A 72,089-nucleotide genomic window follows, 5' to 3' on the forward strand; every position below is an offset into this window, starting at 1 on the left:
CGCTAAATATCGCGCATCGCCCGGATATACTCGACATAGCGTTATTAAAAAACGTAACTCTGCGCTTACACTCGATCGAAGTAGTTTCAGAGTTAGATTCAGACCACCGTCCCGTCGTTATGAAGCTCGGTCGCGCTCCCGATTCCGTTCCCGTCACGAGGACTGTGGTGGATTGGCACACGCTGGGCATCAGCCTGGCTGAATCTGATCCACCATCGCTCCCGTTTAACCCGGACTCTATCCCGTCTCCTCAGGATACCGCTGAAGCCATAGACATCTTAACGTCACACATCACCTCGACATTAGATAGGTCATCGAAACAAGTTGTAGCGGAGGACTTCCTTCACCGCTTCAAATTGTCCGACGATATTAGGGAACTCCTTAGAGCTAAGAACGCCTCGATACGCGCCTACGACAGGTATCCTACCGCGGAAAATCGTATGCGAATGCGTGCCCTACAACGCGACGTAAAGTCTCGCATCGCCGAAGTCCGAGATGCCAGATGGTCTGATTTCTTAGAAGGACTCGCGCCCTCCCAAAGGTCTTACTACCGCTTAGCTCGTACTCTCAAATCGGATACGGTAGTAACTATGCCCCCCCTCGTAGGCCCCTCAGGCCGACTCGCGGCGTTCGATGATGACGAAAAAGCAGAGCTGCTGGCCGATACATTGCAAACCCAGTGTACGCCCAGCACTCAATCCGTGGACCCTGTTCATGTAGAATTAGTAGACAGTGAGGTAGAACGCAGAGCCTCCTTGCCACCCTCTGATGCGTTACCACCCGTCACCCCGATGGAAGTTAAAGACTTGATCAAAGACCTACGTCCTCGCAAGACTCCCGGTTCCGACGGTATATCCAACCGCGTTATTAAACTTCTACCCGTCCAACTCATCGTGATGTTGGCATCTATTTTCAATGCCGCTATGGCGAACTGTATCTTTCCCGCGGTGTGGAAAGAAGCGGACGTTATCGGCATACATAAACCCGGTAAACCAAAAAATCATCCGACGAGCTACCGCCCGATTAGCCTCCTCATGTCTCTAGGCAAACTGTATGAGCGTCTGCTCTACAAACGCCTCAGAGACTTCGTCTCATCCAAGGGCATTCTTATCGATGAACAATTCGGATTCCGTACAAATCACTCATGCGTTCAACAGGTGCACCGCCTCACGGAGCACATTCTTGTGGGGCTTAATCGACCAAAACCGTTATACACGGGAGCTCTCTTCTTCGACGTCGCAAAAGCGTTCGACAAAGTCTGGCACAATGGTTTGATTTTCAAACTATTCAACATGGGCGTGCCGGATAGTCTCGTGCTCATCATACGGGACTTCTTGTCGAACCGCTCTTTTCGATATCGAGTCGAGGGAACCCGCTCCTCCCCACGACCTCTCACAGCTGGAGTCCCGCAAGGCTCTGTCCTCTCACCCCTCCTATTTAGCTTATTCGTCAACGATATTCCCCGGTCGCCGCCGACCCATTTAGCTTTATTCGCCGACGACACGACTGTTTACTATTCTAGTAGAAATAAGTCCCTAATCGCGAAGAAGCTTCAGAGCGCAGCCCTAGCCCTAGGACAGTGGTTCCGAAAATGGCGCATAGACATCAACCCAGCGAAAAGTACTGCGGTGCTATTTCAGAGGGGAAGCTCCACACGGATTTCCTCCCGGATTAGGAGGAGGAATCTCACACCCCCGATTACTCTCTTTAGACAACCCATACCCTGGGCCAGGAAGGTCAAGTACCTGGGCGTTACCCTGGATGCATCGATGACATTCCGCCCGCATATAAAATCAGTCCGTGACCGTGCCGCGTTTATTCTCGGTAGACTCTACCCCATGATCTGTAAGCGGAGTAAAATGTCCCTTCGGAACAAGGTGACACTTTACAAAACTTGCATAAGGCCCGTCATGACTTACGCGAGTGTGGTGTTCGCTCACGCGGCCCGCACACACATAGACACCCTCCAATCCCTACAATCCCGCTTTTGCAGGTTAGCTGTCGGGGCTCCGTGGTTCGTGAGGAACGTTGACCTACACGACGACCTGGGCCTCGAATCAATTCGGAAATACATGAAGTCAGCGTCGGAACGATACTTCGATAAGGCTATGCGTCATGATAATCGCCTTATCGTTGCCGCCGCTGACTACTCCCCGAATCCTGATCATGCAGGAGCCAGTCACCGTCGACGCCCTAGATACGTCCTTACGGATCCATCAGATCCAATAACCTTTGCATTAGATGCCTTCAGCTCTAATACTATGGGCAGGCTTAGGGACCCCGGTAACCGTACTCGTCGAACTCGACAAAGAGGTCGACGTGCAACCTAACCCATGCATCAGCCCGCTGAGTTTCTCGCCGGATCTTCTCAGCGGGTCGCGATTCCGATCCGGTAGTAGATTCATTCGCGAAACAATTGCTCTTGAGTTGTTAGGTCTCCTTCGGAGGCGCTCGGGCAGTTGTTAGCAAATCCCACCCCTCTTGGCTGAGCCTTTGCTCGCCCACCTGTCCTGGTGAAACTGGAAAGGCCTTCGGGCCACCAGTAAACTTTCAATCATAAAAAAAAAAAAAAAAAAAAAAAAAAAAGATGATGACCGGTTTTTGTTTTTTGATAACGCCATCTTGTTGTGTCTTTAAAGCAGCTATTATTCGCCAATAGATGTCGGGAAGAGTCATAAAGTTGATTATCGATAAAGTTGATTATTGAAAACACGAATAAAACAACATTTTCTGAAAATAAATCGTAGCTAGATCGATTTATCGCCTCTTCTAAGAAATCAGACCATCTGGCATCTCGGACTTCGGCGATGCGAGACTTTACGTCGCGTTGTAGGGCACGCATTCGAATACGATTTTCCGCGGTAGGATACCTGTCGTAGGCGCGTATCGAGGCGTTCTTAGCTCTAAGGAGTTCCCTAATATCATCGGACAATTTGAAGCGGTGAAGGAAGTCCTCCCCTACAACTTGTTTCGATGACCTATCTAATGTCGAGGTGATGTGTGACGTTAAGATGTCTATGGCTTCAGCGGTATCCTGAGGAGACGGGATAGAGTCCGGGTTAAACGGGAGCGATGGTGGATCAGATTCAGCCAGGCTGATGCCCAGCGTGTGCCAATCCACCACAGTCCTCGTGACGGGAACGGAATCGGGAGCGCGACCGAGCTTCATAACGACGGGACGGTGGTCTGAATCTAACTCTGAAACTACTTCGATCGAGTGTAAGCGCAGAGTTACGTTTTTTAATAACGCTATGTCGAGTATATCCGGGCGATGCGCGATATTTAGCGGGTAGTGAGTCGGGGTTAGCGGAGCGACGATATCGAAGGCGAGATCATCGACTAACGCGTCAAGCCGCCTGCCATTCGGGGTTGTGGTGTGTGAGTTCCACCTGATGTGTTTACAATTTAGGTCGCCCGCCAGAATGACAGAGCTCCCCATACCGAGCAGCGCCTCGATATCACTGCTTAGAACGATCTTATCCGGTGGAAGATAAACGGACGCGATAACGATCGGCGCGTGTCCCGTCAGTGAGATTCGGCACACTGATGCTTCGATATTAGCGAGCGCGGGAGGATCGAGCGGGACGCAATGCAGGGCTCTTCTATAGTAAATGACGGTACCACCACCACGGGCAGAGAGCCTGTCGTTCCTGACCATGTTATAGTTCGCGATTTTAGGGTCACGGCGCGCGGGCTTAAGTAGGGTCTCCTGCACTAAAAAGATATCAATTTGGTGGTCACGCAAAAAGTCAGAAACCTGATCACGTTGATTTGCGAGACCGTAAGCGTTAAAAAATCCTATCGTTACGGATAGGGGCTTTATTCTACTTATATACGCCATTGATTACCGGCGGAGTGAGGGGAGGACGTACGTATTTAATGACGCGTATACGTCGGCGTATTCCTGCACAACGGCGATAAAGTGTTGTGCAGTGGAGGCAGCGCGAATGGCGTCGCCCAAAGCGTTAACGCGCTCAAAGTTGATCGACTGAAAGAAGTCGATCGCTAAAGCGAGATTGTCGGACGCGGTCGGAGGGCAAGTCGCGGGAGAGGGACGAGTCGCGGGGGCGGGATGAATCGCGGAGGAGGGAGTTGTAGCCGTGTTCGTGTACGGCAGCGGTTTTGCCCAGGCCGAGACACTGGGCACCGCCGCCGGAACGAACGCTGGCTTAGCCTGCGACGCAGAGGGTGCCGAGGCTTTGATGTCTGGGTCATCATCTAGTGTATTATTAATAGTACTGCAATACACCTGCTGTATCTTTATCTTTTCAAAATTTCTATAGATAAAACGGTTGTATGCAAAAGTAGCGTAAGAGTGCGTATTGAACAAATATATCTGCTTGCTGACTGTTTTTTTAAATGTCAATTGTGTTTTGGTGTGCAATCAATTATATTCTCGATCTCTCTAAATTTAGAATGCAATCTCGCGTTTTAGAGTTAATAAATGTGGCGTAGCCAAATAACTCTCAAATGTTTAATCTATGCCCTAATGTATTCGGTATCAGATATTAAATGTCGCATCTACACTTTATCTATTCATTGTATAGAGTCCTATAGATAGGTTACTCATTCTGTTTAAGGCAGTGTATCATTGTACTTTTCTATAAACGGTTACATGTTTCTCTATTGAAATACGTACTCAACAAATATTTACGATTGACTTCCACGGTGAAGGAATAACATCTTGTAATACAAATTAAACCCACCAAATAATAATTTTCGTAATTACTGGCGGTAGGACCTCTTGTGAATCTACCACCAACCTGGCTATTTCTGCCGAGAAGCAGTAATGCGTTTCGGATTGAAGGGTGGAACAGCCGTTTTACTGTTAAAACTGAGACCTTACAACTCATGTCTCGAGGTGGGTGGCAGCATTTACGTTGTAGATGTCAATGGGTTCCATTAACTACTTGACACCAGGTGGGCTGTGAGCTCGTCCACTCATATCTATCTATATATATAAAAATGAATTGCTGTTCGTTAGTCTCGCTAAAACTCGAGAAGGGCTTGACCGATTTGCCTAATTTTGGTCTTGAATTATTTGTGGAAGTCCAGAGAAGGTTTAAAAGGTAGATAAATATGAAAATGCTCGAAATTAAATAAAAATAACAATTTTGTTTTCCCTTTGATGTGTCCCCCGTCGGACGGATTCCTTTTGTTTGTTTTAAGTTTATTTTATACAAAAGTGTAGGTCTTTTATTTATCGATTGAGGCACTACGAAGTCTGCCGGGTCAGCTAGTATGCAATTAAAAAACATGTATATCGGTTTTCTTAATTAACCAACACTGTACAGAATGTACATAAGATTAGTTTTAATTACGATTTGTGAAGAAGAAAACACTTCATTTTGGTGATATATGTTTAGTACATTTATCGTTGCTCTTTTCAGCACCCGCTTTAGCAGAACCGATCTAGGCAAGCACTCACCTACTCCCCGTCTAACTAACCTTTATAATAATCTAGTTAGAAAAGTTGAAAACCTTGACATATTTGGCGATTCCCTTCCAATATTTAAGAACAAAATTATAAAAAGTTGTTGTTGAACCTCAGCCTCGGCCTTGGTCTGAGTACTCGGGTATTACTGTCCTTGTTGTCTTTCTTTTGTTTTTAATTTTTTATTATTATTAATAGTATTGTTAAATCTCTATTGATATATTAATGTAATGCATGCTGTGATTGCCTCTAATTAGAGTTGCAGTTATCAATTGCTCTATACATGTCAATGTTATTTTATGTCTTACTGTAAACCCTGTCGGTAATCCTTAAATAAATAAATAAAAAAAACCTAATTTATTTCGCGATTGAAGAAAAGAAAAAAACTCATTAAAAAGGACTGAGTGACTGATTTCGAATACTCTGTGTTACGTTGTCCGTGTCTGTGGAAAAGAGGGAGTCCCTAGTTTCTTATCGATTCATCTCGGTGGTGAAATTGCTTTCCGAATCGGTGGTAAGGCCATAATGATTTATACGCGCCTGCGAAGGTGTATTTGAAGAAAAAAAACCTTGATTTTGAATTCGAACATTGCAATTTTTTTTTAATTGCTTAGCTGGGTGGACGAGCTCACCACCCCCCTGTGGTTACTAGAGCCCATCGGCATCTACAACGTAAATGCGCCACCTACTCTGAGATATAAGTTCTAAGGTCTCTCAGTATAGTTACAACGGCTGTCCCACCCTTCAAACCGAAACACATTACTGCTTCACGGCGGAAATAGGGGGTGTGTTACCTACCCGTGCGGACTCATAATAGTTCCTACCGTATAATAAAATATAATAAAATAGTTATACAATCATTCCATACATAAGCTGAATGAAATGAATGATTGCCGCGAAGATATATAAGCCATCTTCGAGCGCACGAGCGCCAAATCGACGGATAGGAGTCAAAGTGGTCGCCATGGCCGAAATCGGTCGGATGAATCACATAAGATTAGTATTTTATATTTTAATCTAGACGCTTCGACATATCAAATTCTTCTTTTATACCTGAAATTGAAAATTAATGAACACTTCAAGACTTATTTATTATTCGTGTAGATGGTAAGCAGCGGCTTGGCTCTGCCCCTGGCATTGCTGACGTCCATGAGCGACGGTGACCACTTACCATCAGGTGGGCCGTATGCTCGTCTGCCTAAAGAGGCAATAAAAATAAAATAAAAAAAAGTCGGAGGGGTATATTAGTTTTTCCGTGTATAACTTACCGAGCATTGTTTTATGCTAAGGGCTGATGTAGGTATTTCAATTTCGTTTTATTGCCTTGCTAATGATATCTCTGATGCACATGGGTAGTTTCTAACACCCTGCCTATTTCTGTCGCGAACCATGTTTTATTATTATTATTGCATATATAGAAGGACAAGGTCACAGCCCACCTGGTGTTAGGTGGTTACCGGAGCCCATAGACATCTATAACGTAGATGCTGCCACCCACCTTTAGATATGAGTTCTAAGGTCTCAGTATAGTTACAACGGCTGTCCCACCCTTCAAACCGAAACACATTACTGATTCACGGCAGAAATAGGCAAGGTGGTGGTACCTACTCGTGCGGACTCACAAGAGGTCCTACTACAATGTCTTGCGCTTTCAAAGGTGGGATAGTTGCATAATTAGAATTCGATCTCTTGAGACCAGATTCATGATAGATCATTGGTTCCGTTAGTCAAAACTAAGTCGACAATAATCTTGTTTGTTTTCATAATAATGTAATAAATAAATCCAATAAAATTAAGAAAAAAAAAAGGCTTAGTCCAATTTTGCAACAAAAATTATTCGTCTAATACAACCAACAACATTAACTAAACTGAACCCAATATTTCAACCTTTAATAATAGCCCCGGGATATTTTCTCGTGAATGTGGCTGTTTAGGCCTCCTCTGCGTTCGAGAACGGGTTTTAATTTATTGTGAATAGCCTTCGTAACCTCACCGAAAGCTTAATATCTAAAATGAATTTGTTGATTCCCGAGCCCCGGTTGTGATGTTGAAAATTTATTAATTTCCTTGCGAAATCTTGTTATTTATAATATAATAATACTAGCTGAACTGGCAGACTTCGTAGTGCCTCAATCGATTAATAAAAGACATAAACTTTGGTATAAAATAAACTTAAAACAAAAGGTATCCGACGGGGGACACACTTTTTAACCTTCTCTGGACTTCCACAAATAATTCAAGACTAAAATAAGCCAAATCGGTCCAGTCGTTCTCGAGTTTTAGCGAGACTAACGAACAGCAATTCATTTTTATATAAATATAAGATAGAAGATAGATAGAAACACTAGAGACCTTATTACGCACTCTATGGCCAAGTAAGGTCGTTGTCACGTCGCAAACAAAAAATTATTAAAAACTAACTTTGACTCGCGTTTTTCAGTGTCGCTATATCAGTTCAGATGTTTCGCTTGCTTTACGATTCACGTTATCAACGACTAAAAAACGACTCAATAGTGGATGCGTCTTACGTGATGTGACAAAATCTTCGAGACAGAAAAAAAAACAACCTTTTCAGAACCAAATTAAAATTTACACAATAACACTTCAGTTTTACGAGTTCTCAAAGTTTGTATGGATGAACTATGCTCCAGTGAGGGGCATTGCGATGGTAATTAATGGCAGTGTTCATCCATATAGTACCTAGAACCGCTGAGTTCATTCACAGTACGTTTCCAGAGATTTCTACTGCCTTGTACCCACCGGCTTTGGAATGAACTCTCTTCCATGTCGCCATGTCGTTACCCGAGCGCTAAGGGAAAGGAACTGAACGGAACTAAGGTTTTTTTTTATTGCTTAGATGGGTGGACGAGCTCACGGCCCACCTGATGTTAAGTGGTTACTAGAGTCCATAGACATCTACAAAGTAAATGCCGCCACCCTCCTTGAGATATGAGTTCTAAGGTCTCAGTATAGTTACAACGGCTGCCCCATCCCTCAAACCGAAACGCATTACTGCTTCACGGCAGAAAATAGGCAGGGTGGTGGTACCTACCCGTGCGGACTCACAAGAGGTCCTACCACCAGTAAAGGTATCTAATCCTTCCATCGCTAGGGTCTTCATCCCCTTGACCACTTATACCATCAATCTTTTCAGATACCAACAACATTAACATACCATCAGACCATATTCCTAGCTTTGAAACTCACTAACAAATCCCCCATTATGTCAAGACCGGCTGAATAAATTTATTACGCAATGCTCTTTAGCTTGAATAAGCTCATTTAAGCTTCTAATAATCGTATCTTGTTAATTATGTCAATCAAGCTTAGAATTCTGCCAAACTTGAAAGAAGCAACGATATTATATTATGTGTTTCATAATTCTTGTGATTGTATTTTAAATATTATTATATTTGTTCTACATTAAACATATAACATAGGTATGTAACAAACTGTGCCATATTATTAGACTACTTGAAACAGAAGGCTCATAATTTATTAAGGAATAAGGTAAGATTCACTGGTGGTAGGACCTCTTGGGAGTCCGCAGGGGTGGGTACCACCACCCCGCCTATTTCCGCCGTGAAGCAGTAATGCGTTTCGGTTCGAAGGGTGGGGTAGCCGTTGTAACTATACTGAGACCTTAGAACTTATATCTCGAGGTGGGTGGCGCATATACGTTGTAGATGTCTATGGGCTCCAGTAACCACTTAACACCAGGTGGGCTGTGAGCTCGTCCACCCATCTAAGCAATAAAAAAATAAAAATATTTTTCGAATACTGTTATTCGATAAGATTCCCTTGAAGTTGGCGTTAGCACAATTCAGCTATTTGCCAACTTTTTTGTTTTTGTTTTTATATAATACATTTTCTGAAAGCGCTGTTATACGGATTCGACTATAGATCTTAATTGGGTTTCCTGACCTCGAGACTATTAGGCAGATATAGGGCACAGAATATCATTATTTCTGAATTTTATGCATTGGCAAATGTATTCTATGTAACTAGCAAACTGCGTACCTTGACACCGATAACCTCAAGCATAAATGCCTTTCCTAATATAATTATCGTAAAAAAATCCACATAGTGATGGTACTGAATGTGATGTATATATAGAGATAAAAGACAAGAAGAAGTGTTTCCAGATATTTATAGTATATCCAGATTTATAGGATTCCAGATTTATAGTATATTCAAAATTTTGGGAATGGCTCATAGACATGTAAATTTATTACTTTGTAAATTGATGTTTAATCAAAATGGTGCTCTTTCTTGTGACATAAATTTGAGCAATGGACCTGGTAATTCCAGTATCATACACCTCACAAGTATTCCAGATACAAATTACTAGAACCGGCTAATATCGGTTAGAATACTATTGGCGTGGATGGGTGATAAGGAATTAATAGTAGTTCGAGGTAGAATACCCTAGTACCTTAATATCCTAATAACCTAGAAAATAGCTGTACATATTATTATCACGTCTGATCCCGGACTCAACATAGTAAGAAACAAGATATAAAGACCTTAAGCCTCTTACAGTTACATACATCTCCGAAGGCCAGTTATATTGTGATGCTTATGTTAAAGCTTTTAAGATTAAGTTTGGCCTGGCAACTCAGGCTAGAAAACCATAATATTTTCTTAGTTGCGGTCCTCACCATCGAGATAGATGAAAAGGATTATTTATAGTAGAACTAACGGGTCAAGCACATATAGTCCTGACCTGAAATTAAAAACGATGATGATGACTGACTATAGCCTCTTTTACTGGGACCATTAGCAAAAAAAAAATCAGCAATTTTGGTTAATAAATATATCTGCGAAATGTAAAGGGTCTTTTCTCGAAGAAATTAGTCTATAGTATAAAAGTGAATAATGAGTATTTAATTCATAAATCAAGCCCGCAATGTTGAGCAAAAGTAGCTTGTGACCGCCCGTTGAAAATATACATTTTAATTGCATTACATGGCATACAATAAAATAAAAAAAAAATCGCATGTGAACGTTATTGTGCCAAAAATCATCGGCAGGAACTAATGTCCGCTTTACTAAAAACACACGCTGTATAGTGAAACGACTAAAATATTAACAAGGAAGGAAGTCAGAACAATAAACTAAAGTGTCCACACTTCGCAATAATAAGACGAGAAACAAATTATACCCGGTTTCATGATACAGGGTGTTTGCGCACAAAACAAACATTCGTCGTTTACGTAATTACGAGCATTTGTCATGGTATTGTCCGGCCTAAGTACACACTGTAGGGCTGCTCAAATCTGACCGGATAAATAGACATCCGTGTTTATGATTAATCCGGTTTTTTTTTGTAGAGGCAAAGCTTATTGTTTCAAATTGGAATGCTTTCTTTTTTAATTTTTAGTAAAGAACTTGTGTTACAGGTACCAGATAACGGAAATAAATATAAGATTTTTATTATACACATACACATATTTAATATACATCCATAACCCTGGAAAAGACATTTATATTAATCATACAAATATCATCCCTTGGCGGGATTCGAACCCGCGACCCCCTTGTGTAGTGACCATGTCACTTACCACTACACCAGACGGCCGTTAAAAAATTAGAAATCAGGTATTTTTACATTTGTTGAATGCACTATAAATGTTTTCTTAGTATTGTCATGGTATTGTCTGGCCTAAGTACACACTGTAGGGCTGCTCCAATCTGACCGGATAAATAGACATGCGTATTTATGATTTCCCCAGCATTTAATAATTTTTTTGTAGTCACAGCTATTGTTTCAAATTGGATTGCTCTCTTTTTAATTATAAATCATGTATTTTTACATTTGTTGAATGCGCTAAAAACCTTTTTTTGATATTGTCATATTATTATCTGCCCTAAGTACACACTGTAGCGTTGCTCAAATCTGACCGGATAAATAGACATGCGCGTTTATGATTTATCCGGTTTTTTTTGTAGAGGCAAAGCCATTGTTTCAAATTGGACTGCCCTCTTTTTTTAATTAGAAATTATGTATTTTAAAATTTGTTAAACGCGCTAAAGATCTTTTCTTGGTATTGTCACATTATTGTCTGCCCTAAGTACACACTGTAGGGTTGCTCAAATCTGACCGGATAAATAGACATGCGTGCTTATGATTTTTAAGGTCGAAGCTATTGTTTTAAATTGGCCTGCTCTTTTTTTAATTAGAAATTATGAATTTTAATTTTGTTGAATGCGTTAAAGACGTTTGAGATGAGAATTTTGCACCAAGCGATCTCTAAGTCGGATATAACATGAAAACTTACTTTATTGGTGGTAGGTCCTCTTGTGAGTCCGCACGGGTAGGCATTATCCCGCCTATTTCTGCCGCGAAGCAGTAATGCGTTTCGGTTTGAAGGGTGGGGCGGTGTTTACAGTGTAGATGTCTATGAGCTTCAGTAACCACTTTAACATCAGGTGCGCTGTAAGCTCGTCTACCCACTTGAGCAATAAAAAAAATGATTTCAAGACCATTTTCACTGTAACTAAATTGTAAGAAGTATATGAAACATTGAGGAGGGAGTTCATTCTACAGTTGTATAGTATGTGGTAGAAATAACTTTTGAAATCGGACTGTAGCTGCGTTTTTCAGATAGTGAGAATTGTGATTTGATTACGGATAGAGAGAAGGAAAGACAATTCCTCAGAGCAGTCCAGGCGACATTTGCAACATTCAAGACAGAGCCAACCAGTCTCTGCGGAGACCCAGGAGCTCTAAGATTTTTAATGAGAAGTAAATTAGAAGAAAGTAGGGTACCGGTTGGCTGCAATGGTTTCATCAGGGGAGCTACTCCCCCTATGATCCAAAGCTTCCATAAAATTCTAACAGTCCCCCTGTTTCAATCATATTGGGTAATGCCACCATACCACAGCTCAAATCAGGCGATTTGCTAAAAAAAGATGTGTGGTGTCGTAGGACATCGGATAGGAACGAAGTTCCTTATTATAAAAATATTAATTTTAAGTTCTATTCGAGGTATAAAGAAAATAAAACTGGAGGTTTCGCAACAACCCACGGTCATTCGGTAACGTGTGAACTTATTGTGGTACACTTCATTCACGGTTGTTTGCATAAGAGTTAGTGTATTGCGCAAACGAACGCTCTGAGATCTTGGTTAATGAATGTTAAAAAAATATGTTATTTTTTGTACGTTATTACAAAGTTAAGTCGTACACTGTGTGCATTAACTAATAAAAATCTTACGTTACGAACGTTTTTTCCCAGTTAGAGTACCCCTCCGCATCGCCCCATATGGAACTTCGTTAAAACTTTTTCAGAAAAATCCTCAAAACGATTGGCTCACCAACCTTAAGAATCGTAAATTTCAGAACAATTAACTCGAGCCCGTTCTGTTTTTGATTAACCAGCCGGATATAAGCTACGGGTATAAGGAACTATCTGTAGACGAGAGTCGTTCGGTCGGTGCTTTTGATAATAAGCTCAGGAGAGCTTCGTGGAACGTGACATCGTTTCCAACTTGTTTTCCTTTGTAAAAAGTAAAGGGAAACTGGAAGCTTATTTGTTCAAATTAAATAGGAAATTGGCTTCGATCTGTTTTTATGGGTGATCGAAGTTGTATCGTCTTAGCTTCAGTTTTTTAAATGTTGTATCGTTAACGTGGACTCTATCTTCCCTTCATTAAGCTCACATATGATAAATTAATATGGGTTAACATGATGTTCATTAAATCGAATTATTTTTGAGGTATTTTGATTGCACCATGGGATACGAGGTTCGAGTTTTAATTGCTACGGCTATTCCACCTTACAAACCGAAATGCATGACTGCTTCATGGTAAAATCTCCCCTACCCATTTATATTTTTGACCTCAGCGTTGGAAAGGGATTAAATATTCGTCGTCTTTCTTGTTATTTGCCTGCATAAAAAGTTCAATATCTGATTATTTGGCTTTACGTGCCGGGTAATGTAGCTTTATTATATCACTAGATTCCTATTCAATTCTCCAGATATTCCAGATATACATATTTGTAGGTCAGATAAATTCTTATTAGACGCCGTCTTCGTAGGGACATTTGGCCAAAGAAAAAATGGTGCTAACGACCATTTTGGACGTAGTACATCAAAGAAAATTAATTAAAACAGATTCTAGATTGAGTGCGCGTCTTTAATATTATATTATCAAACACAGAAATTGGAAATTCCAAGATATATAAGTCCCGTTGAAAATTCTATTCGAGTTTGACGTTCTGGTTATTGCTTCGGAGTCTGGCTTTGATTGGTCTTAGCTTTAATGGATGATATTGCTAAATTGTATATCAAATCGGATTATTCGAAGGCAGAAGAACAATATAATTTATCGTATTTCGTCGAGGGGTGTTTTGAAACATTGTGATGTCAGCGGGTGACGTCATCAGACTTGTTGGGACCGAAGAGAATCAAAACGACGTGTATAATAAATTTTATTTGGATGTGTATGAAGTATGTTTTCAATGTTGATACTTCAGCGTGTGTGAATAGAGCGTTTTCCGTTTTATTAATGCCAACGGCGAAGACTGTGTTAAGTCTGGCTACTTATCTTTTAGATTGAGATAGACAATGAGCTAATGTTGATCCACAGTCTGCTATGAGTAAGGACGGATATTACAGGTATTACTTGTGGTCTGGCCATCTGGTGAGCCCGCCCGGGTAAGTAACACCAACCTGGATATTTCTGCTGTGAAACAGTAATGTATTTCGGTTTGAGGGGCAGGAAAGATGTTGTACTATAAAACTGAGACTAAGCACTCATGTGTCTAGATGGGAGGCGGCATTTCCGTTGTTGATGTCCATGAGTTCTGGTAACCACTTAACATCAGGCGGACCGTGAGGTCGTCCACCTATTCAAGCAATAAAAATTTAAAACTAAACAACTCGGCTTTCTCCAACTTCTGCAGTCCAATCGGGTGGTTTGTACAAATCAAAACGACTTATGCGTTGAGTTAATGCAATTTAATCTTCAACCATATGTTTCAGGGTGAAGACCAGCATTCGATAATAATCAAATGAGATACAGGGCGTGTTTTGAAAAATAGTTCGGAAAAAAAAACCGCCGATTCCTCATTCGAAAAAAGTGTAGAATAAATTCAGTAACATACCACGTGTTAACGATAAATTAAATGTTGACAGCGTACGTACGGAGACTCCGAACGTACCGTACTCAGGGGACAGATAACGCAAAATGTATTTTGGCGGGCTTTTGCAGTACAATAGGGGTTGCCAGTTTATTTGCGAATAATTGGAGAGATGTGAGCGCGAAATGGCGGAGCTTTAGATTAAACCTTTTTGGGTTGTTTTTTTTTTAATTTAGTTAAAAAAAACCGTAAATGATTAGTTTAGATTAAATGTTAGGGAATTACAGTTTGATTATAGTGAAGGGATATAATGTTAGGCAGTAAGAAAATTCAGAATAAATTTGGACTTAAAACTAAAATTGAATTGGTATTGGTACAAACTGATACAAAAACATATACAGTTGTAATACTATATCTGTTGAACATTACTCAATGGTTTTAAATGACGATATACAATTCTAAAAATCAGATGAAAAATCAAGTCATTGAAGTGTGCAAAGCTAAATGGCATCTAGTTAATACACAGAGCTGTCACGAAAAAGTTTTTTATACGTATAAACAGATTTTGCGCTCTGGTAGCACTGTAGCCATCTGCGCAATGCGGTATAGTGTTGAAATACTCCCGCAAACACCCACTAACTGAAAACAAACCGTAACATCCAAATAATTCGAATTATGAACTATACACAAAATTATCAAAATATTTAAAATTCTTACGAATATTGCCAACAATGTCTGTTGTTTAGTGTAATTATGTAAATCTTTACATTTCTGTAGCTAATAAATACACAGGATTGAAATTTTTTTTTTAGGTATTTATGACCTGGTAACTAAGACCTGAGGATCCCGAGAAGTGACGTCCAGCCGCTTTGTTTCATTTTCCCACATTTGTGCACTTTCACAGATATTAAACAGTTCATAAACCACCATTATTACACATTTAAACCCGAAGAAACATTAAATAGACAAAATAAAACAAATCACACAACTTCACTCCTCGCGTTCCCGCCAAAAAGTCCGATTGAATTCAATAATAATCGACACAGAGTATACTTAATAAATTAATGTATAACACATTCACAAAGCCAATCCGAGAAGTCTATCAAAATGTGTTTGTTTTTGTAATCCTTTATAACCTTTATTTCTGATGCTTTATGTAATCCTTTTATTTTTGACCTGCCTTAATGAGGTGACACATAAAAATCGTGGAATAACATCGTGTAATAAAATCAAACCCGCAAAATTATAATTTGCGTAATTACTGGTGGTATAACCACTTGTGAGAACGCGCGGGTAGGTACCACCGCCCTGCCTATTTCTGCCGTGAAGCAGTAATGCGTTTCGGTTTGAAGGGTGGGGCAGCCGTTGTAACTATACTGAGAACTTAGAACTCATATCTCAAGGTGGGTGGCGCATTTACGTTGTAGATGTCCATGGGCTCCAGTAACCACTTAACACCAGGTGGGCTGTGAGCTCATCCACCCATCTAAGCAATGAAAAAAAAAAAAATGACTACAATCTCTCGTTGAAGCATATATGTACCTACTCATTAACCACATTTTAATTTTGTAAACTTATGTAAACAGTTAACGAAGTAAATGAAATAAAAATGGAGGTGAAATCTATTTGTTTATAAATACATACTTATTAATAAACAAGTTCATACATACATACATTCATACATACATACATAATATACATACATACATACATACATACAGTCTGATACTATTACAATTAAAATATTTCCGTTTCTATACATACTTATTGACGCTTGAAAAACAAACGTGACTATTATAAGCGACAATAACTGCTTTGTACATAAATGATAGGCAATAACCATATTCGATGCGCAAAAAAAAGAATACTAGGTCTATTAAAATCATTTCAATCCTACAGCTAGATTCGTTAAAAAATAACTTTTTTCAGGTATTTCAACTTTAAATTGGTCTACAGTAAAGTTCACGCATTGTCGCTTAGTCACGTTTGCCTTTCAAGCGTCGATATATTAACATGCATAGTACATTAGTGAAAAGAGATGATTGAATGTAAATTTTAAATGTGAATTTTAAACCAGTTTATTACGTATTTGGAGTAGAAAAGAGCTGATAAAATGAAAGATTAACGAATGTCAAACGCAAGTGACAACTGACGTGGCAATGACGATGACAAATTGTTTTTATAATGAGCGATTAAGCTTAATAATTGACATTTTAAATTCTGATCTGTGATTTTGGATAAAAGCGAAAAAAAGAGCTTTAAATAAGACTTTTAAATTTCGTAAATGTAATACTGCAATGCTGGCGGCACTGGCTGGCGTGAAAAACCGATAAAGTAACTTCAATCGGAGCTTTTTTGACAGCACTCAAAAATCCTAAAGTTATTCAAGTGGGGTAACGTATGGTGAAATAAAAATGGCTTGATTTTAATTTTTTTGAGTAAAATTATAGCTTTTTTGTATTGTGACAGAAAATTGCAGTTTGGTGATCTCTTTTATTGCGTTAATAGGCAGACGAGCATTTGGCCACTTGATGGTGAGTGGTTACCGTTGCTCAAGGTCGTCAGTAATGTTAGGGATGCAACCGAGTCGCTGCCTACCTCTAAGGACGGAGAGTCCTTAGAACATCATGAAACATCCTTCGAAAAAAGACATGACCCAGCGCTCGAGAAAACCCTTGGAGGGGGGTTTATTTCAAAGCCAAATGGTATGTGGTAGAGCTGTTGACAACGCTGATATCGCCATCCGATTTTTACGGCGAGATTGGAGTGTAATAATAATTTAGTATTATAGATGGGGATCTAACCATCTAAGTAATAAAAAAAAACCCACATGTTTTAGTAATCTTTTTTATTGCTTAGATGGGTGGACGAGTCCACGTTCCACCTGGTGTTAAGTGGTTACCGGAGCCTATAGGCGTAAATACAACCATTCACCACGAGACATGTGTTCTAAGAACTCAGTTTTTACAGTATAACGACTGTACCCCCCCCCCCCACCCTTCAAACCGAAACGCATTACTGCTTACGGAAGAAATAGGCAGGGTGGTGGTACCTACCCGCGCGGATTCACAAGACCTAGGTAACCCGTAAAGTTTAGTATTTACACATTAGTAATAGGCAGGTTTATTTATCGGCGTAAGTTCTCGATACGCCTTATCACTTCCAAAAACATAACGTTATTACTTTGAAACCAATTTCGTCTCCAAAATCAAAGAAGAAACAAGTTTCCCGAAACGCCTTTCGTTTACGCTTTCCGATGGTTCGATCATCGTTCGAACACAATCAAACAAAGCTGAAAGCAATTACAAGTTCTACATACGAAACAAGAAGAAATACTTTGAAAAAAAAAAAAAAAAACTTATTCTCCGAGAACGGATGCCGAAAAAGGTATCATTTATGTTTCGACCGTTCTTCACAAGTAACAAGAAGACAAAACTAACACATCCATTCTTACCGAGCTCAATATTCCGATGGTCAGCTCTATAAACGCGCGGAGGAGTTTCGAGTTAAATGGGCACATGATCAGAAAGAGCGGTGACAATTTAGAAAAGTTGCAAAGTCGCTGGTAACAGGCAAGGTCGGAAGAAGGCCCAAAGACCCAATGTGCTGGTTGGATCTGATACGCTTTTTTCTTAACACTTCAGTCCAATATGCCATCCGCACAACCGAGGATAGGCAGGGCTGGCGCAGGATAATCCAGGAGAGAGTTATCTTAATAAATTATGAAATTGGTATAAATATACATCTTATGTGGTATACTGGTGGTAGCAAGTATTGTGAGCCTGCACGAGTAGGTACCATCGGGTAGTTAAGTAAGTACCTTGCCAATTTCTGTCGTGCCTTTCGATTTGAAGCCGTTTTTGTATAAAACTTCCTTGTATAACACTAATCTTATCTTATTTTATCTAATACCTTTAAACGAGCAATTTTTCTATATATAAGTATATATAATCTGAATCTCGGAAACGGCTCCAACGATTTTTATAAAATTTAGTAGGTATACAGGGGATTTCGGGGGCGATAACTCGATTCGATAATAAACTTTGTGACTCTTCCCGACATCTATTGGCGAATAATAATACTATTTTTCATAATTGAGAGCAACTGACTGCTTTAAAGACACAATAACACTAAAACTATTTCAGCAGATGGCGTTGTTATGCCACCCGAAGCCACATAAAAATGCCTAAACGATCTTGGAATATTTAATCATTTTATCAATATGTAATTCGTATTTAAGTATATTTTCTAAAAAACACAATTTATCAAAAAAAAAAAAAAACGAGCAAAGGTCGGTCATCGTCTTGTCACCAATAAAAAATGATAACTAGTTTAGGCGCTCGAGTAATCCTGCTAGTGATACCGATTATAAGCACGTAAATACCGCGAACACGCTGTCCTGGGTAGTACCGAAGTCAAAGGGGCATGTGTGACGTCGTTCGAATGACCGAACCTCCCATTGCTCGTAAAACGGCCATTTGACCCCTTTAACCCGAGACACACTACTGTTTTTGCGGTGGAGGGACCTTGTAATTGCAACCCGAGACATTTTACCTAAATATAGTTGTTTTGCGGACCGCAAAAGTTTTGGACATGATGCGTGATGTCAAGTTTAGTGGTATTGTAGTTGACGCCTGTGAATTTCTCTAATAATTACGCTCGTAAATCTGTGAAAATATCGGGTGATATATTTATAGTCCGTGTAAATAGATCCTGGATAGTCCACCGCGCAAAAGCCCGTTGGTCATGGTGGTAACTGATGGTTCGAAGTCTCGTGGGTATAGACTACGGAAAGAAATTTATTACTGCTACTGAGCTAGCGCTGTGACCCCGAGGTGGTTCTTGGGCTCCAACAATAAGCTTTGTCATTCATCCTGGCGCTGCGCAACACCCCGGCAGTCCGACACTCGGAGCCCACGCAAATCCCCCTCCACAGCGTCAGACCAGCGGTACTTGGGTCTCCCTACGAGGTAGCACCCCTCCGGTACACCCGCGTACACCCGTTTCACAGCCCGTATTACATGCCCGAGCCATCCGAGCCTACGTGCCTTCATCTCCCCCAGAATATTTGGCTCACCAAAAAGCCTCTCCACATCCTTATTTTTCCGGACGTGCCAAGAATCGTCTTCTCGACGACGGAAAGAAATGTGCTCTGCACTAATTATCCACCTTGCCGCCAGCCCGCGACGATTGAGAGTCTTATCCGAAGCTCGAACGTTGAATAACAGACAGCGTTAGCCGGTTTGACTGGAACATACCTCGCCTAAAGTCGTCAACGCGTAGCCAAAAGTTGGAGATTCTCTGTTGATCCAAAAAAAGAGGTTTAAGTGTTACAAACAACGTAAACCGATGGTATATATGATGGAATATCATTAAAAAACTCTGGCAATGCTTAAGGCGGAATGTAATGCAATGCAAGGCGATACTTTTTACGGATTTCAACACACTTGCATTCGGTCATTAGCAAGTGCTAGGAACGTATTAACTAAAAAAAAACTGGTATTCTGTCGTCGACCAATCGATTGGCTGGCTTTAGTGGTGATAGAGTGCTTTAAGTGGTACGAGCCAAGATACCACTATCATGTCTGTTTCGGCCGCGAAACATGGGTTCAGGTTTGAAATGTGTCACAGGCGTTGTAGTATAAATTGACTTAGACTTCATTTCTTAAGGTGACTGCCTGCATTCATGGCCTTGTTTCTTGTTGGTAGTAGGACCTCTTCTGAGTCTGTACGAGTAGGTATCACCACCCTACCTATTTCTGCCGTGCAGCAGTAATGCGTTGTAACTATACTTGAGACCTTAGAGGATATCTCAAGGTGGGTGGCGCATTTACGTGGTAGATGTCTATGGGCTCCAGTAACCACTTAACACCAGGTGGGCTGTGAGCTCGTCCAGCGATCTAAGCAATAAAAAAAATTGTTTAACCATTGGACACCAGGTTGACCTTGAGCAGTACTGTCTGTATGAAGAAAATCAGGAGGCTTTAAGTCAAGATCGCTTCAAGTTATGTTGTTGTTCTAGGTACGACAGGGGTGGGCCAGATGAAATCTACGGATCCTGGAGACCGGGGCTGATGAAGATGACTCCGGCCGGTCTTTTGGTCTTCTCCTCGCTGCTGACCAGGACGCTATGTGTCATAGCTCCTCAGATACCAGGTAATTTATTGATGCTCTATTTACATTCTATTTTTTTTTATTGCTTAGATGGGTGGACGAGCTCACAGCCCACCTGATGTTAAGTGGTTACTGGAGCCCATAGACATTCACAACGTAAATGCGCCACCCACCTTGAGATATAAGTTCTAAGGTCTCAAGTATAGTTACAACGGCTGCCCCGCCCTTTAAACCGAAACGCATTACTGATTCACGGCAGAAATAGGCAAGGTTGTGGTACTTACCAGTGCGGACTCTCAAAAGGTCCTACCACCAGTCAAATTTCGATACTTCTATTATTTTAGGCTGTTGGCGAAATCTAAAAGGAAACGCCATAAACCTAAGAGATAGATAGATAGATTTTAGGCTGATAAACTATTATGGAGAGATTATACGAGGGTGTTAATTATATTAATATTTTACCAGTTGCTATTTCTGAGCACCCATCACAATATAATGGTTCGGTATAGACATTAAAGCCTCAATTCCATCAGTACAACAACTCCTACTCCTACTCTTCTAACTACCATTCATAACAGAAGGCACGGTTGCTTCGTAGCGGAAATAGGCAGGATGGTGGATATTCATTTCAGGTTTACTTTTATTACCGATGCGTTTGAATGCGATGACAACTCTTGCCAATAGGACAATATCTATACTTAATATTATAAAGCTGAAGAGTTTGTTTGAACGCGCTAATCTCAGGAACTATTGGTCCGATTTGAGCACCGGTCACCGTCCTCGTCGAACCCGTCGCTTGCGACGAAGGGCTCGACGAGCGAATTAACCCATATACACAGCCCACTGAGTTTCCCGTCGGATCTTCTCAGTGGGTCGCGTTTCCATCCGGTGGTAGATTCTGCGAAGCACTGCTCTTGCTAGGGTTAGTGTTAGCACCACTCCGGTTTGACCCCCGTGAGCTGACCTACTAGTTAAGGTTACGCTGAAATAGCCTCTCAAGGCTATCAGCTTAGGAAGGAAAAAAATATCTTACTTTTATGTCGGCTGTCCCACCCTTCAAACTATAAAGAACGACTTATTCGTGCCAGAATTAGGCAGGGTGGTAATAGCACGCCCCTATCGCCGGAAAATGTGGATATTGGATTCGTTAACGTAAGTGAGGAAACCAAGGAATTGATAGCAATATATTTAGGTTTGGTGTCTTCTAATTGTTTATTGATTTATGAATGACTAGCGACCCGCCCTCGCTTCGCTTCGGAAACATTAAAACACACATGAAACCAAAAAAAATAAATTTAAAAAACGTAGCCTATGTTCATCAGGGACAATGTCGGCTTCTAATGGCAAAATAATTTTTCAAATCGGTCCAGTAGTTTAGGAGCCTATTCGAAACAAACAAACAAACAAATCTTTCCTCTTTATAATATTAGTATAGAAAACCAAAAACAGAGCAGGAAACACGGAAGCGTTTTTTGGCGAAATCTAATCTCTATTCTATATCCAAAGCTACATATTTCAAATGATTTAATTTGACTAGTGATAACTAGACTATAATCACTGATAGCTCTTATAGAATTTTACTGGCGGTAGGATATCTTGTGAGCCCGCACGGGTAGGTACCACCACCCCGACTATTTCTGCCGTGAAGCAGTAATGCGTTTCGGCTTGAAGGGTGGTGCAGCCGTTGTAACTATACTGAGACCTTAGAACTTATATATATCTCAAGGTGGGTGGCGCATTTACGTTGTAAATGTCTATGGGCTCCAGTAACCACTTAACACCAGGTGGGCTGTGAGCTCGTCCACCCATCTAAGTAATAAAAAAAGCTCATTATTTAGATTTCCTTCATATCTTATATTTGTTTTTTTGTTTTTTATTGGGAAAAAAAACCACTCACTCTTGATAAATAAATACTAAAAAGTCAATACACAAAGTTGTACTTAGTTGTGTTTTCTTTTGTTAGTTACAATATTAAATCTATATATTAATAAGTGAAGCAAAAACTTTGTATCCCTTTTTACGAAAATTGCGCGGACAGAGGAGTATGAAATTTTCCACACTTATGGAGAATATAGAGAAATATTGCAAAACGTTAATACTTTTTTTAAATTATGCATAAAAATACATTAAATCAATAAAAAAAACACTACACACACTACCATGTATTTGACACACACACGCATGCATAATAAATGTTTGTTGTCAAACTTTTCTTATTGCTTATAGTCTGTGGTCAAATTGAGAATAGATTAAAATTAAAAAATTGTTTGTCTTTATTAATATTTGTCTAAAATGTAGTCTTGGTGAAATCTGTGATTATAGTATAGGCTTTGACAATATAATCATAATAGTATACAAACTTATAATTTCAATTAATTATAGTCGAATTTTGATTATCGGGGACGGGGAATGAATATGTTAGAGGAAGCCTGAAAGTGGGACCTGTAACAGAGATGCTGAGAAGTGCGCGTTTGGGATGGTATGGACATGTGATGAGACGAAATGAAAATGAGGTTGGTAAGAAAATGTTAACTATGAATGTGGAAGGATATAGAGGATGAGGTAGACCTAAGAAGAAATGGATGGATTGTGTGAAAGACGATATGGGGAGTGAGCAAAGAAATGGTATATGATAGAAGAGTATGGAAGGAGAAAACATATTGCGCCGACCGCAGGTAACTGGGAGAAGGGCAGGATAATGAATGATGATGATTTGATTATCGGGACCACTAGTTATATCTTATTCGTCCATTAAGAACCTCTGTCGTCACGCTACATACGAGATTTAGTAGAACTGATTATAAAAAAAACAAAAAAGTTAATAAGATTTTATGACGTTAATTCTACATTTTTATATTTTGAAATAGTTCATAAGGTTTATTTAGATGCATCGTTCGTCTGACTTTCATTATTTCTTTTAAACTTTGCTTCGTAATAGCGTTTAGTTCAAATAGAAACAGTTTATTTCGTCTGCATGTAAACTCTTGCATTTGAACGCGATGCAAATTATTTATTCTAATTTCAAACAAAGCCACGTAATGTTGGATGAAAGCTCAAAATCTTATTAAAATGCAGTTTGAAATCTATATATTAATACATGAAGCAAAAACTTTGTATCCCTTTTTACGAAAATTGTGCGGACGGAGGAGTATGAAATTTTCCACACTTATAGAGAATATAGAGAAGAAGTGCACAATGCTAATATATTTATAAAATAATGCATAAAAGATACATTAAATCAATAAAGAAAACATTACACACACTACATACCATGTATTTGACGCACACACGCATGCATACTATTTACTGTCAAACTTTTGTTCTTGACGTCTGTTGTCAATTTGAGATTAAATATTGTTTGTCTTTGTTAATATTTTTTATAGTGTAGTCTTGGCGAAATTTGTGATTATAGAAGTATAAAATACAATCATAATAGTGTACAAACTTACAATTCCAATTAGTGATAGTCGAATTTCGACTACTGCGGGACCTCTACTTCACATAATATCTTCAAGAACTAACGGCCGCTGTTGTTAAAAGCTTTTAGACATCACATTAATTATGTCACCACCCTTCAAACAGGAATGTATGAATGCTTCGTGGCAGAAACAGCTAGCATTGTGGTATTTACCCATGCAGGCTTACAATACGTCTTACCAGTAATGTTTATTTTATAAATACCAATTGTCTCGAAAGGAATTTATTTTTTTATTGCTTACATGGGTGGACGAGCTCACAACCCACCTGGTGTTAAGTGGTTACTGGAGCCCGTAGATATCTACGACGCGCGCTACTAAATGCGTCACCTACCTTGAGATATAAGTTCTAAAGTCTCAGTATAGTTACAACGGCTGCTCCAAACTTCAAACCGAAACGCATTACTGCTTCACAGTAGAAATAGGCAGGGTAGTGGTACCTATCCGTGCTGACTCACAAGAGGTCCTACCACCAGTAAAAGTTTTAAATGAAGTATCCAATCTTTAATAATTAGATTTCTTTACACTTTAAAGTACTACCTTTTACAGGCAGCGGTAACCTATTCCCACATAAATATACCAAAAAAGTTATAACATAAGTCAAATACTACATAAAACTGTATTAAGATACTTTGGTATAGTAGATGTTAAGAAATTTGATATGATTTTCGCATTTATATTGTTAGGCGCTGGGGTTCGGGATAAATAAAATCCAACCAAAGTACAACTAAAAACTGTATTCAACACTTAGAACACTTAAATCACTCAACAAACACTTTAAAATTCTCAATTTACTTCTTCCGCTTCGCTTCAGGTGATCCGCTTCGAGTAGTTCCGATTACTAACTGACTGAGTGCCATCTCTGCAACGCTTTTATAGCCGATACCACATCCCTAGAATTATTGAGAATATTCCACACATCTCTAGTATTGTGTTTCCGCTATCAGATAATAGATGGCGTTGTACTTCTCGAGCGTTCTAGGTGCTACTAGGTCCTTCTATATGCGTTCGACTATTCGGCGATAGATGGCGTTCCTCTTACCGGCGTAACAATATGTTCCATATAAATTTAGTGGGTTTTTCCACAGATTTCAAGATCGGTGACAAAAAAGTAATCAACGGCCCGTTCTGGCATGAAGTCTTCACGGAAACTTACGAAGAGCACGAGGAAGACCTTTCGACTACCACTTCGGAGCCTTTGCCTTTTTTTGAAGACGATACTTCGACTAGTAACCTGACAGCGCAGCTCGGCAGTAGAGTTCACCTACATTGCAGGGTACATGATTTGGGAGAGAAAACGGTGCGTAGCTTAGATATTGCTCTTTCCTTTCCACAGAAAATCCACAGGCTTGTAGTGAAACTTCTTAAATCGCATCATAAGCAAACAAAACTTTTTTTTTATTGCTTAGATGGATGGACGAGCTCACAGCCCACCTGGTGTTAAGTGTTTACTGGAGCTCATAGGCATCTACAACGTAAATGCGCCACCCACCTTGAGATATAAGTTATAAAGTTCTTCTTCAGACTGAAATGCATTACTGCTTCATGGCAGAAATAGGCGGGGTAGTGGTACCTACCCGTGCGGACTCACAAGAGGTCCTACCACCAGTGATTACGCAAATTATAATTTTGCGGGTTTGATTTTTATTACACGATGTTATTCCTTCATCGTGGAAGTCAATCGTGAACTTTTGTTAAGTACGTATTTCATTAGAAAAATTGGTACCCGTCTGCGGGATTCGAACACTGGTGCATCGTTAGATACGAATGTACCGGACGTCTTATCTTTTAGGCCACGACGACAACGAAATCCAGATAGGCAACTTCTCCCTAACTAAGCCCATCAGTCAACTGTGCCATTCATAGATCTTCTCTTTCTTACAGATATCCTGGGTCCGTCGTCGTGGCGACGAACTTCACCTCCTATCTTTCGGACGCCATACATATTCAGCTGACTCCAGATACTCTTTAGCCTTCGAGCACCCTAACGACTGGCGTTTGCTGATACAGTACGTGAGCGATAGAGATGAAGGCTACTACGAATGTCAAATTTCGACGCATCCGCCGCTTGTGAGGAGAGTTCATTTGGGTGTTGTGGGTAAGTTAAAGTATGCAAGAGTCTTTCATAAACAAACCAATCGCAAAATTTCGCAAAGACATCCTTAGGTCAATAAATTTGGTCCTTTCGACTTTAAGGCTTTCAACAAGCTTTTAGGGAGATATACTGCAAAGGGAAGATCTTCCACCGAGCGGGTGATATTGCTCGGTAGACCGACGGTCCGAATGTTGTTGTTCGGAAATTGTGTGTATTGCAAGCTTATCTTGAAAATGTCGTAAGCGAGAGGCATTTGTCAAATATCTTGTGTTGTATAATGGCTACCGCCACAAGCTCTTTGAGGCATGAATTTGTTAAGAAACTGATGCGTGCTCATTTATTACAACAAAGGTATTCAGAAAGGACTATCTTCACAGAAACTCAAAAAATTATACAAGTAACCAGTAAGAAAGATTTTGTTTCCTGGCTGTGTTTGTTCGTGAATAAGGATCTTCCCGCGCGAAGGATCATGACACAATCGCACGAGTTTAAGTACACTGGTGTGTTAGAGCACTCCCGTAGTCTCTGACGTGATCTCCTGGTCTCTGTACCCAACTATCTGAAGACTGGCCCAAACTTATTTGTAGGACCGCTTTCTCTAGTTATATTTCGGTGGAATATTTCTGGGATAACAACCTCTTCAGACTATCAGATTTCGGGTAATATGGTTGCATTTCTTTAGATTCATTCCAAAGTCTCTTTATTAATATAAATACCTTAGTTTCTTAACTATAGAGGCGTTTGTCCCTTGAATCATCAGAATAGATCGTAAAAAGTACTTTCATTATTCTTATCCCTACTCTCGTATATTTTGTAAAGATGGAAGCTTTTACGTAATTACAGAACAGAAAGCAGACGTAATAAATCATTAGTGTTAAATTTGGTGCGGTAATATGGATACCCTTTTATTTTAGCAAGCGCTTATGAAAAATATGTGTAATATAAAAAATAGAGATAGGTTGTTTATTGTAGATAGATATAGACTGACTCGGTGGTATAGTAGTAAGACCTTGAGTGTTGTGCCGAGAGTCGTGGGTTCGATTCCCACATCGGGCAACATTGTGTGACGAACAGACTTGTTTGCTGTTTGTCTGGGTGTGTACTATCTATATATGTATATATTTAAATGTATATAAGTATGTATGTCAGTCACTGGTGCCCATAATACAGGGAATCCTAATTTGGGGCTGGATGACCGTGCGTGATTTGTTTCCACTAAGTTATTAGTAAGTTCTTTGCATCTTAATGAGTAGTCAGTCATTGATCCATACAGTGGTTATTGGAGCCTATGGATACTGCAGTTTTTTTTGTTTATTTTTTTCTTTTTCCTATCTTTTTTTTTTTGCTCTTGTAGGCAGACGAGCATACGGCCCACCTGATGGTGAGGGGTTACCGTCGCTCATGGACTTCAGCAATGCCAGGGGCAGAGCTAAGCCGCTGCCTACCGCTTAATACATCTCCACAAGCCTCTTTTAAAGGACATGTCATAGCGCTCGGGAATCACCGTGGAGGGGAACTCATTCCATAGCCGGATGGTACGTGGCAAAAAAGACCTCTGAAAACGAACTGTCGATGAACGCAGCGGCTCCAGATGATATGGATGACCTCTGCTCCGATGACGGGAGGTGCTGATAGCCTTGAGAGGCTATTTCAGCGTAACCTTAACCAGTAGGTGAGCTCACGGGGCTCAAACCGGAGTGTGGCTAACACTGACCCTAACAAGAGCAGTGCTTCGCAGAATCTACCTCCGGATCGGAAACGCGACCCACTGAGAAGATCTGGCGAGAAACTCAGTGGGCAACGGCAGTGAAAACGTTGTCTATTATATATTGTTATCAATATCTACCCCAATAACCAATAAAAACTTAATGCAGTCTAAAAATCACTCGGATTTTTGAACATTCATTTATTACTGATGGTAGGACATCTTGAGTCCGCACGGGTAGGTACCACCACCCTACCTATTTCTACTGTGAAGCAGTAATGCGTTTCGGCTTGAAGGGTAGGGCAGCCGTTGCACTCTTAAAAATGAGACCTAGAACTTATGTCTCGAGGTAGGTGATGGCATTTACGTCGTAGGTGTCAACACCATGTGGGCCGAGAGCTCGCCCACCCACTTAAGCAATAAATAAATAAAAACATGAAATGAACTAATTTAAAGTCGTGCAGATGATTGATATTAAGATTCACATTAAATAAAAAATGTGTGGTGTCGTGGGACATCTGATAGGAACGAAGTTTCTTATTATAAAAATATTAATTTTAAGTTCTATTCGAGGTATAAAGAAAATAAAACTAGAGGTTTCGCAACAACCCACGGTCATTCGGTAACGTGCGAACTTATTGTGGTACACTTCATTCACGGTTGTTTGCATAAGAGTTAGTGTATTGCGCAAACGAACGCTGTGAGTTCGTGGTCAATGAATGATAAAAAAATATGTTATTTTTTGCGCGTTATTACAAAATTAAGTCGTACAATGTGTGCATTACTAATAATAATTTTACGTTACGGACGTTTTTTCCCGCTTAGGGTACCCCTCCGCATCGTCCCATAAGGAACTTTGTTCCAATAAAAACCGTGTAATAAATAAATTAATAATAAACAATTATAGTTGTCATGGTTTTTTCGGTTCATCCATTCGTTTCTTTTTCGCATGTTAGCCCTTTAGAGGACATCGGGCATCGGAATAACCACTTCTCGCTGTTTTGGCTCGGTCCCAAATCGCGGTGTAGCCAAACCTCAGAATTCCATCTCGGGCGTTTTCCCTTTAATCTAATTCAAATTTATCCTGTTCAGGACGACCCGAAGATTTTCGGTAGGCTTGCTTTTAGACTCTTTGTTCACTATCGCGTTAATGATTATTTTTGGGCTTCGTTTGATTTTAATTGATGACAAATAAATTATACATCTTACATTTATCATATGCTTTACTGGTGGTAGGACCTCTTGTGAGTCCGCGCGGGTAGGTACCACCGCCTTGCCTATTTCTGCCGTGAAGCAGTAACGCGTTTTGGTTTGAAGGGTGGGGCAGCCGTTGTAACTATACTGAGACCTTAGAACTGGTATCTCAAGGTGGGTGACGCATTCACGTTGTAGATGTCTATTTGCTCCAGTAACCACTTAACACCAGGTGGGCTGTGAGATCGTCTACCCATCTAAGAAATAAAAAAATACGTATTTAATTGCATTGAATCAGTAATGCGATGCGATTTGAAAGGTGTCGGAACCATTGTAAATTCTTATAATTGTAAAAGCTGAGACCTTAGAACTCAAGTTTCAAGGTGGGTGACGGCATTTACTTTGTTGATGCCTGTGGGCTCCGGTAACCACTTAACACCAGGTGGCCGGTGAGCTCGTCCATCCATGTAAGCAATAAATAAAAGCGTATCCAATTATGATGATTCATTGTGAGTAAGTAACATTTTAAATATTTTTTAATAAGGTATGTTCCGTCCAAGATATAGTTGCTTCTTATTTTCTTGAGGGAGGGAAAGAATTACAAAAAACTTTTTTTTTCCTAACCCCCCTTCTTTTAAGGACGAATGTTGAGTAATTGGTGCAAGCAGCAGCTCACATAATAAGCATCATCTGATTAACAGTCCAATAATTATTGTCACTAGTGGCCCCGCAGTAGTCGAAATTCGTCTATAATTAATTGAAATTATAATTTTAAACATTAATATGGTTCTACTGTCAAACACTATTATAATTCAATAATATAATCAGTGTTCGCCAAAACTGCACTATAGATCAATAATATTAAAGACAAACAATATTAATCTATTTTCAATTCGACCACAAACTTTAAACAATAACAAAAGTTTCCCAATTGACAGTAAACAAAGAGTATATTTTCATGTATGTGTCGTGTCAAGTACATGGTAGTGTGTGTAATGTTTTCTTTATTGATTTAAAGTATCTTTTATGCATTATTTAAAAAAAATTAGCATCGTGCACTTCTTCTCTATATTCTCTGTAAGTGCGAGAAATTTCATACCCCTCCGTCCGCGCAATTTTCGTAAAAAGGGATACAAAGTTTTTGCTTCACGTATTAATATATAGATAATATACAATCTTTAACCACGAAACCGTCAAGCTATTTTATTTAATGTGAGATCCATTCGCTTGCTAAGTTTCTCTGTATTTTCAATTTAGATATAAAGGGTTCATTTCAATTTTAATCCCGTCAGAGCTGTCCTCTTCGAAGACTTATGAGACACCTCGTGCAGAAAAATATCACAAAGAGTCACGATATGAAACGCGATAATGTGATGCATACATCATTTATGCATTTTCATATTATGTGAGTTTTATGTATGAGTAGTCGTCAAACGACGCTGTTGTTTCATTTAGATATTATATTCGTATTTTCTTTGAATATATGATGCGAAGTCAGAATTTGTAACCTCTGAGTGAAGGTAGATGAGAATGTGTTCTAAAGCAATTTACATAAAACTCGTTTTAGACTGAATTGGTTTTCGAAAATTCCGTTTGATAATTTAATACTACATATGTATATCGACGGAAGAAAGCGGAGTTGTTGTAGCTTGAAAAACACAAATTTCCACCAGAACTGTGTATGTGTATGATATAATGTTACTCCGGTAAAAGTAACGCCATCTATCGGCTAATAGCTGAAACGAATATCAAAGGAACTCATAATGTCGAGAAAGATCGAGAAGTACAACGCCATCTATTGTCAGATAGCGGAAACACACAATACTCGACTTGTGTGGAATATTCTCGATAATTCTAGGGATGTCGTCTCGATTATAAAATCGTTGCAGAGATGGCACGAGTCAGTTAGTAATCGGAATTACTCGAAACAAAACAGCAAACCAATCACCTGAAGCGAAGCGGAATAAGCGAATTGAGAATTTTAAAGTGTTTGTAAGGTGTTTAAAGTGTTCTAAGTAATAATACAGTTTTAATTTGTAATTCGGTAGTATTTTTAGTGAACTCCAGCGCGTAAAACAATATGATAAAAAATTATTTAGCCCAAAATGCAAGTTAGGACATTTTAGCTTTTTCCGGTCGATATGAGTATGTTGCTGTATGACTTGTTTGCACTACGAAGGTTCGTAGTCCATATACGCAAACAACTTCCACGATAGGTAGAAGTAAAGAAAAGAAAGAAAAAGGAAGAAAATAAATTATAAAGTAAAAAAAAGTATAAATACTTATTTTAATAATTGCTTTTTTTATATAAAATAAAAATAAAGTAAAAAGTGTGTAATAAGTAAATGTTCACGACTGACTTCCACGGTGAAGGTATAACATCGTGTAATAAAAATCAAACCCGCAAAATTATTATTTGCGTAATTACTGGTGGTAGGACCTCTTATGAGTCCGCACGGGTAGGTACCACCGCCCCGCCTATTTCTGCCGTGAAGCAGTAATGCGTTTCGGTTTGAAGGGTGGGCCAGCCGTTGTAACTATACTTGAGATCTTAGAACACTTATAATTCAAGGTGGGTGGCGCATTTACGTTGTAGATGTCTATGGGCTCCACTTAACACCAGGCTGTGAGCTTGTCCACACATCTAAGCAATAATATATATGTCGACGTGTGTGTTTTTATAAACCATTAGTTCATGACTAATAAAGATGGGACGACAAACAACACGTGCAAGCATGTCGGACCGCAAAATTATAATTTGTGGATGTCTATAGGCTCCGGTAAAATAAGATGGGCCATGAGTGAGTCCTGTGAAACATCAGCGCTAGGTGCCTCTTTTATGGATGATGCATCTAAATAATCGTCATATAATTTTTATTTGAAATTAAAGTAATTATTTAAATTAATTATAATATAGTTCGTAGTGTAAATGATAATATCTATATATTAATACGTGAAGCAAAAACGTTGTATCCCTTTTTACGAAAATTGCGCGGACGGAGGAGTATGAAATTTTCCACACTTATATAGATTATAGAGAAGAAGTGCACAATGCTAATATTTTTTTTAAATAATGCATAAAAGATACATTAAATCAATAAAGAAAACATTACACACGCTACCACGTATTTGACACACACACGCATGCATACTATTTGTTTATTCTCAAACTTTTCATTGCAGTCTGTCAGTTATAGTCTGTCAAATTAAATAAATATAGAATAGATTAAATACTGTGTTCTCTTTATCTAAAGTGTGTTTTTCTAAAGTGTAGTGTTGACGAAATCTGTGATTAAAGAAGTATAATTGTCCTTTTTTTTTTTATTGCCTTTGTAGGCAGACTAGCATACGGCGCACCTGATGGTGAGTGGTTACCGTCGCCCAAGGACTTCAGCAATGCCAAGGGCAGAGCCAAGCCGCTGCCTACTGCTTAATACTCTCCACAAGCCTCGTTTGAAGAAATACATGTCCTTGACAATAGAATCATAATAGTGTACAAACTTATAATTTCCATTAGTCGAATTTCGACTACCAGGGGACCACTAGTAAAATAAAATTACGCAAACTATTTTCTCAAATGAAACTATTTTATGTAAGACAGTAAATTACAGAAAGGGAGTAGGTAGGTAACATGAGCCCCTAGTGTTTCGAACTGCCAGCTATTAAGTGAAAGATCTTAAATTCTAGGCCGCAAATGACGCAGCCGTATAATTGAAGGAACGACGAGGATTATCTAAAGAATTCTCTTTATACAATACGACACGATTATCGTAACGGATCATTTTTAAGTTAATTGTATTTTGCTTGTCGGCAACTTACTATTTCTGGTGGTCTATTAGAAACTTATTAAATACTACCGACTCGCAATCGCTTCGCTTCGGAAACATTAAATTTTATTATTGATAGCCAAGTCCCGCGGAGCGAAGCTAGTCTAAAAAAAGTTACTTTTTATATCATCAGTGAAAGTCTCATCAAAATCGCTCCAGCCGTTCCATAGATTAGCCGGAACAAACAGACAGACAGACAGACAAAAATTGTAAAAATTGTTATTTTGTGTACAGTGTGTTATATATGTGTACAGTGCCTATATAAATTAATTTGCATGTAGTTAAAAGCGATTATGTCAATATTACAAACAGACACTCCAATTTTATTTATATGTATAGATAAAGAAATACATATTATTTGTATATAACGAAATATTTGAACGTTATTTTCACCGATCATTTCAAAGATATTAATTAATCTTGACCAATATTACCAACCAATAGTATCAACAGGATAAAAGACAGACAGAAAAGACGACATGAATTATTAGTTTTTAAATTATTATATTATTATATAACTCGAAGTACGTTCTACTTTCCCGTTGAAAGGTCAATGACACGTCATGTTTATAAAGATGGCTGAGTGCTACCGAGCTGAATACAAATGAGTTGAAATCTGATATAATCTAAGAGCAGAGGAATTTTATTATTTTACTAGCGACCCGCCCTCGCTTCGCTTCGGAAACATTAAAACACACTTCTTCTTCTTCTTCGTCGCTTTCTTCATTGCTGAAGGTCGTGTCCCTGAAACTCGACCGTTGCCTGTCTCGTGAGCTGTTTCCATCTCGTCCGGTCCTCAGCTGCTCGAATGGCGGTTGCGACTGGCAACCCAGTTAGAGCGGTTACTTGATCACAACAACGGCTAGGTAATCGGCAAAACACACATGAAACCAAAAAAAACAAAATAAAAAAAAATAAAAAAAAAGTAGCCTATGTTCATCAGGGACAATGTCGGCTTCTAATGGAAAAATATTTTTTTCAAATCGGTCCAGTAGTTTCGGAGCCTATTCGAAACAAACAAACAAACAAATCTATCCTCTTTATAATATTAGTATAGATATAGATATTATTCAAGTTTTTTATGAAAGCTTTTTATAATATTTTCTTCGAATTTTGTAAGTCGTGCACATAATTACTAATGTACTACTACTCCTTTTACTATTTAATCCCGTTTTTCTATGGTGTAACGGTCAATTATCCACCTATACCGTTACAAAATTGGCGCCCAACGTGGGGCACGACCTTTAGATGCATTCCAAAGATTTTTGTCGGCGTCGCAGTTGGCAATTTTTATGTAGCGAAAGGGATTGGTGTAACGGTCGTTTATCCACTTTTACCGTTACGGTGGTCACGGACCATGTCATTAAACTGGTTTTAAGTAAGCTATTTACAGGCCTACCATAACGTAACCATTGTCATTAATATTACTATTATAACCGTATTGTTGATGAGGTGTCAATTCTTACCATTCGTGAACATATCTATAGTTATATTAGTCACATAATTAATTAGATTTCTTATCGGTTAAATTAGCATTTCCCAAAATGGACGATAACGCCCCCCCGGTGTCGCTGCAAGCCTAAATGGGGGCGGCAAGAGACCGTGAAAAAAAATGGGGGCGTTGTGTAGAGGGTTGGGAGGCGATTTGTAAGTTAATCTAGGAGAAGTCTTAGACACCGACTGAGCTCTCGCTATAGTGTATAGTGTTTAAGTAGGTGAAAAAATGGGGGCACTAAAAAATAATTTATTCTCAAAGTGGACAGTAGACCAAATAAGTTTGGGAATCCTTGGCCGTTAAATTGTGGAGACGAAGCTTGTAGTTCAATTGATGTTATCAAAAAGTGAATTTGAGGTTTTATTATGGTGTGTCCGGTCGTTTATTGCAGGATACGAGCTCGCGCCCCAGCCGTCTGGTAACCACTATAAAAAGACCTTCTAAATCCTAAACGTTGCCTATTCACGCAATATTCTTTTTTTATGAAGGATGGATTACTGGTGGCCCAGGTGAGTGGACTCACCGGCCACCTGGTGTTAACTGGTTACCGGAGCCCACAGGCATCAACAAAGTAAATGCCGTCACCCACCTTGAAACTTGAGTTCTAAGGTCTCAGCTTTTACAATTATAAGAATTTACAATGGTTCTGCCACCTTCCAAATCGCATCGCATTACTGCTTCAATGCAATTAAATATGTATTTTTTTATTGCTTAGATGGGTAGACGAGCTCACAGCCCACCTGTTGTTAAGAGGTTACTGGAGCCCATAGACATCTACAACGTAAATGCGCCACCCACCTTGATTACTGGTTTATACTGGATTACTTGGTTACTGGAGCCCATAGATATCTGCAATGTTAATGGCGCCACCTACCTTGAGATATGAGTTCTAAGGTCTCAGTATAGTTAGCTCTTTGTCTGGGAGTTTATTATCTATATATAAGTTTATTCGTATATATAGAAACTTGTATGTCAGCCTTTGGTACCCATAATAGAGGGAAACCTAATTTAGAGCCGGATGTCCGTCCGTGACTTGTTTCCGGTTATTTTTTTATTTTATATACAAAAATTTGGGAAACGCGCAGGGAAAAATTCACTTATGAGAAACAACGTCCTCCCTAAGATTTGTACATATAAATTACCAAAATAATTGAAGAATATATAAGTAGTGATAACATTTTATTAATTTTTAAGCAGTTGTTAATTAGTTAATTTAATTTGAATTAATTTAAATTATTATTAATCAAATAAAATAATTTTTTTAGTGAATTGATAATTAATTTTAGAGTTTTATTGTTATGGGAGTTTTATTAATATATCGTATTCTTTAAAATAAAATTGTTATATTGCTTTGTTTTACTTTTTTTCTTTATCTATATAATTATTGAAAGTACTCTAGTACAACGTGGATTAACTAGTTTTTTAACAATTTCCATCTGCGATGCCTCCAATGAACACTACTCTAACTTAAAATTTTGTTTTACACGCAAATCGCTTCACTATGTTAAAAGTATTACAATAAATCATTATTAATGGGGTTCGAAGCAAGAGTAAATCGGCTAGCTACACAAAAAAACCATAAATATATCTGCAATAATAAATATTTTATCAACTTTTTTTCGTTTAAACGCTCCTCCTGTAAATCTACGAATTTGGAGTTAGCGTAATGTTCATTGGAGGCATCGTCTGACAACGAATTAATTTAATTTAAAAAGTCGTATTTGTCTAAGGAGAAACCTGTTTGGATTCAAACGAAACGAAAATCTAACGCAAAATTACAAAATTATGAATCATTGCTCTTGAATACCATTAAAATTTAATTAACTCGTAAAATATTCGTCGTCTGAGGGTACTTTTGTCTTAGTTAATATCCCTGATAATTACAGATATAAACTTGTAATTTAATACGTTTATTAAGCAAGATATTAATTTCAGCGAGCGACTGGTAAAGACGACCGAAGGCCGGGAGATAATGTAACAGATACTCTTCAAATATTTAGAAGGAACGCAAGAACGGAAGAAATTTAAGAATTTAGAGGATTTTTTTCGTACAAAATATAAAAAAACCGTACTAATGTGTAATGAAACTTAGAGTCAGAGTTTTTTTTATTGCTTAGATGGGTGGACGAGCTCACAGCCCAACTGGTGTTAAGTGGTTACCGTAGCCCATAGACATCTACAACGTAAATGCGCCACCCACCTTGAGATATAAGTTCTAAGGTCTCAGTATAGTTACAACGGCTGCCCGGCCCTTCAAACCGAAACGCACTAGTGCTTTACGGCAGAAATAGGCAGGGTGGTGGTACCTACCCGTGCGGACTCAAGTCCTACCACCAGTAACGTAGAGGTTTAGGAAAAATAGAAATAGATCTTCAAGTATTTGCCTTAATGAATTTCGTGTTCGGAAGCAGGTCATCATCATTATCATTATCCTGCCCTTCTCCCAGTTACCTGGGGTCGGCGCAACATGTTTTCTCCTTCCATACTCTTCTATCATATACCATTTTTCTCCTACCTACGCCGAAAGTTCGGTTTTCGTCTCGCTGTACAGGGAAAAAAGTGTAACTCCCTGGGTACTGACAAGTGCGCATGCGCGTCAGTATCTACGTCTGCTCTCACGCACCTAAAATTCTCCGCCGTTGTTGTGCTCGGGTAATTTGCAATATTGTGTTTAGTGTAAAAGTGAAATAAACAAAAGGCAATAAAATTTTAATGGTGAAGTATTAAACAAAGATGAGTTCATCAGACAGTTCTTATTCAATTAGTAGTAGTTTATTTAAAAATTAAAAAACAGTTAAATTGTTTTTTTTTTATAAGTATGGCTACCCCCCGCCAGGGATTCGCCCCTGGCCCCCGGCTCGGTACTTCCACGAACTTTCGGCCTGGTAGGAGAAAAAATCAATACACATCAATTGTAAAAATAGTTTAAATTATTTAGAGATAAATAATGTCTTAGGTCTCGTAGGTAGGACTCACAAATACCGAAAATAATAATAAAATGTTATTTGTTAATCCTATAAGTCGTTCTTTTCTTTGCGTTTTTTCTCTTTTAGGCAACAAGCTTTTTGTAATCATGTTTCTAAATCGCTGTGAACGTCTACATGTCTATATATGCGCTAGGCGAAACGGTTGAGTAATATTAACTGAAAAAAATACTGCGTACCGATTGCATAAAAGAAATCGTATCATGCAGTAGCTTTAAGCTTTTTTTTTTATTGCCTTTGTAGGCAGACGAGCATACGGCCCACCTGATGGTGAGTGGTTACCGTTGCCTATAGACTTCAGCAATGTCAGGGGCAGAGCCAAGCCGCTGCCTACCAAATGTAAAAGAAAGTACTTTAAATTACATACAATAATCGTATATGATATATCGTTTCTGAATCGATATGACATACAGGAATGGGTGATGCGATTTTTGTATATAAGTATAAGCTAAAAAATTTGGGTTTTTCTAACACTGACACGTGTGACCGATTCTCATCGGAACATGACTTCAAAGCTTCGATTGTGCTGGGTATTGACTTTTAAATGCTCAAACGGGAACTTTGCTCCGCGTTATAAATATTTATATATATAATGGTGATGTTTATTCGTCTGGGCTCTTTCCGTACCGCCACTAATTATTTTTTTATTGCTTAGATGGGTTGACGAGCTCACAGCCCACCTGGTGTTAAGTGATTACTGGAGTCCATAGACATCTACAACGTAAATGCGCCACTCACCTTGAGATATAAGTTCTGAGGTCTCAGTACAGTTACAAAGGCTGCCCCACCCTTCAAGCCGAAACACATTACTGCTTCACGGCAGAAATAGGCGGGGCGGTGGTACCTACCAGTAAAAAATTACGAAAATTGAAAAGTTCTGCCAGATTTATCTTTTTAGCGCGTTGCTGTTTATCTGGGAATCTATTCGAGATAGGATGTCTTGGCACATGCCAGTGATGCTACTACCGAACACGTGTATAGTGGTAATGGTAGTAATTCGTTACGAATACACCGTATTTACTCGCTAGGGCACAGATTATTTTGGAGCCAATATTTTGTTCTAATATGCACGCATTTAGCATATTGATTTTGAACTGCTTTCAAAGATAAGGAATAATATCACGTAATAATAATAAATCTGCCAATTGTGTCTTCCTCGCGTCGCGTTCCTAATTACTGAGGGTCGTGACTCCCTTGTTGCATCATTTCCTCACGTACGATTTCCCTCCATCTGCTGCGGCCCTAGTTTCGCGAAAGGCATCGTGAAACTTGAGGTTCAGGGAAGATCGAATTTGATGCGACCATCTCATGGGATGTTTTAATGAACGCGCCCGAATGGAGCTTAACGTCAACTGTCAAAAAACCGATCACCCGGTCAGGATAAGTTTCTTCTCTTTGGTACCGCGTTTTCGGGAACACGTAAATATGTTCTAACGGTACGTTCCATTGCATTCATTTACTTATGTACTTGTGTGGTGTTAAAATAAAGGATTGGCCAGTTACGGTGTTTGCTTACTGTACTTCTACATGGGACTACGTCATCTGGGACGTTTGCCATCTACCTTGCCTGTCGCCATCAGCTGTTCAACGTTACGACCCTCTTTTCCAGCAATGTGTCCAAAGAACTCCTGTACCCTACGAAGGCATATGACCAAACGTATTAATTGGCGTGATTAAGTACTCATTGTAAATTTTAATTTAATTAGTTTAAAAAGTTCATGCGAGGATTTTTAACTGATTCTCTGTAGTTTATTATAATTATGGATAATGTATTATGTTATTGGATTTCCACAATATATAGATGAAAAAAAGTCCTGTATTTTGAATTCGCTTCTATCGTTGTGCCTATTTTTGCCGCGAAAAAATCATGTCTATGTATCTTTTACAATATGACTAAATAATAATATGGCGATTTGTTAGTTAATTTGTGATTGTTTTCCAATCGCTCAATGAATAAATATTATTTTGGTAAATTTATTTTTGTTTTTTTGTCAACAGTACCGAAAGTAGAGATCGTCGATGAACGCGGCCGTCCATTACAAGACAAATTCTATAAAGAAGGTTCAATTATTGAGCTGAGGTGCGTGGTTAGCGAGGTCCCGCAGCCGGCTAATCAAGTTAATTGGAAACACGGATCCAGAATGCTCAACTATGACACGAAGCGAGGCGGAGTCAGGTAAGGGCACTAGTTTCAAATCTGTTTTTTTCTTGTCTTTTTCTTAACGGGTGGACGTTATCAGCTTTGTTTTTTTGTCAAAACTAGGAAGGCTTTGATTTCACTCGTTTTGAGGAAGCTCTGAGCCGCCCTTGCTACTCGTAAGGCTTGGTAATATCGTCTCAGGATTTTATTTAAGAACATAAATTTGGGTATTGTGATTGTATTTTGTATTTTATGCGGTGAACGGTGAAAAGTTTATACTGGTGGTAGGACCTCTTGAGAGTCCGCGCGGATAGGTACCACCATCCTGCCTATTTCTGCCGTGAAGCAGTATTGCGTTTCGGTTTGAAGGATGGGGCAGTTGTTTTACATTGTAGATGTCTATGAGCTCCAGTAACCGCTTAACACCAAGTGGGCTGTGAGCTCGTCCACCCATCTAAGCAATAAAAAAAAATGAGCGAGCAAGGGCTCAGCCAGGAGAGGTGAGATTTGCTAACAGCTACCCGAGCGCCTCCAAGGGAGACCTAACAACTTAAAAGTAGCTGCTTGGCGTATGAATCTACTATCGGATCAGAATCGCGACCCGCTAAGAAGATCCGGCGAGAATTAAACGGCCTAATGTTTAGGTTGGAGCTTTGTTGTCTACAGCAATTGTGTACCTAAAATGTCTACACTTCCGATGGCCATAGCGAGAGATTGAGATCATTACATCTTGAATGTTTTGTGAACAAGTAATCTAATCTTCAGCGCTATATGTAATTTTTTTTGCTTAGACGGTTGGACGAGCTTACGGCTCATTTGGTGTTAAGTGCTTACCGGAGCCCATAGACATCTACAACGGAAACCCCGCCACTCTTCTTAAGAAAAGAGTTCTAAGATCTCAGTTTCAACAGTAAAACGTCAGTATTGGGCAATGGGCTGTTTTAGACAATGTGTACGGTGGAGTATTTGTTTCTACAGTGAGATCACGGTCCGTTTGGTGAACAATGGAGCCCATAGATATCACAACGCAAATACAGCCATCAACCCAGATACGCAATGTCGAAATCTCAATGGCGCTGTATAACTCAGGCGTACACAGGTGGCCCTTGACTTAAAACTGGACCTAATGATGCCTTCGCGGTAAAAATAAGAATCGTATCCCGTTGTATTTTAAAAAATAATTCTTGAAGAAAAATGCTGCCTGTTTACTATTTAACCCTTGAATCCCTCGTTTTACGAGACCAGATTTATGTGTCTGTGCTTGTTGCGTTACCATATAACTGATTTGGCTTGCAGTTTCGCGACTAGCCATTTCTATGACTTTATCTCTCTTTGGAAATTGATTTGCATTGGATTAAAGATTATCTAATGTTTCACTACGGAAAAAGTACGGCCGGGCGATAGTGTAGTTCAAGTTCACAATGGCTTTATTAAGCTGCTACCTCCCTGCTCTGTTAAGTAAACAAATATGAGCTTTTGGTGTGGCGCATTAGACCGATCTTTGTTGATTTACCATGTATATTCCAACTTCTTTAAGTTATAATGGAAAGAGACGTTAATGGATCTTAGAGATGCCGGGTCTAAGACCTTCCCCCGCATAGAACTTTCTTTAGTCCGTATAAAATCGTACAAGTCCCCAAAATACCTCTAGAACTTGCGAAGTGGCTATTACTAATTAGCAATTCTACTCCAAATAATTCCTTTTATTACCTTCATTTCATAAGAATGCCGACATGCATTTGTCGCCATTTATCATAAAGCCATAAAGGCTTGAAGACTGCCTTTTACCATTGCGACCTATTGACACTACCAATTAATCCACATAAACCTGACTGTAACACCACTAAAAAGAAAACAGCCTTACAAATTATCCATTTTTCTGGATCGTAAAAGCTAAGTCGTCGTGGCCTAAAGGATAAGACGTCCGGTGCATTCGTATGTTGCGATGCACCGGTGTTCGAATCCCGCAGGCGGGTACCAATTTTTCTAAACTACGACTGACTTTCACGGTGAAGGAATAACATCGTGTAATAAAAATCAAACCCGCAAAAATTATAATTTGCGTAATCACTGGTGGTAGGACCTCTTGGGAGTCCGCACGGGTAGGTACCACCACTCCGCCTATTTCCGCCGTGAAGCAGTAATGCGTTTCGGTTCGAAGGGTGGGGGTAGCCGTTGTAACTATACTGAGACCTTAGAACTTATATCTCGAGGTGGGTGGCGCATTTACGTTGTAGATGTCTATGGGCTCCAGTAACCACTTAACACCAGGTGGGCTGTGAGCTCGTCCATCCATCAATGCAATAAAAATAAAAAAAAGCTAAGTACATTACGGTGTTGAATATAACCTCAAGCTCTCCGAAAAAGCATCGGTACACTTACACGATGACGTTAATTCGAAAGGTAATAAAGTTGAAAGCGCCGAGATTCAATCTATATCGGAACGATGGCATTAAAATGGATCCAATCGAACGGAAAATTTTAATGATTTGATAAAAGCGTCCTCCCCTCCTCCGATACATACAAAATTATTCCCGGCACCTAAACTGATCCCGGTTCAAATTTATTGGGTGTTAGGATTCCTTTATTTGTTTTCCCCGGGCACCCTGATTTACTAAGGTTGATATTTAATTAACTCTGGGAAGATAATAGTGGGTGAAGATAAATTGCGGGAGCAAATTTTCAAATAACTCGTTTGAATTATTAACTTAACCGAAGGTATTCTAATTGGGAACTCGGATTTAAGTAAATTCATTAAATAAAAGTACATCTTTCGGTTATTAATTGGAATGATAAGATCAATAAATCTTAGGGGGTTCTTAGTTAAAGTATTTGAGTTGAAATTTAAATTGTACGTTATTTAGATAAGAATGAAGAAAGGCTCGATTAATTTCCATGAAATAATAGACATTGTAGTTAAAACGAATCTGAAATGGTTCTTTAATAAAACAATTCCCAGTCACTTCAAGATTGTCTACCGCAAGTCTTCATGGCCTTGAGTATATTGACCACTTTACCAGAAGACATTATGAGGACCCTAAAACAGCCAATGGTCACCGGTAAGACGACGTCAAAAGATAGCAGACCAGAGAGAAAGAGAAAGAGAGAGAGAGAAAGAGAGAGAGAGAGAGAGAGAGAAAGAGAGAGAGAACAGACAGATTTCATTGGTCTGATCAAATTCGCACCACATTGGAGACATCATCATGGAATATGTTGCATAATATAGTCATCCGCTTGAGAGAATTCTGGATGATAGTAGTCTTGGCCTTCAGATATGTGGAGTGTGGCTTGAGGAGGAATATCGAAAACAGGCTTCAGGAAACTGGTTGAAAAAACATTGATTTTTTTTAACAAATTATTTAAGGGTGCTTTTTATTAAAACCGAAGTCGATGGTTAAATGTTAGGAGCTTTGACTGGTATATGGCCGATATTTTTCGGAAAGATAATTACCGTTCGTTGTCATGTCTCATATATTTTCCTGGTTCAAGGAGAATATCCTAGCTTGAAATCCTTGTGTACCAAAGCATATATGTATTTAAATATGATGGCCGAAGGAGGACGCCATCGTCTATAGGTTTCATCATTCACAATTTATTATTAATGTTAAACGTGGGTAGACGGGCAATGAGAATTGTATTACAGAATCACTCAATCGACCAATCAATTGTTTTTTGTTGTTTGCTCAGTGCTCATTTTCTTGTACTCAATCAAACACGCAATACACAGGCGCGATGTCGCTCGTTTACTCTTGAGACCTGGCACGTAATTCATACATAATAGTACGATTTTTTTTATTGCTTATATGGGTGGGCGAGCTCACGGCCCACCTAGTGTTAAGTGGTTATAGACATCCACAACGTCAATGCGCCACCCATCTCGAGATATAAGTTCTAAGGTCTCAAGTTTATTTTTTTTATTGCCCTTGTAGGGAGACGAGCATACGGCCCACCTGATGGTGAGTGGTTACCGTCGCCCATGGACTTCAGCAATGCCACAAGTATAGTTACAACGGCTGCCCCACCCTTCAAACCGAAACGCGTTACTGCTTCACGGCAGAAATAGGCAGGGTGGTAGTACCCACCCGGACTCACAAGAGGTCCTACCACCAGTTTGGTTTGGTCAACGTGGCAACAACATCAATAGCCTGCTCTTAACTGTTACTTTTGGGATGTTATCACTTTCAAACAGTTGAAGCACATAAATCGACTAACTGACCTCGGAGAGTATCGGACGCTTCGGCGAAGAGTGCAGGGGAGTAGTTAAGTGAGTAGAGCCCTGAAAACATCCTTGCGTCAGAGGTCTCGCTGTCGCGGACCAGTCCTACATACCCCCTATAGGCGCGGGGACCTCGTAGTGGTTCGGTCCCGGACAGTAAAAAAAAAGGTAACATAAGATGGGTTATAATAATTGAATTCGTATATGTCGGCGTTACGCCAGGGTTTTCACACATAAGATCTATTACAATGAAAATACAAGAAAATCTATACTAATATTATAAAGAGGAAAGATTTGTTTGTTTGTTTGTTTCGAATAGGCTCCGAAACTACTGGACCGATTTGAAAAATTCTTTTTCCATTAGAAGCCGACATTGTCCCTGATGAACATAGGCTACTTTTTTTTATTTTTATTTTTTTTTATTTTTTTGGTTTCATGAGTGTTTTAATGTTTCCGAAGCGAAGCGAGGGCGGGTCGTACAATATAATTGTATAAAACGCTAACATTATTTAATTTTGTTTATTACGAAAAGCCACGTCTTAGTTTTTACACAATTAGCCATTTCGTTTTGGTTATAGCAACTACAACTTCTTTTATACAAAGAAATGGAATTACTACAAAATAATTCATAAAATTTAGCTTAATGTTCACAATAAATTATCATTCTTCTTCTTCTTCATTAAACATATTCTGAACATTTTCACATCAAAACAGTGTCTACTAAATATTGAATATGGTAGAATAACAGTTCAATTTTATTAATAATAAATAAATAATTAAATAATGACATAGAATAAACTAAACTAGAAATCATGTTAACTATTGTCAATAGTGGCAATTGCAGCCATACATCTCATGTGTATGCTGCAAACTATTGAAAAGCTCCTTTATCTAAAGCCCATTCTAAATGGTCTGATTACAACAAAAATCTTTTGCTATAGAAACTGAGTCAACATTCAAAATTCAACTTTGTACCGTAAGTGGTAGTTCTAATTTAGCTTATAAGACGTGACCTAAACAAACAAATTAACTTTGCAAGTAAAATAAGGGCTTCTAGAAAGTTATTTTATATGGTTGGCTAGTCATATAAATTCAGGGCTCACCTAATGTTGTATAGTTAATGGATCCTATTGGTTTTATAATGTAACTAGCTTTTGCCCACGACTCCGTCCGCGTGGAATAGTTACTTGGGCATAACGCTAAATTTTACCCCCACTTCATTTACGTAGAAAGTGAAAATATTTTTTAATTATAGAATGTTAAGAAGCTATTTAAGCCCCTATTTTGAAACATTATTTATTGGTGCTCCACCTGTATCGGCCTTACCGTGATGTTTATATAGCCTATAATAGCCTTTCTCGATAAATGAGCTATCTGACACTGAAAGAATTTTTCAAACCGGACCAATAGCTCCTGAGATTATCGCGTTCAAACAAACAAACTCTTCAGCTTTATAATATTAGTATAGATTGCTGGCGATTGCCAGAACAAATTAAGTCAACTAGTGGTCTCTCAGTAGTCTAAATTCGACTATAAGTAATTGAAATTATAAGTTTAAACATTATTATGGTAATCGCAGATTTCGCCAAGACTACGCTATAGATAAAAAATATTAAAGACAAACAGTATTAAACACTCAAAACAATATTCTCAAAGTAAAGTTGTGTCAAATACATGGTAGTGTGTGTAATGGTTATTTTATTGATTTAATGTATATTTTAAGCATAATTAAAAAAAAAAAATACATTCTGCACTCCTTTATTTTCTCTAAGTGTGGGTAATATCATACTCCTCCGTCCGCGCAATTTTCGTAAAAAGGGGTACAAAGTTTGTGCTTCACTTAATAATATATTATACTAGTAGATGAGCTTGAACAGGGTCTTTGACACTAAAATGCTTTAAGTTTCCCGGCTGAAAGAGATGATAGTACTAATTGGATGTTCGTATAAAGCCAAATTGGGACTATTATAAAATTTGGTTATTATAGGGAACGATGTGTGATAAGTTCGTATCTTAGCAGCGAAGGCTGACTGTTTCCCGTGTGATGCGACAATTTTTCAAATAAATAGCAATTTTGCAAAGGCAAATCTACACGTGTGCTTTCTTTTTAAAGAAGCTGACTTTCAAAAAGCTTTTTACTTAAGTTCACATTGTGCAGCAGCCGGGTGTTCCTTTTTCTAATTCTTTTCTCAATCTTCCATCCATCCAAATGAAACTATGTGTGCTTTAAGAAAAAACAAAGTTGTAATAAAAAGCCGGTACTGGTAGTAATATGAGAATTTGTGAATGATGTTCACTAATTCATAGAAACTGAGAAATCAAAATTGTATCGAGAAGCATTAGGTCGACGTGACGCGTAATGTGCGGCGAGCGATTCCGCTTCCAGGGCCCAAGGTGGTGCCCCAAAGGAGACGGTGCGGTATGCACGGATCGCCCTGACCGCGATCGCGACGTCCACTTTGCGGCCACGTTTTCACGGGTCTGGGCACGGTACCAGACCAGTGCCCCGTAAGTAAAGAAGGCGCACCACCAGTTCGGGACCCTCAACGTTCAGAAGAAGCCGTCTTAACAAGCTAGCCACCGCCGTCAGCCCAGGCCCAACCCTTTAAAATGAGCGCGGAAGCTCAAATTTTACCTAGATGACATGATTTTTTCTTGATTAATCTTTAGCAGTGGCAATGGCTTGACAGCAGTCCTGAGTTGATGTCTAAGAGCAGTACTTATAAATACCATTAGGTTACATAATCATTAGCATTGCATATATGGTATTGAAAATAGCAGCAGTAAGCAAAACGCCAAGCGTTAATTGAGTGAAGGTTCCTCGCCTGAAAAGGGTATGCATGTGAATACACTTTTGCAACATAAATTAACGTAAGACGACTAGTTTAACCCCACAAAAGGAAACTTTAACATAACTGTCCGCATACTGAACGATGCTAGAACAATAAATCTTGACCTCTCATCTGGGTGAATTTTGCAAAAGCCTTTATCCAAGTCCAGAGTGGGACTTTAATATATTGTCGGTACCGTGTATTGGATTAACATACCTTTAGTCTAAAGTCTGAGTTTATTCATTGCCGTTTATTTTTGAAAAGAAACAGACCTGTTTTGCGGTAATGATAGAATGATGCGGTGGATATACATATTTTGGATGTCATTTTTTGGATTAAGAAGAAATCGCCGGATTTTCGAATATGCGTTGAAAGCTGAAAGTGGGAGGGGTAAAGATGAATCAAAGACTGCTCAAAAACCCGTATCCGAGCCTCGGGAGACACGGAACTCATTCAAGGCAAGCTGAGCTAAGGCGATGCGTTTCACGCAAAGCTCATAATATCACCCAACTACACGCCGGATGTAAGAAATGAAAAAGCTGAAGTAGATTTAGCTGTATAATCCTATGTTAAATATTAAGGTTTATTACGCTATATTAAGCGCTTTGTTTAATATTAAGGTTTTTTTTATGAAAGAAAGATAACTAGTGGTTCAAAGGCCTTTTACGAGGTTAAGATCCGTATGATTAGGATGTGCTTGAACAAGGAAGTAAAACGTTAGATTAACGAAAAATACAAGAAATTTAGGTACATATTTATTAGAAATTTCATTTATATTGCAAAGGAATGGTGCGCTCCGGCTTGACGAGGAGGCAGCCGTTATAGCGTTAACCACAATACATCAGTGTGCTGGGGAATTGTTATATAAATCAAAAGGATATTCTATACTAATATTATAAAGAGGAAAGATTTGTTTGTTTGTTTGTTTCGAATAGGCTCCGAAACTACTGGACCGATTTGAAAAATTATTTTTCCATTAGAAGCCGACATTGTCCCTGATGAACATAGGCTACTTTTTTTAATTTATTTTTTATTTATTTTTTTTGGTTTCATGTGTGTTTTAATGTTTCCGAAGCGAAGCGAGGGCGGGTCGCTAGTGTTTCTATAAAATGGCGTATAAGATTAAACATAAAAAGTTGAGGACTTTAGTCAGTTTTTCGCGAGTCTTAATTATACATTAAGCTTAATTTATTAAGATAATTAAAGCTGTTTTTTTTTCGGACGTCAGACGTTTAGGGTATCACGGTCACTGATGACTCCGCGACTGTCAGTCGTTCTCTCTCTCTCTCTCTCTAATGCTACTCATCCCACATGGTGGTGGGGTCAGCTTTCATTATTTCACTCCTCCATTTAGCTCTGTCTTCGACTTCCTTATCGGTAACATTGCATTCCCTCTTATCCACGATCGTCGATCATCCGTGACCACGATAACTGTATAGTATCTAAAACGTCGGAAATAATATTATAATGGCAATAAATATGTGACATTGAGCCGTATGAGTTAGTTTTATAAATAGTAAAATTTCATTATTAGCTAACTGGGCGTTTTGATTGTCAATAATATATTATAGACACAGATTTCTCCGTAAAACATAGAACTAACACATCGAACCACTAGAACTATATTCATAACAAACAATAATCATTTTGTTTGTTATATTTACCCTCTCGGAAACCAGAAACCTTATTAAGCCATTGTCAATCAAAATGAAACGGGAATAGACTGACAGTATTATGAGGAAATCTTTCAAGTTTCCCGAGCGCTATCAAAGTTTTTCCAACTCCGGGACACTCAATAAAAACAAAAGGACGATAGCCTCACATACAGAACAATTATTTTGCGAGCAAACCTTCTAACTATTTCGGCACAAGAACAGAGAAAGAGCAAAGCAAACATAAGTTATAAGACTATATTTTTACTCGTAAACCGAGGGTAGAATCGAAGGAACAAACAGCTGGCTTATTTGTTTTGTTGTACATGCCTTGATACGTGCTCCATGAATTTGTTATTTGATTTCCGCGATCAGTTCTCTTGTATGAACATTTCGTTTTTTTTTTTATATCCAGGAAATAGTTTAGAAAATATCTGAGGTCCAATGGAACTCGATGAGTGATATTGAATGATTTATTGGTTTATTTTTCAGGTTTATAGGTTTATTGATTTATATGATTTCCTGGTTTGATATTTATTTATTCCCTTACCATTTTCGTAGCCAGTTTTTTTTTACTAAAGCTCATGGCCCATTCGGTATCGCACAGCGGAGTTTAATGACATCAAAATCTATATTTTTTGTTGAAATATGCACAAACTTATAATCGTCATGACGACCATGGATTCAGATATCAGTGTCACGCCAATAAAAAATTGCAAGAAATGCAGGGCGATATCTTCGAAATATTGGTACATATAGTTACGCCGGTAAGAGTAACGGCATCTATCGTCGAATAGTCGAACCAATATCGAAGGATCTAGTAGCATCTAGAACGCTCGAGAAGTAGAACGCCATGTTAATCCTGAAACCTGCCTGATATCATCGACCCATCTTTTTTGTTGTCTGCCTCTTTACCTTTTACCTTCCCTTGAGTAGTGCTAGAGCCTTCCCAATGTGTGCTTATTTAGCTCCATTGTTTCTTTCCTCTGACCGTGACTCCCGCCCAACATGGTAACACAAAAAACATTACATATTTTCCTGATCGTTACTTGAGTCTGACTAAAAATAGAATACGTCTACAGTACCTAAAACATTTGAAAAACTATTTCAGTACTTACAAAACTACGTCTTTATAGACTACTAGCCGTACTAGCCCGCTAAGTTATTCTAGGCATTAAACATTAACATTATTATTTATTGTCATTATTATTAGGGAGTCCAACACTCATATAAATCCAATCCATTAAGTACATGTATTTTCTACATGGATACCATGTTTTAAGTCAATCGGATTCATAGTTCAGTAGTTTAGACACGTCCTTACGGATCCATCAGATCCAATAACTTTTGCATTAGACGCCTTCAGCTCTAACACTAGGAGCAGGCTTAGGGACCTCGGTAACCGTACTCGTCGAACTCGACAAAGAGTTCGCCGTGCAACCTAACCCATGAATCAGCTCGCTGAGTTTCTCGCCGGATCTTCTCAGTGGGTCGCGATTCCGATCCGGTAGTAGATTCATTCGCGAAGCAGCTACTCTTGAGCTGTTAGGTCTCCTTCGGAGGCGCTCGGGTAGCTGTTAGCAAATCCCACCCCTCCTAGCTGAGCCTTTGCTCGCCCACCTGTCCTGGTGAAACTGGAAAGGCCTCCGGGCCACCAGTAATACCTCAATCATAAAAAAAAAAGGAACATCCGTAACAATAAGTGTAGATTTATATATTAGTATAGATATTTTGTCACTTCGATTATTGTTTACAATAAGATATATTTATCACGCTCATTCTCGTTCTTTATGCTAGAACATGAATATCGTTGAAAGATATGAGTTCGATACCTATTAATATTATATGATATTATGTATGACTGTATTGAATCACAACTATTGAAGTCGTCGTGGCCTAACGGATAAGACGTCCGGTACACTCGTGTTGAGCGATGCACCGGTGCTCGGATCTCAGGCGGGTACCAATTTTTCTAATGAAATACGTACTCAACAAATGTTCACGATTGACTTCCACGGTGAAGGAATAACATCGTGTAATAAAAATCAAAGCCGCAAAATTATAATTTGCGTAATTACTGGTGGTAGGACCTCTTGTGAGTCCGCGAGGGTGGGTACCACCGCCCTGCCTATTTCTGCCGTGAAGCAGTAATGCGTTTCGGTTTGAAGGGTGGGGCAGCCGTTGTGACTATACTGAGACCTTAGAACTATATCTCAAGGTGTGTGGCGCATTTACGTTGTGGATGTCAATGGGCTCCAGTAACTACTTAACACCAGGTGGGCTGTGAGCTCGTCCACTCATCTAAGCAATAAAAAAAAAACTTGAGGGTTAATTTGTTTAACAACAACGTAGTAAGTAGTAGTTTTTAACTAAAGGTTAATAATCTTCGGTCTGCGGACTTTTAAAATTTTAATTGAAATTAACGTATTGAATAAAGAAAGTAACATATTGAACATTCAGAAGTTACGTAACTCAGGCAATTCAGCTTCAGAACACAAAATTTCGTGTTCACAGAACAAGTCGACACAAAATCAAACTAAAACCACTTTTGGGTGTCGTCCGTGAGCACAAAAACTCTATGGTATTCGAAGAATTGAAACTAAAAGCTAAAGAAAGGAATGGAAGCTAAAACTAAAACAGTGGAAAGATTAAAATAATTTTAATAATATGTGCGATCCAACCGAAAGCCAGACTTGAACACTTATCTGTTATATAGGGGTATTTGACCCGACTTAAGCAACAACAGTAGTAATCTATAGTATAGTATAGTATATTAATACGTGAAGCAAAAACTTTGTATCCCTTTTTACGAAAATTGCGCGGACGGAGGGGTATAAAATTTCCCACACTTATAGAGAATATAGAGAAGGAGTGCACAATGCTAATATTTTTTTTAAATAATGCATAAAATATACATTAAATCAATAAAGAAAACACTACACACACTACATACCATGTATTTGACGCACACACGCATGCATACTATTTATTGTCAAACTTTTGTTCTTGACGTCTGTTGTCAAATTGAGAATAGATTAAATATTGTTTGTCTTTGTTAATATTTTTTATAGTGTAGTCTTGGCGAAATTTGTGATTATAGAAGTATAGAAGTATATTATTCTTTGACAATAATGTTTAAACTTACAATTTCAATTATTTATAGTCGAACTTCGACAACTAGTTATTATAAATGATCTATCTAAAATCAATCTAAAATAATGGTAACCTAAGTTGAAATTATATACCATCCGATCGCAAATTCTCGTCTACTGGACTTTAATGATTCTGACGTCACGCTTCTATTATCGCATTTATTACATTACGTTTTATAGTTGTTCGGCCTAGGTCCAAGCTCGTACATAAAGAGATAAACAACTTCGAGACTTAACAATAATCTGAAACTTTTCTACTAAAGATCGCATCTTAAAAGTTACCTGCTTCTTATCTGCACAAAGACTTCTGAATGTCGATAGCAAAATTTTATTAAATTATCATTAATTTTTGTTTTTAGTTCAGATTTCAATACGGTATCGTGAATGCTTTACGAATTAGAGAACACTATTTAGTTTTCAGAAGAAAAACAGAGTCCTAGATCAGATAAACAAAATCCTAACAATTATATGCTCAGTTTGCTTTCTTAATTAGTACTCCTCTAATTTCTATCTATAACGTCGGTGTTAGAGCATTTTGTAAGTCTGGTCCGTCCCGCAATTCAGTCTACATCTGCCGTAAGCTAATCAGTTTTAAAAATAATCTGATAATTTTACTGAAGCCGACGAGAGTTTAACGCTGTTCTTTGAAATTGGCGGTACTGTCGTTGTCATATGCTTTTCTGTAATCGGCCAAAGACGGACACTATGGTATTTGAATCGGTCATATCTGGACATCTATAAGGTCTGTATCCAGAACGGGATTGGGGTAACTCTCGATGAGACTCATGCCACAATGGTTTCAGCGTGTTACCTTATCATATATATCCTAATTTCAGTGCAATATCAATTCAAATCAACTATAAATAAATAAATAAATATTTACTAATAATCACGCCACGTTAACTGGTCCCGTGATAAGTTCGTACAGAACTTGTGTTACAGGTACCAGATAAGGGATATAAATGTAAGATTTTTATTATACACATACATATATTTTAATATACATCTATAACCCTGGAAAAGATATTTATATTTATCATACAAATATCTTCCCTTGGCGGGATTCGAACCCGCGACCCCCTTGTGTAGTGACCATGTCACTTTACCACTACACCAGACGGCCGTTATGACAAACTTGTTTTATTTTTTTTGTTAGCAAAGCGTATGATTGTCAAAGACCCACACCACATTGAGTGTTCTTGGGAGTTGCTTAATTAGATTTCGTTATGACAGCGTGAAGACTGAAGCCACATCCAACGGCGCCCTCTCTCGGCTGTACATAGCGAATGCAAATAGAAACGATTCGGGCAACTACACCTGTTCGCTGGCGGATGTTGCAACTTCCGCTGTTTCAGTTCACGTTTTGAGAGGTAAGCAGTTGTTCGCAGTTTTGTCAGTTGTGCATCTCGTTGACCCTGTAGTGCAGTAATTAGCGCCTTTGACTACTGGACTCAAGCACTGTAGCTTATTTCGGGCAAACGTTTGATTCATAGGTTTGTTTACTCTTTGTGTCCGTGCTTAATAGATGTATACATTTCAATATATGTAGGTACATTTCTATATATGAGTCTCCTGGAAACCGGTACAGGGAATTCAGACTTGGGGGCAAGATGATTGTGTGAGACCGAACCCGGTTATTGTTATTATTATTATTATTGAGACGCGTAAGTCAAATAAACATGATTATAGTTTTTGAAAATCCAAATAATTTCCAATAAATTTGGGAAATTATTTGTAGAGCGCATTGTAAGCTCACGTGAGTGAGTGTGGGTAAGTATTGGTCAGCCATTGTATGTACCTATATAATAGAATAGAAGTGGCCAAAAAAATAAGTCGCCTGATGTATTCGTATCGAGCGATGCGACCGATGTTCAAATCCCCGCATTTTTCTAATACGATTTTTCTAATACTTACTTAGGTCATGTTCACAAATGAATCAATATAATTTACTTAAATACTTTGAGACATAGACCTCAAGTCTCAAGGTTGGTAACGGTATTCACGGGTTTCAGTAACCCCTTAACCCGAGGAGGGTTGAGGTTGATTCGACGTCAAAGTCTTAAATTTATCCAATAAATCAAATTTGTAATCTGTCTCCATCATTCACGATATCAACGTAAAATATTATCCAAATCGTTGCCAATTTTGTGCCGATTAAATGGGATCCCAATATTTTTCCGTAATGAATTCCAAACGAACTGATATTTTAAAATGATTTAACCTTCGCCGTTCCACCTGATAATCTATTTTCGAGAAACATCATGAATAATTTATTGCGGGGAATGAAAAATTCGCGGAGAAAGCCGAAAATGTGGTTTGAACTGTGGATTTCTTGGATGGTCTTGTGTCGTCAATTACGTGAGGCTCTTTTAATCGCACTCATGCAAAGCAGATGAGTGCATCAATCACTTGGTGATGAAGTAGCAAATTCTAGTATCTAGAGGTGTAGGTTAAGGTGGGAGCACGAAAAGCTAACGAGACGATCTCACAGCCAACCTGGTGCTAAGTGGTTACTGGAACCCATAGACATCTACGTTGTAAATGCGCCAGCCATCTTTAAATATAAGTTCTGAGGTCTCAAGTATAGTTACAACGGCTGCCCCACCTTTCAAACCGAAACGCATTACTGCTTCACGGCAGAAATAGGCAGAGTGGGAGTATCTACCCGCGCGCACTCACAAGAGGTCATACCTGTAGTAAAAAAGTGTGTAATATATTACAAACAGTAGCGAAATTTTATAATAATGCGTGAAATTTTCGCAGGTGAAAATCCCCTCGCGATGCAACGTGGAGCTGCGTCTGCGTTATCCCATCCACTGGCGTCTGCGGTCGTTTTATTTATTAGCTGACGTTTGGCCGGCGCTTGTCTGCGCCATCTATAGTTCAAAACACCACCGTTTTTTACAAATCAAATTAGTTTTAAAACTTGTTAAATTGTTGTGATGGGCAGTTTCATTGCGATTGTGTCTTTAGCCAGTGGCGGTAAACGAGTTATTGGAATGTAATTATCGGTAATGCCAAAAGCAATGTTAATGCATTTCTAATAAGATGTCGAGTTAATCGTTTTCCTAATTTTAACTTTTAGTTGTATCGTTTGAGTTTTTTTCGGATTTTGAATGGATTTTATTGAGAAGATCGAAACCAATTCATCTTGCCAAGATCGTAGTTTTTACGGTGATGTATTTGTTAAAGTGTTTTAAGAGATCGTATTTAATTTAGTGCCTCGAGTGGCAGATGACGTCACCTCGCTCGACACAGGAATTTCACACTCAGCACACACTCAACTTGTTTGCTCTGATCACTCTGTCGCCTTTGACGATACAGCCAAACTGAGCGATAACTCGAATAATAATTTTACAACATTCTTTAAGGTTTCATTGTTTTTTGCGTCAATAAAAAGATCACTACAAATTCTGGACGCCAAAATATCAGGCAGTTATTTTAAATGCATTTTATTTTCCGAAGCCACCTTTTATTATGTACCATCTAGTTTATTTATATTAATTATCATGTCTACAATATCTTTATTGTGATTTATGTATTTATTCAGTTCACAGTTTTATGATAGCCAACTTTATGTTTCCATAAAATCGAACGTAAATCGCACAGTGAATTTAAAAGCGAGATTTTAGTTGTCCAAAGCCCAAACACGTATACCAAAAGAGGAATGAAATGCGAGAACATTTCTGAACACACATCAGGACGAAATAGACAAGAGTTCAAGCGTTTAAGTCATAAAATTCAGAGTCGTTATCTCGGTGACGTCAGTCACTTACCGTCCGGAATCCGAAATCAGAATTTTTACGACCACCGCTCGTTTTACGCCCCCTTTACGGGCACTCAATCGCACGCATCGCAAAAGGTTGGACGTGTTTCAAAACTGTATCCCAACTTTGACTAGTCTTTGCACTTTGATATTTAGTTCGATACATTCTGTTTTTTTATATTAGGAACTTTTGGAGTTGCGATGGGTACACAAACACTCAGGGTGAAGCTCATAGACACTCTGGCGTGAATATTTCCGTCTTGAGACATTAGATAATATTTTCAATCAAATTATAATGATATCGTAAAGAGATTTTATTCAAATCTTCGAATTCCGGTAAATACTGTATTAGCGGTGGAGCTAGTAGGCAGCGGCTTGGCTTTGGCCCTAGCATTGCTGAAGTCCATGGTCGACGGTAGCTACACACCATTAGGTGGGCTGGATGGTCGTCTGCCTACAAGGGTAATAAAAAAAAGCTATTTTTAACTTTCGGAACTACTTGTTATTTGAATAGTTTTGTAAATGAACCATTGTTTTGCTTATTTCAAATTAAATTCACCAGTAAAGTGATATGACTCATCCTTCTTTACGATATTTCGTTTGACCCACTTTTTCGGTAACCAAATGCAGAGAATTCGACAATAATACGGAAAGCTATAAATTAAAAATTTGTTATGAAACATTATAACGCTGCCATGTTACGAGGTCTCCCCGCGTTCTGTATTCGCAGTGCCAGAGAAACTTATTTATTGGTCTCCCACATTCCGTATCGTAAAATGTTACAGCTAAACTATTTTAGCTTCAAAACTGTCACAAATAATCCTGACTCAATAATGCTTCGCAGTAAATGTACCGACAAAACAATTTATATTTATTGCGGGTAGGCTGATGAACCGGTTTTGCATTGTTCCGAAAATACAGGATCGTTTGCTGACAACAAAATTGTAAGTCCATGTTTATGCCCAAGAAATCTTATATGATTAATAAATTTGTAGAGATGAAAATTCCTTAAGAACACAGACCGCAATTATTTATAATGACGTTATTATAATAGTGCATTAACATTGCTTAAAGAATCTCTGTGCCGTTTAAGTAACTATATTTATTCTATGTTAAAAAATTTGTTGATAGCAAAAAAAATTTCTGAAGCTCGGGTGAAAATTCTTCGTCCATTTCTAGGTCTATCTATCTCTGTCTAATCATAATCTTAGAGACGCATCAACAATCCGTGAAGTTCTAGATAGTTTGGTTGTTTATACAAAATGTATTCGTCCACTTTGGGTGCGCGTTGGCCGCATAATAAATGGCCTCACAATATACCCACATAAACGTCTTTGTTGTTTCCAAATCGTAACGATTATTCGTATTTAAGTTTTCAAAGAGAACGATTGAAATAAGTTTTACTTTTCTATAACGTACTGTTGGTATTGAAAGAATTCAGTTCTGTCTCCCATGTAGATGTATCATAGTTTGGTATGTAAGTAATTTGAAAAATCCAGAGCTAGGGTACGGCTTATTTAATTTAGTTTTTTTTTTATGAACGCTTTGAAATCTAACGGTTTGTATCCATCATTCAGGGGATGCTTATGGGCTTTAGACTAGTAACAGTTGCAAAAAGAATCGTTTAACTGTTGTGAGATTTATTGGAACGCCAAAAATGAGCGGTAGGCAGCGGCTTGGCTCTGCCCCTGGCATTGCTGAAGTAAATGGGCGACGGTAACCACTCACCATCAGGTGGGCCGTGTGCTCGTCTGTCTACAAGGGCAATAAAAAAAAAAAAAAACAAAATGTATCCTTTCGCTTTAAGAAAGCTGAAATAATGTTGTAATGAAATAACAGTCTTTGGCAAGAACGTTCCGAATTACAATTCGGATGTTGAAAGAGTATTGGTGTCAAAGATAAAATCCATTTCTAATTTTTCACTCATACGTTGACCATAAATTTACTTTATTAACACACTACTATCGTAGACCCGAGTCGTGTTTTTAAACGGTCTAATAAATTAGCTCAGTGAACCATAACCCCTAAATACCGACAACACATTCAAATCATGAGCTGCCGTTGGCTTCATGAGCTCGTATGAGTAAGTGTGAAGCAGTAACCCGTTTCAGCTTAAAGAGTAGGTCAGCCGTTGTACTATACAATAGAGACATAGAGCTTATGCCTCAAGATGAGTGGCGGCATTTACGTTGTTGATGTCCATGGGCTTAATACCACTTAACACCAGGCGGGCCGTCGTTCACCCATCAAAACAGTAAAAAAGTCTGATTATAACTATGCACGAACACAAGCAAATCACAGAAAAGCATATATCCAAACAAAACTGTATAAGAAAGTTCTAAAAATAGCGGCCTCATAAAAAGTCTAATCCATATTTTGGACGGCCACAAAAGCAAATATGTTACGTCGAGAACCGTCTTGGGAAACTTAACGTTCTAACCTTTTAATACTAAGTCGGACGAGAAATCGGGCCGATAAATCACAATAATGGTCCTTCAAATGATCGTTAGGGAAACACGACAGCTAAGGAATAAGAATACTAAAATGCCGTTACAACTTCTTCGGTGGCCATAAATAAAAACAGCCGTGACGCGAATTACTTTCGCGAAGGCGCGGTAGCGTGACAATTTGACGTATTCGTGTCCATTGCGTAGCTAGTTCAACAAGCTTATGTGTTTTGTCATTCTCTATAAGTTAAAATTATATTAGTTGAAAGCTTCGCTGCTATTTTGGTTCCTATTCAAACAACAAGCCATACAAAGTTTTGAGAGTTTTTATTGGCGGTAGGGCATTTTGTATGCGTGCCCTAGTTGGTATTACCGCCTTGCCTATGTCTGCGGCGAAGCACAATTGTGTTTCGGTTGGAAGGGTGAGTCAGTACTTACAGTATACAATTAAGACATAGACCTCGTGTCTCAAGGTGGTGGCTCTGGAATACGGGCTGTGATGCCTATGGACTCCGCTAATCTTTACCTATCTTTCTATCTATTTCTAGCACAATCTTCTGTTTCTGTCTAACTTTAATTAGTGTGAGGAATAATAGTGGTCGCGTGGGTTGGCATTATTCTCCGTCTTATTCTCCTCCGCAAAGTTATCATGCTTCCCAAGCCGCCGTTTCCATTCAGTTGAGGCTTCGAATTCAAATTTTAAGAAGAGGTCGAATTCAAAAATTGTTAGTAATTAAATTTAAAAAGATCGAGATTGTACTGAGCAGGAATTCCCAAACTGTTTTGGGCAAGATATTCCTTTTCCAAAATGGATTGATACCTCAGACCCCAATGGTCAATTTACTTTAAATATCCTATCTCTATTTTTTTTCCTATTGATCCAAAATACTTACCAGTTTAAAAACTTTACGGTTTGTTAAGTTAAATTTAGCATCGTTTTGTCATAAAAAAATCACAAAATAACTGATGAATAGTAGAATGAAGTCGGCTTTACTCGCTGTTCTGATTTCTCGATTTAGGCACATTTTGATTCTATAAACGCTGTCGCAACACATCGGCTGTTGGTTGAAAGTCTTGTGCTACATTGGTTATGTTATATGATGCGTGAGGCCATTGAAAGAATAATAAAAAACCTTAATAAAGATGATGGTTGGTGCTTATCTGACTCTTGGGATAATCTTCTCCACTGTCAAACCTAAAAATACTGTTAGCTCTGTGCAAATAAACATAAATTTTGCGTACGAACGAAGTAGACGTAAAAAACTAGACAATATTTGGTTCAATATAAAAAATAATAAAGCTGTATATCATTTTTGTCTTTATCTCTTTCACATCACGTAATTCTGTACCTTATCTCTGGATCAGTGTCGTATATCCGATACTTTACGTTGTCAACTTGGGTGTTGCCCACAAAAAAAGCTATTTATTATTATATGTAAATTTGTAAATATAATAGTTAAACGAATGTAGTTAGATAAAAATTTTAAATGTGTAATTTTCACTTCAATACTAATACTTACCATTGATATTGTAAAATAAACTATTGATTGACTTCGAAAATGGAATGTTACAGGTTTTTAATGGTGTACAATATTTTAGTCGGCTCTCGCTATGGAAGCCAAAGCGAGTGGATCACGCGACATTTTCAACTTTAGTTATTGCATTTATGGGAAATATGGGGTATGTGGGAAAATTGGGTGAATTGGGGGAAAAATGTGGGTAAAAATGAAAAAATAATAATGAAAAGTTTCAATTATTCGGAATGCAGTTTCACCAGCAATGTGTCACGGTTGTAGCTGCAGCATGCGGGGTTAGGGAAAGGTCATTCGATCGAGTTTAATTGATTTTTTTTAACAATAAAATCTGATAACTCTTCTTCTTCTTCCAGTGCCACTTCAATCCTGAAGGTTGGCCGTTAGCTTCCTGTACTCATTTTTATCAGCAGCCAGCCGGAACAGCTGTTCGACGGAGGCAATACCGGTCCACTCCCGATTTTTAAAATCTCAACATACGAAAATAACAAGACTTTATGTTTAGTTTGAGGGCGTCCGTATAGAGTCCCTTCTTTATTTCGCGTTAAAATCGTGTTTTTGGATCACTCGTAATTAAGACCATAATTGAAACAATAGGAGTTTTATTGTAGTGGCTTACACAGTTTTAAGTGACATACTTTTTTTTCGTCTTATGTATTTTTGGCGGTAAAAAAAATCTCGTGGCAAAAAGGTGCGTTCTTAAACGCCACAAGTTTCTTAAATGAATATTGTTCGCCAACATTAGACAAGCATTCGATACTTGTTCAAAGTGCCACGTACCATCCGGCTATGGAATGAGCTCCCCTCCACGGTGTTTCCCGAGCGCTATGACATGTCCTTCTTTAAACGAGGCTTGTGGAGAGTATGAAGCGGTAGGTAGCGGTTTGGCTCTGCCCCTGGCATTGCTGAAGTCCATGGGCGACGGTAACCACTCAACATCAGGTGGGCCGTATGCTCGTTCGTCTGCCTACAAGGGCAATAAAAAAAAAAGGTTCCGGTAAATTTTTAAGGTCCTTGCATGTACATAGCTCGGTAACATTTCAATTTTGAAGTCTATTATAATTTATATGTCGAAATCATTTATCGAATAATCATTCGTTACTTAGCACACTTATGTAAATAATAATTAATTATAACTTTTACTCCTTTCTTTTGTTCAAATTAGAAGATGCAGTCTAATTATCCATCCATCGGTTTTTCAGTTGAAAATTCCTTATTTCATTAATCCCTTATAAACATAACAGTTTTCTTTTCCTTAGTTTTCAGTCCTTTTCCTTAAGTTACATGTCATTCGATTCGCTTTGTATCTTCAAGGTGATCTGGATCGGCCATTGAATTCTTATGTAATTGTTGCAACTATGGCAGCCGGTATTAACAAATCGATGTAAAAGTAATAATCGTAATAATATTAAAACAATTATCCAAACACTATTTTTGGGACATATGCTACAATAAAATCTGTGCATAATTTGATTATTACTTATTAAGTAGATCAACACAACAACAACAACGTTGGTCCGTGTGTGATCTGCAATTAGCTGGTTTATTTTGCCCACATGTGACGTCACACGTAATGAATTTGCATTAAACGACTCCAAATAAGAATTTTCTTTTAGATTTTCGCCATAAAAACTTAATATAGTAACGTATATAACATTTTTTTTGAGAAAGTGCAACCTGAAACCAACCTCGTTTAGTATTCAAGATTACTTTTCAATCAGGACGTTCCACAGATCTCCATTACGAAGATAATTTAATCGATTCACGACCTCCTAATGCGAATGCCCAATGATTTTTTCATTGAAATTAGTTTATGTAAAATAATATCTTCTGTCCTCTACGAAAAATTATATGAATATGTAATTAATTTAAGGTGAAACATTGTTTGTATTAAATGAAAGAATAAATGTTTTAATGACAGTTTTGTTTTCTCTCCTCTTTTCCCAATCAATAGCCTTTTCCTGCTTTCAATCTTGAGTCCACACGGGTAAGTACCACCCTGTGTATTTTTCACCGTGAAGCAGTAATGCGTTTCGCTTTGAAGGGTAGGACAGCTGTTTTACTGTTAAAAATGAGACTTAGAACTTATGTCTCGAGGTAGGTGGCGGCATTTGCGTTTTAGATGTCTATGGGCTCCGGTAGCCACTTAACGCCAGGTGGGCTGTGAGCTCATCCACTAACCTAAGCAACAAAAAAAACACGTGTGGCACTCGGGGACTGCCGCGGTAAAGCTATTGCATAGCATTTTTTATCAACTTATACAATTATAATTCGACAATAATAATTTAATATTAAAACAATAATAAAATAAGACCACGCTATATTTATAAACATTAACAAAAGTAAAACATTAACTGTCCCGTTCACACTCATAAGCCAGACCGCGCGAGAGAGAGATGGGCAGACCTTTCATGACGCGCATACAGTGCGACGTCACGCCGCGCGCTTATTCACAAACACTACACAAGCGCAACTTGTGAATGTGTTGAACGCGAGCTACATGGTGCGACTCGTTTTGTAATCTATATATTAATACGTGAAGCAAAAACTTTGTATCCCTTTTTACGAAAATTGCGCGGACGGAGGAGTACGAAATTTCCCACACTTATAGAGAATATAGAGAAGAAGTGCACAATGCTAATATTTTTTTAAAATAATGCCTAAAAGATACATTAAATCAATAAAGAAAACATTACACACACTACATACCATGTATTTGACGCACACACGCATGCATAACTATTTACTGTCAAACTTTTGTTCTTGACGTCTGTTGTCAAATTGAGAATAGATTAAATATTGTTTGTCTTTGTTAGTATTTTTTATAATGTAGTCTTGGCGAAATTTGTGATTATAGAATTATAAAATACAATCATAATAGTGTACAAACTTACAATTCCAATTAATTATAGTCGAATTTCGACTACTGTGGGACCTCTAGTAATAATTTAAAAGGCTCAATTTTGATATTTTGTTTCAGTTCGATTGATAACACGGGTCAACATCAAATTTGACTTTGATTGCAAAGGATAAAATTTCGATATTTTACATCGTTATTAGACGACAAAAAAAAATAATTTTTTTTTTATTGCCTAGTTGTGTGGACGAGCTCACAGCCCACCTGGTGTTAAGTGGTTACTGGAACCCATAGACATCCACAACGTAAATGCGCCACACACCTTGAGATATAAGTTCTAAGGTCTCAGTATAGTTACAACGGCTGCCCCACCCTTCAAACCGAACCGCATTACTGCTTCACGGCAGAAATAGGCGGGGCGGTGGTACCTACCCGTGCGGACTCACAAGAGCTCCTACCACCAGTAATAACGTCTTATCTTACAGGTCACGACGACTTCAAATGTGTCAATTTTCTTCCCCACGGAAACTTGCTTGCTTTCTTGTTTGCTTGCTTGTCATGAAACAGTTTGCTTTTGAACTTCAATAAATTGATCACATTTGAAACAAAATGCATCAGCATCGTATTTACACTTTCGTGACAATTTCGTGACAAGTTTTTCTGGGCTTATACAAAACACCTGATCGTTGTTTATGACTCGAGCGCCATCTAGTGGTACTGTGTAAACGTGAACACCCCACTCTCATAGCGCGATTTTTTTTTAAAGTATTAAAATTTATAATAAAATTGAAAAATGAGTATTATTACTATAACTATCACAAAAGCAAACTTTATACCGAAAAAAGGTATTTTATTTTCGTTTTTGTGAATAATTAACAGGAAAAACCTAGTTTAAACGTTAGGACAAAGAACGAATTTTTTTGGTAGAGTTTTTTATTTTTTTTATTGCCCTTGTAGGCAGACGAGCATACGGCCCACCTGATGGTGAGTGGTTACCGTCGCCCAAGGACTTCAGCAATGCCAGGGGAGAGCCAAGCCACTGCCTACCGCTTAATACTCTCCACAAGCCTCGTTTGAAGAAGGACATGTCATAACGCTCGGGAAACATCGTGGAGGGGAGCTCATTCCATAGCCGGATGGTACGTGGTAAAAGAGAACTCTGGAAACGCACTGTGGATGATCGCAGTGGCTCCAGCTAGTATGGATGAACTCTACTCCGGTGGCGGGCGGTGCGATTGTAAAAACGAGATGATGGTATCATCTCGAACAATTCCTCAGAGCACTCAGATTATATTATTCAGATTATATTACACAATATCATATTCGCCAAAAGTTTTTGCAGAAATAATATTTTTCTATCAACAAAGTATGCATACAACATACAGTGGGAAACACGGCACGTGTAATGATCGTTAGTGGGAACATTCTCAGGTTTATATTCTTCGAATCGTCTATAAAAGGAACGTAAATACATCATCACGTAACGTGGACGTAGAGACTTTTACGAGCGCGGAAACCTAACCTGCTCCGTAGATGTTATCGGCGCAGTTCAGTACCGAATGATTGTGTGGGAAAATGATTTTTGAACAGAGTAAAATAGATTATATTGCACGCTAAAATATATATATTACTATATAAATATAAATATATATATATTACTAGCTGCCCCGGCAGACTTCGTAGTTCCTCAATAGATAAATAAAAGACCTAAACTTTTGTATAAAATAAACAAAAGGTATCCGTCCGACGGGGGACACGCCAAAGGAAAAACCAAATTGTTATTTTTATTTAATTCCGAGTCTTTTCATATTTATCTACCTTTTAAACCTTCTCTGGACTTCCACAAATAATTCAAGACCAAAATTTGCCAAATCGGTCGAGCCGTTCTCGAGTTTTAGCGAGACTAATGAACAGCAATTCATTTTTATATATATAGATAGATATGTATATTATAACACTAAGCGTGCCCGCGACTTCGTCCGCGTGAAATTTAACAAAACATTACTTTATTTAATGATACTATATTATAATTTTAGAATTTTCTAAAATAGAAGTAGCTTAAGTAATCCCTTTTTACATCAGCTATCTGCCGGTGAATATCCTGTCAAAATCGGTCCAACCCTTCCAGAGATTAGCCGGAACTAATGGGCAAACAGACAGGCAAAAATTTTAAACAAAAATATTTTGTTAAATGGACCGTATACTTGTATATGTACATACATTCATTTGAATGTATTAAAAAGCTTTTATTTTAATATTACAAACAGACACTTCAATTTTCTTTATTTGTATAGATCGAAACTTAAACCTTATATCTTCCAGGTCATGATGTTTAAGGGCTTCAGTAATCACTTAACGCCAGATCGATTGCAAGCTCAGTTACCTTTTAACGCAGTAAAAGTCTAATCATTAATAGTATTTAGCAATAAAAATGGCAAATTATCGCTTGGGCGATTTCTTAGCGCCACTTAACAAAATAAGAAATATCTCTTAACAAAAGTAGAAAATATGAATAGAAATTATATAGTACAGAATAACGCATATACTGGTGGCAGAGCGTAGAGTATAATCTGAGGATGGGATGTCCTAAAAAGAGTTAGATGTACTGAGCGGAAGAGGACACTTGATAGAAGGGTGTGAGTGTAGATATGACGTATATGACCTGAATGGAGATTCCACATAAAGGGATGAGGGGAAGAATTAAAAGAGGGTGGCAGGGTGTACCGTTTGCCACCAGGGGCAGATGCCATTTTAATTTATTTGTGCAGCACAGCACTTCATAAATGTATTGTAATTACGCGGTAGTTCAGTAGTTATTACGGATGTTCCGTTATAACTATTGAACCATGCATCCGATTGACTTGAAACTTGGTATCCATGTAGAAAAAACATGTACTTAATGGATAGGCTAATATTTATATTAGTGTTGGACTCCCTGTGTCAGTTGCAGGGGCGTTAATGATGAGAATCTTTAGGGGGTGAGAAACAGTAATGTTAATTTTAAATGCCCAGCGTAGCGGACGGGTACATCTAGTATTCAGTCATTCGCGAACGTGAACCAAGTATGACCAAACTGATGTGCTCTTGATGTCCACATTCGGAAGTCATTTGAGGCTGTAACTCCTGAGCACTCAGATCAAAGGTCGTCTTAACCACATCAACGTACGTTGTCCATAGACACGAGAATCTCGTGCTGTGAATGTCGGCCACTTAGACAGATATTAAGATGAATCTTCAATTATTTTATATAAAAGTTTTCCTACCCAAAGCAAGATTCCGTCGTCGTTGAATTTAGCATGACAAGACGTTGGTGTCTACCTCTACAGACTCGATACCAGAATAAGCAAGAAAAATTTATCGAATTTCGATTGACAAGAAAACCCCTGCCTATTCGTCGGCGGCTATGCGGCTATTCCAGTTACGCTTAGACGGGTAGGTGAGCTCACGGGAATTTTTAATGGATTTAATGGACAGAATAATATTACGAGTAAAATGTCGACCAATAACACTTCAGTCGTCCGTGCCTACGAAAACTGTAAACTATTCGAGACATCAGGAATAATATAATGTAAATAATTATTAGTTCGACTCGAAAACACCCGAAGAATATTCCAGAATTTTACAATTGAATATAATTATGAAGGTCTTCATTAGAACCTTCAGTACTAATAGGCTGAAAAAGTTTTTTCAGCTCCGCAAGACAATTTTCGCAAGACTAATAAGAATAAGTTTGTAACGAAAGTAAACAACGTAAGCTTTTGTTTTGTAAGCTCAGAACAAATAACTTTAGTTAAATAAAGCAGATGTTCTACGTGCGCCAAAGAATGCCCAGATATAAAACATTTTTTTTTTGTTTTCGAAGGCAAGCAAATTGTCGAACTAATAAAATCGGGTCGCTCGTTGTTTTTTTTTTTTTTTATTGCTTAGATGGGTGGACGAGCTCACAGCCCACCTGGTGTTAAGTGGTTACTGGAGCCCATATACATTCACAATGCGCCACCCACCTTGAGATATAAGTTCTAAGGTCTCAAGTAAGTTACAACGGCTGCCCCACCCTTCAAACCGAAACGCATTACTGCTTCACGGCAGAAAGAGGCAGGGCGGTGGTACCTACCTGTGCGGACTCACAAGAGGTCCTACCACCAGTGATTACGCAAATTATAATTTTGCGGGTTTGATTTTTATTACACGATATTAGCAGAATCCGAGCTACAGTTAATATGCGGTCTATTATGGAGGATTCTATTCAAACCCTGATAAAAGAAAAACGTGTATAGCAATGTATACCAAATGGCCTTCAAAAACCCCCATATCGTTCCAGAACCCGCGATCAGAAATATGATCACGAAAAATATTTTACGCGTGGCTCAAAGTAACTCAGGCTTAAAGTGGCTCAAGGCAATGGAAAACAATCACGTTGTGATGTCTATAAGCTCCAATTGCTACTCGAACCAGTAAAAATCCAAGAGTTCTTGTCTTTTACTAGTGGTAGGACCTCATGTGAGTCCGTGCGGGTAGGTACCACTACCCTACCTATTTCTGTCGCGAAGCAGCGTTTCGGTGTGAAGGGTGGGGCAGTCGTTGTAACTATACTGAGACCTTAGAACTTATATCTCAAGGTGGGTGGCGCATTTACGTTGTAGATGTCTATGGGCTCCAGTAACCACTTAACATCAGGTGGGCTGTGAGCTCGTTCACCCGTTTAAGCAAAAAAAAACACACATTAAAAATTAACGATATTAGTTCTCTGCCGAATTCATTCGAACAGTCTGTTCTGGTAAATGATTTTGTGTTTTAAATAACGCCCTGATAAACTCGCCAGTGGAACCGACACATAACACGAAGTTTTTCTTAGTAAACGTATCTGTAATCATAACGAGACAAGACTCCGATATACAAAGAGGGATGTGTTTCGGAATCTTAATGTAAGGTTAACCGGTGATTTGACAATTCGGCTATTTTTCTATAACTAGAGGTCCCACAGTAGTCGAAATTCGACTATAATTAATTGGAATTGTAAGTTTGTACACTATTATGATTGTATTTTGTACTTCTATAATCACAAATTTCGCCAAGACTACCCTATAAAAATATTAACAAAGACAAACCATATTCTATTCTCAATTTGACAACAGACGTCAAGAACAAAAGTTTGACAGTAAATAGTATGCATGCGTGTGTGCGTCAAATACATGGTATGTAGTATGTGTAATGTTTTCTTTATTGATTTAATGTATCTTTTATACATTAATTTAAAAAAATATTAGGACTGTGCACTTCTTCTCTATATTCTCTATAAGTCTGGAAAATTTCACCCTCCTCCGTCCACGCAATTTTCTTAAAAAGGGATACAAAGTTTTTGCTTCACGTATTAATATGTAGATTATTGTTACGCGGTTCTAGATAAATAAAAATTCTACCGAAGTATAAATTGAAACTGTATTCAATATTTAGAACACTCACAGAACACTTTAAAATTCTTATTTCACTTCTTCCGTTTCGCTTTGGGTGATCCGTTCGCTGTTTCGCTTCGAGTAGTTCCGATTACTCTGACTGCCGTCGTGCCATCTCTACAACGCTTTTATGGTCGATACGACGTCCCTAGATATTTCGAGAATATTCTGGGCAAGTCGAGTTGCTTTGATGTGTGTTTCCGCTATCTGACAATAGATGGCGTTGTACTTCTCGAGCTTTCTCGAAGTTGCAAGTTCCTTTGATTTCTTTGAAAGCATATTCTCTATCTCTCTCTATTGTGTGTACATTCAATAAGGGAACTCTTCGTAGATGCATTAATAAAATCTGTCCATCTTAGGGGTGATCGACCGCGAGAACGTTGACCATCTACTTTTCCTTGAACCATTAATCGTTCCAAAGAGCTTTCGTTACGGATGATATGTATAAACATAATAAGGATTCGCAATTATTCAATCGACGAAAGCTCTTGATTGATTTGGAGCTCTTTCAGGATGGAAAAATTGATGCGGTGAGCAGTCCATTTTATCCTCAGCAAGCGTCTCCAGGACCAGTACCAGACCAGAATAAATAAATAAAGTTCGTATTGAAATGAAATTACAATTATTTATGTTACATTCTATTATGTGATCAGGAGTGCACGCTTGTGAGTTAGTGTTCCACGTTTCTCTGTCTGTATCTACCTAAACTTTAGAAGAGGACCGGTCAAAGAATAACATTTGTAAAAAAAAAACCCGCAAAATAATAATTTGCGTAATTACTGGTGACCACTTGTGAGTCCGCACGAGTAGGTACCACCACCCTGCCTATTTCTTTCGTGAAGCAGTAATTCGTTTCGGTTTGAAGGGTGGGGCAGCCGTCGTAACTATACTGAGTCCTTAGAACTCATATCTCAAGGTGGATAGCGGCATTTACGTTATATGTCTATAAACTCGCCCACCCCTCTAGCAATAAAAAAAAAAGAGGACGGATGATCCGAAGAACTTTGGCATCGAACAGTTACCAACTTAAACTATATACCAAAGCTAAAGTTTTCCATGCCAACCTGACTTCACAAGTGGAGGTTGAACACAATAAATCCTTTCAAGAAGCTTAGCCTGTGACGTCAGTAGACAATTACGCAGGGCACAGGCCAAGGGCACACGTCAATCGTCGGAATGGGCCTTCCCCATAAATCGTACAATTTTTTCTTCCATGTTTTATGATGGGAATAGTTGGATAGTTAGAGTTTATTACTTATATAATACTTTCGTGATTTTTATTCGACCTCCGTCATTACTTGACTTGTTTGAGTGATTTAGATCGACGGAAATAGAGAAGCGGTTGCCTCATTTTTTCGTAAACAGTCGGTCTTTCATAAATAGTATTAATGCAAAAAACCCGAATTAAAAAAAATGCAAAAATAACGTTTGCCTCCAAACTTGGTTTCTTTAGTGCGAACCGTGCTATTCTGTTTTCTTTGTCATCCCACTCCAGTTTCAATCTCAGAAGAAGATTGAAATAAAATTGTCCGTCTAAAATTAGAAAACAAAATATTCATATGAGAGTGACAAATTCAAAATTCAACTATAGTTGTAACCGGATTTATGGTTAGACCGTATAGTTAATCAAAGAATATTTCAAGATATGCAGCCTTACAAAAAACCTTGTATATGAAGCTGAAGAATTGTTAAGAAAATATTAGTTAAGAAAATATTATATAAAAGAAATATCAATTCCTACACATTTTTAACTAAGCTTGATAAGAATTCTGAAGGGTAGGTAGCAGCTTGGCTATGCTTTTGGCATTGCTGAAGTCTACGAGGGACGTTGAAATAGCAATCAGGTCGTTTACCTGTGGGTCAATAAAAAAAACCTATTATCCGCGGCATTGGCAACGCCTTAGCACGAAATAATTTAAAAAAATGAAAGCAATGTAGCTAATGTTACTTACATAAACTTTCCATTCCCAGATCTACCATGTTTCTTTAGGAGAGAGAATATTTAAATCTCGTAATATGTCAACGCGGCGTGAAACTGCGTATTTGGAGCGTAAAGGTGTAATTACGGTACCTCATTTTCCACCGAAATTTACGTGAAGCTCCGTTTTTGTGTGCAAAATCGTGACACACCTGTTGACGTTGAAAATTCGGTGTCATGAGACTTCTTTAGTCTGGTCTGACCTTTACTTAATTAAGGGATTATGAACGACCTGAAAGTGTGTCTAGGCTCTAAGCCTTAGTTAATATTTAAAACATGGGACAGTTGACTTACATTATTTATTCAATGACATGCGTTTGCTGGACATGAAGAGACGGACAATAGAACCTATGGAATACGGAATAAGGCAACTAATCGCAAAACTCTATGGATATGGGAGATAAGATCTTTTTATTAGTCAGATAAGATCTTTCTACACTATCACCATGCGACTCTAGGAAGCGTGAAAATAAATTTGCTTATTTAGTACCGGAAATTTAATATAAACAAGGTCCAACCCTGCTCGAGGTATATCCTTAAATCAGAAACGAGAGTAATGCCGCATAAGGTCTTGCATAAAATAGCAATAAAATAATTTTATTTCCGAATTACTCGCTGGATTGAGTAGGCGTTAAATTTGAATTTTATCTGGAAGTGTATTATGGAGAATTGATTACCGGGATTTTGTAAAGAATATTACACGTTAGCCCCATATTTTCCTTTCTTGAAGCTATAAATACGGAGAAAGATATTAGATAAGCTAGTGATTGTCTACATATACCCAGCTATAGAGTTAACCAAAGTAATTCTAAAATGAAATAGTTAAGGACGTGGAACAAAGGCTTGTAATCTTAAGCCCTCCTAATGAAATCAACAACATTATATCGTCCTTGGGAATACGTGGTTGCTTACTATGAGAACTTAATGTAAAGTTTCGAGCCTAAGTATCCGTGACTAAAAGTAAACAAGTTTATATAGATGATATACGTGTTTTCTCGGAATTTTTTGTAATCTACCTACATAATATATTTTCTGTATTGTTTTTTCTGATGCTAAAATTTCGGTTCTTATTGTGGTTGCATGGTTAAAATATGTTTTTTTTTATTTCCCCCTTCTATCAGAGAGTAAATGAGCACGCAAAGAGATATAATACAACTATTGCTTAATTCATAGAGTAATTTAATACAATGTGAAGTCAAAGGTTCAACTATTAGGCCAATCTGAAATTTAGAAATCCTGAAAATTTCATCAGAATCGGTGTAGCCTTTCCATAGGGAAAACATTAACTTTTGTTTGTAGATTAGACGTTAGGTAAAACAATATTCAAATAGCACCAGTACAACTTTAGTTACTCATCACCATAAAAACAGCTAACTAATCGAAGCTTTGGGAATATTGAAATGAGAATAATAAACGTGAAATTAAACGATAAAAGTTTTTCCATTACTGGCGGTAGGGCGACTATTCCTGACAAGAAGCCATATTTCGTTCCGATTTGAAGGGAGGGGTAGCCATTATAACAATACAATTGAGACTAAGATGTCATGCCTCAAGATGGAAAAACGCAGAGTCTTATAGAGTCTGGTAAGCACTTTTTATTGCCGTTGTAGGCAAATCAGCATACGGCCGTTTTATATTCACCTTCGCATTCAACCCGTGTGAGTAGTTCCAGTAATCCTAACCTCAATACATCTAATTCTAGAATAATTTGATATAACCTAAAGTAGTAATTCATTAGGACATCATCATCATCATCATCATTATCTCAGCCTATAACTGTCCACTGCTGAACTTAGGCCTCTCCAATCGATCTCCAGTGCGGCCGACCCATTACCACATATCCAACGTATCCAACGTGATCCACGCATCCACGTATCCAACGTGACCCAGCAATTTTCACTAGGTCGTCGGTCCATCTGGTAATGCAATTGAATTCATAACCTTAATGCTACTATGTCCAGTGAATTTTGAAATCACCAAATTAAGCCTTCCTGGTTGAAGCCGAAAGTTCGTTTTCCATTAACCGGCGAGTGCAACGTTGAAGTATGTGGACAGGAAACGATATCCTTATCAGCACGTATTTCTTATCGAGCTTTTGTATTTCGAATTTTACTCGTTAATTTTCTAACGACTTTTTTCTATATTGGCACTAGAAGACAAGCAAGTGATTAAGAGCACTTCCAATATCAATAATTATAGATGTAAAGTATTATAAATTTACCTATATCGTGATTACATTCATACATACATACATACGTACATGAATTGTTTTTAGAGAAAGTGAGAAAATTCTCTGCCGGCACCCACTAAAATAAATTTCTCCTCATCGAACTACAAGAGCGTTGTGATAATAACTTGTGAGGGCATGTACATTAGGAGTGGGTAATATCGGTTTTGCCGCGTATCGAATCGTATCTATATATCGAGGATCAATATCGGATATTGAATCTATATATTTTCTGAATCTATATATTGATGGATGCTAGTAGATTTTCTCGATTCATGATATTTGAGATTTGAAACGATACGCTGATATAATATCGTAGTAGATATAGATTTAAGTCAAAGTTATACGGTTGGTTTTCTGATATCAATTTATAATATGATCTTAAAGTAATAAAAAGAACATGAAAATAAAAATATCAAAAAAACTT

At 38.3% G+C, this 72,089-nt stretch overlaps 1 protein-coding gene across 1 annotated transcript; it reads left to right on the top strand.

Moving 5' to 3' along the window:
• Window positions 1–20,564: 20,564 nt before the first annotated feature.
• Window positions 20,565–54,345, top strand: LOC101746138 (protein ver-1). The gene is made up of 6 exons (XM_021346804.3): window positions 20,565–20,677; window positions 25,200–25,411; window positions 25,996–26,209; window positions 39,410–39,587; window positions 52,636–52,772; window positions 54,166–54,345. Exons 1-6 carry the CDS (start codon window positions 20,596–20,598, stop codon window positions 54,249–54,251), a joined length of 909 nt encoding a protein of 302 aa, XP_021202479.1. The 5' UTR covers window positions 20,565–20,595; the 3' UTR covers window positions 54,252–54,345.
• The last annotated feature ends 17,744 nt before the right edge of the window (window positions 54,346–72,089 follow it).

This window comes from Bombyx mori, chromosome 28, assembly GCF_030269925.1.
Source record: "Bombyx mori chromosome 28, ASM3026992v2".
NCBI classification, from domain to species: Eukaryota; Metazoa; Arthropoda; class Insecta; order Lepidoptera; family Bombycidae; genus Bombyx; species Bombyx mori.

Coding starts and splice junctions, on each gene's coding strand:
- LOC101746138 (XM_021346804.3), top strand. CDS start 20,596: ATGAAGATGACTCCGGCCGGTCTTTTGGTCTTCTCCTCGCTGCTGACC. Junction 20,678..25,199: donor CATAGCTCCTCAGATACCAG/GTAATTTATTGA, acceptor GTTTTTCCACAG/ATTTCAAGATCGGTGACAAA. Junction 25,412..25,995: donor ATGATTTGGGAGAGAAAACG/GTGCGTAGCTTA, acceptor TCTTTCTTACAG/ATATCCTGGGTCCGTCGTCG.